General features: G+C 36.2%; 5 protein-coding genes across 7 annotated transcripts; 2 read left to right on the forward strand and 3 right to left on the reverse strand.

Annotated features, from left to right (window-relative positions):
* The first annotated feature begins 2,676 nt into the window (after nt 1–2,676).
* LOC120778172 (pyridoxal phosphate phosphatase PHOSPHO2-like) lies at nt 2,677–3,855 on the forward strand. Its single transcript, XM_040109908.1, has one exon. The coding sequence runs from the start codon at nt 2,796–2,798 to the stop codon at nt 3,573–3,575; it is 780 nt and encodes a 259-aa protein (XP_039965842.1). The 5' UTR covers nt 2,677–2,795; the 3' UTR covers nt 3,576–3,855.
* A 6,270-nt stretch (nt 3,856–10,125) lies between these two features.
* Nucleotides 10,126–33,051, reverse strand: LOC120776623 (mRNA decapping complex subunit 2). The gene is made up of 5 exons (XM_040107420.1): nt 32,059–33,051; nt 31,321–31,955; nt 31,049–31,267; nt 30,047–30,967; nt 10,126–14,057 (listed from the first exon to the last, which is right to left on the reverse strand). Exons 1-5 carry the CDS (start codon nt 32,249–32,251, stop codon nt 13,326–13,328), a joined length of 2,700 nt encoding a protein of 899 aa, XP_039963354.1. The 5' UTR covers nt 32,252–33,051; the 3' UTR covers nt 10,126–13,325.
* Nucleotides 33,052–38,266: 5,215 nt separating this feature from the next.
* Nucleotides 38,267–39,480, reverse strand: LOC120777383. Its single transcript, XM_040108674.1, has one exon. The coding sequence runs from the start codon at nt 39,004–39,006 to the stop codon at nt 38,311–38,313; it is 696 nt and encodes a 231-aa protein (XP_039964608.1). The 5' UTR covers nt 39,007–39,480; the 3' UTR covers nt 38,267–38,310.
* Nucleotides 39,481–41,445: 1,965 nt separating this feature from the next.
* Nucleotides 41,446–46,872, forward strand: LOC120776872 (alpha-1,3-mannosyl-glycoprotein 4-beta-N-acetylglucosaminyltransferase A). 3 transcript variants are annotated; one of them, XM_040107929.1, is made up of 4 exons: nt 41,446–41,534; nt 41,708–41,900; nt 42,767–44,155; nt 44,573–46,872. In XM_040107929.1, the coding sequence occupies exons 3-4, from the start codon at nt 43,222–43,224 to the stop codon at nt 45,484–45,486; spliced, it is 1,848 nt and encodes a 615-aa protein (XP_039963863.1). In that variant the 5' UTR covers nt 41,446–41,534; nt 41,708–41,900; nt 42,767–43,221; the 3' UTR covers nt 45,487–46,872. The 3 variants fall into 3 exon arrangements, with proteins under 3 accessions (XP_039963863.1, XP_039963865.1, XP_039963864.1); XM_040107931.1 differs by lacking the exon at nt 41,446–41,534 and adding an exon at nt 41,572–41,587; XM_040107930.1 differs by lacking the exon at nt 41,446–41,534 and adding an exon at nt 41,596–41,620.
* A 2,529-nt stretch (nt 46,873–49,401) lies between these two features.
* LOC120776603 (tyrosine-protein phosphatase non-receptor type 23) lies at nt 49,402–56,648 on the reverse strand. Its single transcript, XM_040107389.1, has 12 exons — nt 56,459–56,648; nt 55,179–55,928; nt 53,898–55,119; nt 52,843–53,804; nt 52,130–52,780; nt 51,464–52,072; nt 50,818–51,411; nt 50,626–50,754; nt 50,381–50,562; nt 50,116–50,303; nt 49,919–50,038; nt 49,402–49,854 (listed from the first exon to the last, which is right to left on the reverse strand). The coding sequence occupies exons 1-12, from the start codon at nt 56,540–56,542 to the stop codon at nt 49,742–49,744; spliced, it is 5,604 nt and encodes a 1,867-aa protein (XP_039963323.1). The 5' UTR covers nt 56,543–56,648; the 3' UTR covers nt 49,402–49,741.
* Between the last annotated feature and the right edge of the window lie 15,441 nt (nt 56,649–72,089).

Below are 72,089 nucleotides of genomic sequence, written 5' to 3' on the forward strand. Positions count from 1 at the left end.
CGAAAATAGGTTAATTGTTGGGTTATTATATTTTTGCACAAAAACGGCGTTCATCAAATTTAAAACCTTTTGAACGACCATAGATACCGTAGTTTGCGCCAACGCAAAGTTAAAATTATTTAAAATATATTCTTGATAACTATCTACAGCAAGGAAACGTAGACTCCGTGGTAATGTTCCTTCATATAATTAAAAAAAATACTTTCCTTTTTTAAACGAAAATATCTTATGAATTTGCTACAAACTATTTAAAAGCCATTTAATTATCAGTAAAACTTTGGCAATGAATTCGACTGACTTATTCGCAGCACATTAGTTTTGGTGCCAAAATATTCGTCATCGAAATCAAAACTAATGTTAATTGAAACCAGTAATGAGGGTTTAACACATACCCTTTTAAAAAGTTATACATTTTGTTGTTAAGGAAAAATAGGCTGAGAAATATCCAATAATGTACGAATCCCGCTACAAAAATAAGACGAAACTGAAACCAAAATTCGCTCTGAATTCCATCTCAGCCGGGCTCATAACAAGTGTATGGAAAATATTTTGAATGCGATAATAAAGATCGGTATTAAATACCTGAAACCGTCGTTTTCTTTTTTAATTTGCCATTCAGAAAGAATCGAAAAGCATCTATGGAGATGCTCGCATGAAGTGCAATCAACGACACCAAAACAATGTTTTGTGCACATGCCAAAGTGTAGAAGCTCGATACTGAGCTCAAGGCCTGCTATGCTAACTAAAACCAAAGTGTGTGTTATAAAATTTTCTGAAAATATTGTGTTGCATACTTTAGATTAATGTCTAAAGTAACTGAAATCCGTCAAGACCTTTCCCTGTCCCTAATATATGTAGGTATATATTTCGACTTACCTGTTGACTTTATACGGCTTATGTTGCTCAACGTGTGATATATTTTCACGAAATTACGTAGACATAATCGTACCATCTTGATCAGAAAGTGGTTTCTTATCAAAAATTAAACCAATCCTCCGTATTTGAACCTGTTTTTAAGATTTTCGGGTCTTATTTCTATTTAATGGTGAATATTTCGGTTACTTAATGCATTGTGTGAATGTGAATGTTATCATAGAACAATACTGTTCAGTGCTAAAAATTATTTAAATCAGTCCAAATGTTCCCCTAATCTCCAAACCAAATACCAATTATATTGATAATATTTCTGTAATGTCTATGGAAAAAACAAATTACAGTAAGACCTCGCTTTGTATAGTAGATATGTTCTAAAATATGGCGACTCAAATTGAAACACAATAAAGTTAATAGCTATTTTCAATGGGAATCATTGTATATGTAAACATCAAAGATAGGTTTCTTCGAACAGCTCTTCAAATTATGATTTTCAAACAAGAATGATAGAATACAAGATTCAACACTAGTTTACAGTTAGTTTTTTTCGGTTTAGCTCTTGACAATTCTTACAAAAACAAATACATTGTTCAACAATTTCGTGACGTAACAGTTTTGCGTTGAGAAGAACAAGCATAGAAATGCATACAAATTGTAAACAGAAAAGTAAACACTTTTTGAAATTCCCAAAATAATATTAATTCAGTCGTCTTTGCAGGAAAAATTTCAGTGGAATGTTTAGAATATTGTTGCGAGAAAATATGTATATAATTAGTTTTAGGCACATCCACAATAAATAGAGTAGCATGTGTGGAAATTGTTCAAATGAAGAAAACCAGTGTAAGTGTACTGTTGTATTTATTTAAATTTCTAAGCATAAATATATTAATTTTTTAAAATGAAATGTGCAGTGGCTTGTTGTAAGAATTATTAGGCAATTAAAGGATCGAAAACGATTTTTTTCAGTTTTCCGGCCGATTTAAAAGTTGCCAAAAAATGGGTGTTATTTTGCAAAAGAAATGATATATTCAATACTAAATTAATAATTTCACAATTCTTTTATCATAATTTCATATATCTGATACATCTGAACTTATAATATATGTATATATTTATATACAACACAAGAAACGTCTTCTCCATTTGAATCACAACTTAATAGACAATTTTATTATTAATAGGCCCATATATTTCTTTAGAAATGATTCAAATCTTTTCACTCAACAATATTCAATCGCTTCACTAAAACTTTTCATTAAAATCGAAAGAATTAATAATATTTTGCGAATTTACAAAAGTGTTTACTTTTCTGTTTACAATTTGCAAGGCATTTGACAGTTTTTCACTCTTGTTCTTCTCAACACGGAACTATGACGTTTCGTAATGGCGGTCGTCGTAATCTTGTATTCTATCATTCTTGATTTTCAAAGGTTTCTGATTCTAACATCGCAATTCGTAATACCCATTTAAAGAAATAACGACTCACAGCGAAAATAAGTCTTAGTTCAGTAACGACGCAACTTCGAAAAAACGCAGAGAAAAACTTCCGAAAAACGATCCGAGGATTGACTATTGCGTGTACAAATATTTCATTCAAAAATGTTTACTAAAAACTGTCTAAGATATTATTAAAAACTTAAAACATTATATTTTGATCAACACTGTTTGCTAAACCCAAAATTTAATTGAAATTGTATACTCCTTATGATGCTCAGAACATGTTCATGTACACATGATTTAATCATACCCAAACGTCAAAGCATATCACAATTAAAAAAATATAAACAATTGGAATTTCATAAATATTCAAACAATCAAAATCATCATCAATTCAAAATTTACGTAGAATTTTCTTTATCTTTCTGCAGTGTCCATAGTCTTCTATTTTAATCAATAATATATGTATACGAAAGTCACGAAAAATGCCTTCACGCCAGTTAATTATTTTCGACTTCGACGAGACCATCATTAGCGTCAACTCCATGCGTCAACTTTTCCAATTCATACCGAATTATCGACGCCCTCAAAAGTACGACTCGCAGAAAAAGGGTTGGATAGATTATACCAATAAAGCATTTAAGGAACTCCATTCAATGGGCTACCCGGCGAATACAATGTGCAAATTTATACGCGCCGTGCCGCCCGTGCCCGGAATGGTTAAGCTGATACACTATCTGTGGAATTCAACTGAGCCGACTTATGACTTGATCTTGATCAGTGACGGCTATCGCATTTTAATCGCCGATTGGCTGGAACAACATGGGATTTTCCACTGTTTCACTGGTATTTATTGCAATCCCTCAAAGATCAATGATTGCGGAGAGGTTACTGTGAGCGGTTATCACTGTGCAGAATGTCCGTATAGCCCACAGAACTTGTGCAAGCGGCGTGTGATGGAAGAATTCATTTCAATGCAGAAAGCTCTGAATATAAAGTACGATCGTGTGGCGTACATCGGAAATGGTAGCGGGGATTTCTGCCCTGCATTGGGTTTGGGATCCTGTGATCTTGTGTGCGCACGCAAATACGATACTCTGGCTGAGAAAATTCAACAAAATCGCAAAAAACTAAAAATAAAACCGGAAATTTACTTGTGGGTTAGTGGGTATGAATTAATTGCTAAATTGGCTCAAAATAAAGACACAGACAATCTTAAAAAATTACCTAAACTAACTTGTTACGGCGTAGTAAACTCATCTTAAGAAAAAATTTTAGTGTAATTTATATTTCTTTGCAGCTAATTAAGTCCTAATAAAAATTAATAACTCTTACGATTGGAGAAGTGCTCCATGATTCATATTATTTGGGTGTCTGAGTATATCAGGTAGAGAATGTTATAGTTTTCTGATCTCATAAGTGCATTTTGTAGATGGCCAAATGGATCAAACAGCTACATAAATTTTAACACAGTCGTATTTACAACTGGAACTATTTTGCTAAGTTTTTCCCGTTATTTTACTCAACGCGAAATCTCAACTGCCAACGAAAAAGTATTACATTCCATTTTAGAATTTTTACCTCAATATTAACTTGAAAGTAGCTCGTGACACTCCAAAGACAAGCCCATCAAAAATATTTATGCATCTAGCTTATGTGTCAAAGATAAGTTCGGGTCTTTATATATTTTTGAAGTTTGTAAAAGTTAAGAGCAATACCATATACAAGTATACATACTTGTATATATGTATGTACATTACGAGTCTATATTGGTTACCTACCAAAGTCAACTGAGTCGGGAGTTGCGATTTTGTGTTATGATCGAGTACTACATTTTTTTGACAAAATCAGAAAACACAACCTTCAGCAAATGGTTTTACGGCAATCAGTGGGATTCTCCCATCAATGTACCGCACTATTCCGTAGTATTTAGTTTGCAATTTGTTCAATAATTTTATTGATCGACGTAGTTTAAAAAGCTTTTACCCCCATTCTAGAACTATTATATAAACCACAGTGTAAGGTAATTATATTGTAGTTGCCAGTATACTAGGGCTAGAAACTATGGCAATATTTTTTTTTTGCGGATGGCTACTGAAATTAATATATTTTTAAACGCATTTAACAACCCTTAGCTTTCTTTTTTGGGGATAACTGTTCAAATTATTAGGCAGCATTACTCAAATTTTGTCTAAAATCGAAAAGTTAACATGATGAAATGAAATTACTAAATTTCTGTGTTGATATTGATATTGAATATTAAAGTATTTTAAAATTTATTATATTACAGTTTTTTTGTTATATTCAGTTTTATTTATAATCTGTTTTGTTATTAAAACGACAATGACTAAATTTACTAGCAAAAAACAATAATGTCGATCTATAGTACAATGAAAAATATTTTACTACAATGAAGGTGAGTCTAATGGAGGGAATATCTTTAGTCTTCTACATTGTTGTCTATGATCCAGCGGTTGGATCGCAAGTACATACGTTAGGCTGGTTCTCCAATCCAGAGGGGTGACGACTACTATTCAGTTTTGAGCATTTTTAAGTTTTGCTGGAAAACGTCAGTTCTAAGATAAAAAGGTGCACACACCATAGTGCGAAAAGCTAGAATAACTTTACTATTTGTATCAGCCGAGCTCCCTAAGATTTGAAATTCATACGATCAAATCGATCTGAGTATTGTCTTATATACCATATACATATATGGAAAGGATAGTTTATTTTTAGACAAAGACGGGACCTTGATCATAGGAGCTAGTGCAGCTGCGCAAACCTTAACCTTTAATTGTATGTTTTAGAGAGGGGGAAATACTTTCAAGTGTTGCCAAAACTTTATAACAAAAAATATTATTTTACAATTAAATTTATTATTAATAGTTTATATACATATATTATAGGCCGTAGACATCATTACCACATTTTAGTTCGTGCCCGAAATATTGACGTTAAAATCGACCTAATGACGACAAAAAAAGCCTAACTTATTATATTAGATATATGAAGAAAACAGAAATAGTCGGTTCCTATATTAGGGTGAGATATATGAGTTTTAGAACTAAATCACATTATGGCTTTACTTAATTTGATTAAAATATCGTATATTTGACAAACATAAACGGTTAAAGTTGTCTATTATCGCGAGAACATGTTTCTAAGCAATTTTATGAAGATAACTCACAAACTGTCCGACATACAGGTATAAGAATGTTGAAGAAACAATACAGTTACACACCAAATTTGGTTGATATTGGATTACATCTAAAGACGGTCAAAACCACGATCATTGTCCAGTTTTGATACCGGCTCCTATAAAGCGATTCCGTACCATCTTATCTAAATGTAAAATTTAGTAGTTTTCATCAGAACCGTTATATGGGGAGTGGATTTGGTTATAATTCGAGTCCAACCTTTCACAGTATGTAAAGTAGTGCTACAAAGCCTTGTACTTAAGAAGTTTGGTTTATGTAACTTTAGTGGAATGTGAGATATGCACACGCATTTCGGTCTCCTCTTTTTTGTCTGCAAATGCGTCTCGCTTCCCTCTTGAGCTCTCGGTATCTATCTCATCACGCACGTGTTGTGGTCGATCGTAGGCAGTCTGTTTCTCTCCGCTGCGACACGGCACTCCTCATCGCACCAGCTGTTCTTTTGCATTTTCCGAAAACCAATGGTTTCGTTTGCAGCTGTACGTAAGGAGTTTGAAATGCTGTCCAACAATTCCTTTATACCGAGTTCCTGATGAGTGCTCTCAGAGAGCAGGAGTGCAAGCCGAGTAGAAAATCGTTCGGTTGTCTGTTGTAATTGCAGCTTCTCGACGGCGATCCTTTCTTATGTTTGTTGACGAGCGTTTTTTACTCCATAGATAGTGGTCCAAGTCGATGTTAGGACCTCGGAGCGTACGCACGTTTAAAACACTGGAGACATCCTAAACAAACAAGCATCAAAACAACCTTATGTTTCAGTAAACAAAACAACATTAAAGACAATTCATCAAAACAACCTTATCTTGGAACACTAGAAGTGCACTATCTGTACAACAAACAATAACAGCCCAAATAGTTATTTAATGGTAAACAACCAGCATCTCAATCGTATAAGTAGCACTAAGATTTATTTAAACAAACCTATACAAATAATATATTTTATCCAAACAAATTAACAACTAGTAATAAGTCAACATACTAGTTAGTACGTACATATATGTATATAAATAGAAGTACGAACCATGTAATAAGTCATTCTTAAGAGTATTAATAAAAGTACACATTTCGGTGCAGCTCTAAAATATATTATTTTACTTCATGTAAAAATTAAGTCGCTCATAGAAGGCAACTTTGGTCATATCGTACTTCATGTAAAAATTAACTCGCTCATAGAAGGCATCTTTGGTCATATCGTCCTTTTCTTCTTTGGGGGCGTGGGTGCAAATCAGCGATATGTTGAAGAACTTCGCTTTGATGCCGATTCTGGCTAAACGTTTATCCACCGGAGTGAATGACAGCACCCGGCGAAGGAGTCTCTCTCCCACTACGAATTCCGCACCGAATTTGCGCTCCTTTATATATCCACTGTAGTAAATGCCACAAGGGCCTACTCGTCTCAGTCCATGTCCCATTCATCGCATTTTGTTGTTGTTGTTGCTCTAACGGTTATCAATCCCCGTTAGGATGGTAAGGGTTATCCATGTTGTCGTCGACGTCATCTAACGGGAGGCCCAGGAAACGTGCTGTTTCGACGGGGTCGGACCAAAGAGAAAGGGGTGTTAGATGAGCAGGGTTGGCAGAGCATGGAAAGAGGTGGCCGGTGTAATGTGGAGACTCATTGCATGCAGAACATATGTATATCGGATATGTCGGGGTCTATTCTGAATAAGTAGGAGTTTAACCTGCTACAATATCCAGAACGAAACTGCGCTAGGGTCACTCGCGTTTCTCGAGGCAACTCGAGCTCTTCGTCTGCGATGTGTGGTGATTTGACTCCAAGAACGCCTTTCACGGGAAGGGAGTCGGTGAAGGTGTTAATTTCTCCACTGTGAATGGCGGTCAGTACCTGTCGGAAGTCAGTTGCGTACGAAGACCGGTCGGTGTACGATGTCTACGACGTAGTTAAGGAAGGACCTCTTGATGCTCCTAGTAGGCAAGGGTGATTTCTACGAAAACATCCTAGCAGGAACTGCTTGGAGAGGAGTGCATTATGTTCCTTAACTTGGTAAGATAGCTTACTCCCGTCGAACCTAGATGCTTTAGCATAAGCAAATTGATTCCATCAGGGCCAATGGATCTAGATGACTTCGATTTGTTGATGGCATTCTGAACCTCCTCATCGGTGAAAGTAGTGGCGCGCAGTCGTTTGGCATTTTGCGCAGCCGTCGGTTAACACATCGCTTGGTTTGTCTACCGAAGGGAGCAGTGTAAATTGCCGGCTAAAGTAGCTAGCGCACTTCTTCGGGTCCGAAGAGGCATGACCATTGAATTGAACTTCAACTCGATCGTCATGTCTCTCCGGGTTTGGCAAAGCTTTGACTGCTTCGGCTGGGAAATTCCAGCCGGGATGAAGCCAGCGGTAGCTGCTGCGATCATCTTGCGGAATTGACGTTCGCCAACGCATACGTCCCTAGGAATGGGTAGAGCGTTGGGGACTTCGTCATTCATTGTGCAGAATGTCGAATCGTCAATCTGTTCCACCAGCTCCATCCTTCTACGGTCATTTGGCAGGTAGGAATGCCAAAGATCGTGTTGCGCGTTAAAGTCGCCTAGTACCAAACGGTTTTCACCACGAAGTAGCGCGCCTATATTCGGGTGATATCCTGTAAGGCAACATGTAACTGGGGGGATGTATATATTAAATATTTCGAGCTCGACATCGCCTGACCAGATAGCTATACCCTAACATTCTAGGGTAGTATCCCTGCAGTCGATGTCTTCATCGATTAGACGATACTGCACGGTGTTGTGCAATATGAAGGCTAGGCCACCACCATTATCTCGCTCGCGATCCTTACGTATAACGTTGAAACCTGCACAACTCAGAAGATCTGAGCGGCTGTTTAACTTGGTTTCTTGGACCGCAGCTATCGATACGCGTTCCCTATTCATAAGTGCAAATATCTCCTCGAAGTGAATGGCCACTTGCGTAAACTTCTACACATAATGAAAGAATAAAAGTTTTTGATGACCCTTGCAAAATAACTAAAGCTACACGAGCATTAAAAAGTATCACGATTTTATAAGGCAATCACAAGGAGTAAAGTCAGCCGGATGTTCGAAAATCCTAATATTAGTTATATAGGGGCTAGATCAAATTTTCTCTCAACTTTATTCATTTTAGGCAGAAAGATGCACTGTTACGAGTAAACCATACTCTCTCGTTTTTCTTGAGATAACTCACATATTAGTCGATATATGCGGTACAAAGTTACCCAGAAGTTCGAAAAGGTTTAATATTATGTATATGGGGACTAAGGGAAGTATTGGCCCTGAATTTCAATTATATATCTCACACATTGACCAATATTTTCAATCAAAATTCAACTATAGGTACAGGGGTCTAAATTTTCGGTACCTAATGGCTTGAACAGTTTTTATTAGATTTGATATTTGGTCATAAGGTGGCACACGCTGAGGGCATTATTCATGCAAAGTTTTGTGACGTAATATTAATTGCTTTTTGGTTTGTGTACTGGAAAGAGAAATGGTAAGGTTGAATTTAAAATTGTGATATATGGGAAGTAGGAGTGGTTCTTGTCCGATTTCCTCCATTTTCGTACGGTGCCATAGGAATATGAGAAGAATGCTACATACTAAATGCTATACCGAAATCGGTCGGACGGGTCCCGAGAAATGGGATTTCACAAAAATGTGGTCGGTTCCACGCCCATCGCCAAATTTTTATACTGGCTTTGTACTAAGGAACCCGCACACCAAGTTTCATCAAGATATCTCACCTTTTACTCAAGTTACAGCTTGCACGGACGGACGAACGAACAGACAGACAGATTTATGCTTTTCTCGTCATCCTGATCATATGTACATATATATGTATATAACCATATATCTATCCCGGTTATAGGTGATACGTACAACCGTTAGGTGAACAAAACTATTATACTCTGTAGCAACAGGTTGCAAGAGTATAAAAAGGTATCATAGTTTACGAAATATGAATTTGTATACTTTTTCATTTCGCAAACAATTCTTTGACAAACTTTATATGTATTTCTTTTAACCGCAAATGAATTAGGTTGAATCTCATTATATTTAAAACAAGAAATTTGGTTAATCCATGAATGATATAGATTAGGGCATTCTCGTCACAAATTTGGCCTTGAGAACATTAATATCGGGATTTAATACAATCTGATGTATTAAGGACTTCCTATCATAAGTTTAGTCTTGCAAATATTATTAGCGGGTAAAACATTGTCCTACCACAATCATGGTAATCGCTTGAAAGTGTTTAAGCTTGTTAGTTTTCCATTGAGAAATATATAGCATGATGCATCACAGTACAATATGTTTCATCAAATACATTTAAGTTTCACATTTTCCCTTAATTTTCATTGTTTTGCATTTTTTATTAGTGGTGGAGCGAAACAACCACTGAAAAACAGACAAAAAATTAAATAAATAATAAAGCTAACTATTTTTTAACAGCTTTGGTTCAAAAACGTGTTTTATTTCGAACAAATACAGACATGATAAGTATTGAATGTGTAGCATCAATATGGATAACGATCCAAATATCATAATAAATATTGAACGTGTGACTGGCCCCCACACCCGCGCCCATAACCATTGAAACAATTTGTTTAGGTGGTTGGTTGGTGTTGGTTATCGAAAGTACAAAATAAAAAAAGACTTTTATTAACACAGATGATTTAGAATATTTAACAATATTTAGTGTCACATAATAATACAATATTTTCGAAACAGTTTATATATACAAAATTTTTCTCACATAAACGTAGTTTGTGTACGTTAAATATATTCAGCTAATTGCATGAAGCAGGAGAGGAACAAAGTCTAAATACTTTTGGAAAGTAATTATGCATGGCGTTAGGTCGTTGTTAACTTAATATTTCAGTTGCTGATCGCTAATAGCTTATTATTACATAAATAAATACATTATAGGATAAATAAATGAAGTTGATTCATAGGAAGGTCATATTTTTCAACAAATATTTTATAAAGTAGTATTAATTAGAACATATTTTTGTAATTGTGACTGGTAATTTTGAATTGTTGCAATTTATGAGTTGCGTCGTTAACGTTAAAATTTAAATACATATGTCTCATTTGAGTTTTATAATCTCTAAATTTAGTAATAGTAAGTATTAGCTCTTTGGGCTTATCACATCATTGCATGTAATTACGCTCAATAACAACAATTCACTATTAAATAAACATACTTAAAGCAATATTTAGCATACACTTAAGCTGGTAGATGTTATATAATGTGATTATAGGTAACAAGGTGATGGTGTTACAGAAATATTTCAATGTTGCACATAACCACGTGTATTTTTTATAAAAAAAATATTAAAGCATTTACTCCTTCTGCTCACTTAGGTGACAACTAAACTTCCACTATTGCAAATTGAAAAGGCAAAGGGTTGCTAACAGTATTAAGAGCTTTGAATCTAAGTAAGTATAATTGTACAAGATATTATTGAAGTTGCTTTAAAAAATATTTTTTAAGTTATAAAAATGGTAGTTCATTTTTTCCTGCAAACTAATTAGAAATTTTATTGATAAAGTATATGTCAGGCAATTATTAAAGTTTAACAAATTCGTCTTTTATTTTGTACTTTGTCAAATTTTTGGTTTATTGTTTTAAGGGTCGTTTTGCGTTTCGGATTTGCTCACTATTAAGCTATTGCAATGTGTTGGATTTAAAGTTTTTAGGTTGGTCAATAGACAATGAATGGACTGGTTTATTTTGCGTTATACTATTTGAAATGTGTGAAGTGAGCATTTTTTTTTGGTTTTTTTAATTTTTTAAGTGCCAAATCACCGTATGCCGGTTGAAGAAACCACTCTCACATTCTATATATTATTTGTAATTAAAATTCTTTATAAAACTAAATCTTAAAATGTAGTCTTATAACTCAGGTGTTATTGCATAGCATTAACAAACGATATGTTGCTTAAATGTATTGAATGATTTCTAAAACCGACACTTGTTATTTGGCTTATTTGGTATTAAATGTGCTTGCACTTTTTACTTTTTAGAACTATCATTAAAATATACACAAATTAAAATATAGTTATTGCATTTTCATATAAAAGATAGAAGTAGAATTCATTTATATAAAGATTTTTTAAAGAAAATTTTCATATAAAATTGACGAGTAAAGGAATTATTATTTTAACCAGTCTATATACTTAAAAACTTAGTATTTAATTATAGCACATGCGCTTATTTTACGCATGCGTGTCAAAAAAAATTAAAATTTTAACCATAAAAAATAAACGTAGTGTAAATAATAAGTGCAAACACAATTAATACCGACTCCCGACATCTTATTCTTCTTCTTCATCTTTTTGCGAACGAATTATACAACAAAAAATATTCGCACTTCTTTTACTTAAAAGTGAATAAAAAAATTAAATTAAAATTTATCAATTGTGAAAATGCTTTCATTCATCTTAAAGACAATTCAAGTTACATGTAAAGGTGACTTCAAATTATAATTAAATTTCGTGCTAAAGGGCGCAGCAGTATGTGCCTCTTGTTCGATTTCAGTTATATTTATGTATTCTAAGTAATTTTGCACTTTAAACTCATGTCGAAAGTTAAACAACTAGAAAGGAACTCAACGGGAAAAGTTTAATTATTACAAATCACAAACAAAAATATGTTACGGTAAATAAATTTCTTGTCCAAGGAAATTTGAACATAATTATGAGTAATAGTAAAAAATGCAATAAACTCGAGGTACATTTGTACAATTATTATTTTGCGCTCAAATGCCACATGAAAACAGTAAGAAAATTTGTACTGAAATTAATCTTCAATATTGGTAATGGAAGAGCTTAATAGAGCATTTTTTATATAGAGCGACAAAAATAGGCATTTCATTTCTGCATACGACAAGTTACTTTGCACTTTTTTTACATTTCAGTACATACATGAGTTATCATTAAAACTAAAAGTAAAATTTATTGTACTATCACAAGGCGTTGGTAGAGCGCGATGATGGAATGAAATGATGGTTAAGTTGGTTCTTACATATATACCATCAATTTATGGCTACATATACGCTTTGGCCTACCTATGAGTCGTCTAGCGGTTTCTCACTATTTGTAGGTGGCATTTTCATCAACTGATTTATAATTATCCTAATATTTGTTCATTGGGATAACCTAAATTTCACAATGATCTACATGTTAAGGTTTCATAAATGTATTGGAAAATCGTTGTTTTCCAATAAAAGAAAATGTTTTTTGTATTTATAAACTAAAATTAGAAGTCAAGCTTAGATTTCGTCTGTACGCTTCAGTTTCACAAAAATTAAGAAAAAAAATATCAAATTAGAAAAAAAAATCAATAGAAATACAGTAGTAGATTTTCTAGTAGGTACACTTAGAAAAAAAAAAAACAGCTACATCCACGAAGTGTTGGCGCGGTAAAACATAAAAAGCTAAAATTCCCTGTAGCATATACAAATAAATGATTATTCAATGTTAGTAATGTCTGTTTAATTTTTGGAACTTTATATACATATTGTTGTTTTCAAATATCTCAGATATCACCAAGCATCGCATAGACTCGCTTATCAATAACATGCACTTCGATATTTTGAAAATGTTCACATATTCGTTGTAAAACCGTTAAAATTTTAATACCAAATACAAGAATTTTAACTTCTTATGTTCCCCCCACCAATAGATACCCCCTTCGCACACTTAACCTAAAAATCACGCATACAATTCCGCTTTCACCTCACTCTTCTTCAATCAATCTGCAATTCTACTAAACATACTAGTAGATCGACTTGTGTACTTCTAACAAAATATGTTTGCAATAAAATTTTTTGTAAATGAGAAATTTGTCCACGAATTGAAACTTGGTGTGAATTTCAACTGTGCTTGCTGCTGGCGTGGCACTTCATTGTTTTCAACTTCTGCCTGCTTTGTTTTTGTCTGCAGTTCTTGCTGTTCCGTCAGTGGCTGATAAGATGTACTGCGATTTAGTATGCGCAAATTCGTGCCCGAAGCCACCGAATTAGGGGATGTTACGAAATGTGAAGATACTGATGCCGGACGGGGTTTCTGGGCCGAATTCGTCGTTGCAGACATACTAGGAGCCGCTGATGATTTTGCAGCAAATGCCAGTAGCTCTGCACCAGAGCTGGAAGCCGATGATGTAGGGCTTGTTGCAACTCTGGTGTTATGGGTGGCAGTGTTGTGGGTGACATTATTGTTACGATTGCTTTTGTTATTATCATTATTGGCTGTTGCATTTGAGTTGACAATACTCATTGAGATTTGTTTTTGTACACGATGTTTGTTGTTGCCACCATTGTTGTTGGTGTTAGTTTTATTAGTATTTTGCACGCACATTTTATCTCCCTGCGATTTAGCGCGCACCCGTCCGCTGTTATTACAACTGGCATTGCTTTGTTGTTGTTGCTGTTGCTGCTGCTGCTTTTGTGCTTTTGCCGCCTTTTCAGCTTGAGCTGCTGCCTTCAATTGCTGTTGTCTCTCTTTGCGTATCAAATCGAAGGAGCTGACAATCTGCAAGGATATTGTAAGGAAATCGTTAGCAATCTTATAGTGGAAAGTATCAGATAAAGGAAGATAGTTGGGCTTTGAAGTCACTTATCTCCTAAACTATTAAAACTTTTGAGTTTTGAATCCAAAACTGAGAAAAAGACTGTTTTATTAGTTTTCAATATGTAATTGAAATTTGTTTTTAAAAAACAAGTTTTCTCCAAAAATTTCTCATAAAATGACATTGTTAATACCCAAAACATTTTCTTTAATAGCTGAGAATATATTCATTCTAATTTTTATACTCTTACAACAGGTTGCTACAGAGTTTAATAGTTTTATTCACCTAATAGTTGTTCCTATGACCTAGAACTAATCGAGATGGATGTTAGGGGTTATAGTACATATAAATGATCAGAATGAAGAGTCAATTTGAAATCCAGGTGCCGAGAAATCAATAACTACATATATGCGAGACATGGTTTTAATGGAGAAGCTGTTAAAATTGGACAGTGATACACAAAAATATTTTAACATACCCATGCTATGGTGTGAAAATGGACAACCTTAAATTCCATCTAATTTTTTACTTTTCCAGTAAGCAAATAAAGCACTAATCAATATTGGGCAGTCGAGTCTTTTCGTATATTGTCAACAGTTGTCGTGTCAGTCGTATATCTCCAGTGCTACCAATCACATTGTATCATACCATATAATGTTGGAAACTAAATTCGGGGAAGTTGAAAAAAAAAGTTAGAGCTGTTCAAAAATGAGTGAACATCATTAAGGAATTCGCTATATTTTGAAATTTTTGTATACAAAAGGGAAGAATGCCACGCAAGCCATCAATGAAATTTGTGAAGTTTACATAGACGATGCTGTATCAGTTCGTGTAGCACAACAATGGTTCGCTCGCGGAATGTACAGTGGTCCACAAAAAAATAGGAGTGACCGCATGTGAAAAACGAATTGTTAAATATATATTTTTTTTCAAAATTTTTGCACAATGTAATTTGCTAAAGATCTATTAATATTTCCAGATTTCACCTACCTAGTACGGGATCGTTCTATAATTTTAATATAGTATAATGGTTCTAAAGTTTCACAGAATATTAAAATAATTAATATTTCGTTGAATAACCTCAATAACCTCCGAGGCATGGAGCCTATGAGATCGTTTTATTGGTACTCTTTTCCAAACCTCTTTCACTACTTGCCATAAATCTCTCGAATTGATTGGTTTCTCTTCAGCTACTTTCTTCTTGATATCTGTCCACAGGTTTTCCATGTGGTTGAGGTCAGGAGACTGAGCAGGTCACCACATAACCTCAACTCCGTTGGCCCTAAGCCATTTTTTTGCGCACTTTTTGGTATGTTTAGGGTCATTATCCCGTTGATATACCCATATATCAATGGCATATTCCATGAGGCATGTGTTAACATTACCTCATATAATATTTTGACATATGCGCTTTGGTTCATGATGCCTTCAATTAAGTGAATTGGACCAATACCACAATGTGTAAGACTACCGCGTACCATGATTTGGCATCGTTATGTATAACGGTTTTTGTGGTGAACCGGGGATTATATTCTGAGTTAGGGGGACGTCGACAAAGTTCCTAGAGCCTGTACTACCAAATAACTTAACTTTGGAGTCGTCTGACCACAATATGATTCGCCATTCAGACGCGGGTCAGGAGCCATGCTCTTTTCCAAATTGTATGTGGGCTTCCTTGTGCTTCTTTTTTAATGGGGGTCCTTCTCGTGGACTTCTGGCAAATAATTTGTTTTGCTCCAAATGCCTACGAACAGTTTCAGTATTAACTGAGAAATTTAGTTCGTCATGGATGCTCCTGGCTGAAGCAAAAGGATTAATTTTGCAGTAGCGAACTATATTGCGATCGTCTGCAGTGGATGTTTTGCGCTTTTGTCTACATGTTTCATTTTTCTTTCTAAAATTTAAGGCATTTGCTATCATTTGAGGAGATCATTTTACGATTTCTTGGATCTCTTCATAAGTTTTTCCTAGTTTTCTCAACTTTTTTATTGTTTTCCGCTTTACCTCTGTACAATGACTTCCTCTACCACTGGAGAAAAACCCAATGATTAAATAAAATAATAACTAATTGAAATTGCTGCTAGATTATGGAACTATACTTACATTTATAATTTTGTGAATATTTTTTCTATTAAGGACTATTTAGAAAACGAAATATCGAACACTCCTATTATTTTGTGGATAGCAATAACAAGTGTCTCCGAGAACTAGCAAAGCAGAAGTTGATTAGCAATCATCACAATAAAAATTTGTTTTGTATTTTAAAGCTAATATCCAGTTATGTGTACCGTTATTGTTTCGCGCCATTTACATGTGATTTAAAAAAGTTATGCAGCCAAACACATTTTTCATATTGGCACCCCTATTATTTTGTAGACAACTGTATGTATGTAGCGGAAAAATGGCAAAAAGTGGTCGACCAAAATGGTACATATTTGTTTATTTATTTATTGGTATAAGTATAATAAAAAAGTTGAAGTTTGATTAGAAATACAAAAAGATTTTTTCAACTACCCAATATATGGCGACAAAAATTTGCACGAATATTACCTTTAAGCTATGGCATTTGTCTAAACATTGCCAAAATCGAGCCATAACTATTCAATCCCCCAGATACCGGAGTTTAGGGCTGACTTTCTACTAAAAATATCAGTCAATGTGTGAGGTATGTTTATGAAATTAAGAGTGAATCTTTTGCTGATAATAATATGTCTGTATATCAAAAATGGGATGAATAGGGTCAATATTTCCCTTAGTGTCCATATACCTAATAGAAAGATATTTTCTAACATTCGGCTGACTTTATATCCCAAATCGTATAATGGTAGGCTGATGTGGTTATCATGCTTACTTTTTGTTGTTACTCCTTTTAATCGCAATGTAACGAAATTTTTGGGCAAAGGACATTTGGTTATTTGTACAAAAATTCATTATTAAATGACAGTCGTGAAAAATATACATTATTTTAACTGTAGCTGTTAAATAAAATAAAAATGTTTAAAATTTGAAAGATGAGAATGATTTTTGATCTGCACAATGAAGACATAAATCCAACTCAGATTTCTTAAATTATGATTCAATGTTATTAAATGATCTAATTTTCCAAAGAAAAAAATCCGTAAAGCTCCTGCACCTAAAATAACGGAACATGCTGATAGAGCCATCATGAGAAAAGGCAAGGCTAATCCTTTTAAATCTTCCCAAGAGATTATGGCTGAAATAAATGAGGAAGAATTTGGATTTAGCGTAATTTGTAACTTGTACGAAGGCGCCTAAATGATGCTCAGTTAAACATTTAGAAAACGACGTCAAATTTTAGAAAGGTTCCTTAGAGCGATTAAACTAGGGTGAATCGTATTGGAACCGATGGGAAACCATTTGTATATCGCCCCAGGGTCAGGCATATAACTCTAGATGCAGTAAAAAACCGTTAAGCTCGACGGTGTTACCGTGAAGATCTGGAGAGCGTTAGACCATTGGTGAGGCTAAATAGGAAGGAACCATTCTTTCTGCGATTACGAGCGTTTTCGGTAATACAAAAAGGGTAATATGCGTAATGCAAACTGTTCGAAAAAGCAAACCTGGCGTCTTTACAAAAAATCTAAAGTTCGAAAAGCATCACTGTCGTTGCTTATAGTCAAAATCGCGAAAAACTTGCAACATTTAAAAGGTAGTTGCACAAATATTTATACCAAAGCAACTGTGCTAGCTAAAATGGCATTGTAAATTATTGATGTTAAATATAAATGTAATATAATGGTTTGTTATATTTTGTTATATTTGTGACTTGTTTTTTAATTTTATAAGATCTGTTTGATTATAAAGCTATTCGCTATGATTAACTTTTTTTTACACTATTCATACTCTTTTTGTAGCTTTCTAATTGAAATTGATAATTTTTCTATCTAACTCGTCAATTAGCGAATTAAAAAGAAATATGATATGAAAGATTACATAATGTTCAAGTTCCAATAAGATAAAGAACCGCTCGAGGTAATGAAAATGTTGCTGCCATTCACACCATGCCGGATTTTGAGAAAGCATCCGTATAAAATTGTTCTCACTCAAGAACTGAAGCCATTGGACCATTGGACCACCGTAAACGTCATGAATTTGCCGATTTTGCCTTGGAACCACTTAAAAACGATAACGATTTTTTTAAGAAAATCATCTTCTCCGATCTCCTCTTTTATTATGGATGGAAGATTTGTAATACGAATTTTTGCAATTTTTGCTAATTTTTTACTCAAGTTACGTTTCGCCATCCTTATGATTTATATGTATGTATATATGTATATAATCCTATATCTCTATTAGGTGATACGTACAACCGTTAGGTGAACAACACTGTTAGACCCTGTATCTACATGTAGCAAGAGTATAAAAATGTTGCGAAAAAAATTAAATCATAATGAAAGTTATAGACTCACTTAGTTCTATAACAATATTTTTCTTCCCGTCTTCGAAAGTAATATTGAAATTTTAAAATTAGATACACTTGTGCTCACACAAATACATAAAGGTTGAATTTTTTTCACTTTAAATTTATTGTATTCATACTTTTTTAAAGCTGAATTTAATATAAAAATAAATAAAAAAAACTCCTTTTTTCGTCATTGGCGAGTATTTTTCATGCTATTGGGTTTTTTATTACCCTTCCCCCAGAAAATGTTAAATATTCCGTCACTTTCGCTTTTTTTCACTTTTGTACTTTTGGTACGAAGTTCATATTTTTTCCTATCCTTTAGAAAACTTCCGAAAGCAAATTTAAATTAGTAAAGACAACACATTTTCTATATATATTTTTCTTACGTAGGTCGTTTTAACTTTTGTTTCACTGGCTAACTGGTCGAAACCAACTTGCGAAACAGTTTTAATTTTTCATCAATTATATTACGTCTTTCTCTGAGTATGTTCTAATATATATGTATGTATGTATCTATATTGAGTTTATGTGAAAAATGTCAAGCTGAAGATCGGAATTCATTATATTAGGGATACGAGGGTATGGTGCTCAGCTATGTAAGACTAAGCTCATAAGACTAATCGAGGACAATAAAAAGAAAGAAGTCCTAATAGAATGTGATGCAATACAAACACCAGAGGTGAGTCACTCTTACAATATATTTTATATAGAATTTTAAATATATGCAACAAGGGCGATAGACCGACTTTTATTTTCCCAAGCTCTGATAGGTTTCCGGGTTGGGAAGACACAGACAGTCTCGTTGGGGATAACTGGAGGGTGTCCGATGAGCCTTCCATGTCGGAATAGGTAGAATAGCTAAAAAATGCTTTGAAAAAGGAGGCAATAAGAGTATCAGTAATCCTCAAATACTCGATACAGAAGTAGAGAAGTTAGAAAAAATCTTAACAACAACATTCATTAAATCCACTCCGCTAACAGTTCTGAAAAAGAGAAAATCACCTCCTTGGTAGAACAGTGACCTTAAGTATTTGAGATCAAAACTAAGGAATGCTTTCAATGAGAAATTCAGATCCAAAATCTAGCAACCATACAAAGATATCATGAAAAGATACAATAAAGCAGTCAGGAAATCTAAAACTGACTTATGGCGATCTTTCTGCACATCGATAGAAAGTTGCAGAGAATCCGAAAGGTTGAGTAAAATGCTATCCAAAGACCACACCAATACTGCTTGGACTTCCTCTGCGGAAGAATCTCTGGAGATACTTATTAAAACGCATTTTCCTGGGAGTCAGCAAACGCCTATAACGGTGGATCTACCAGAACAACTGTCAAACGCAGTTGACTACTTAGGCCTGACAGTAGTAGACAAAGGAAAATCAAATACGCCATAAATAGTTTCTCACCATTTAAAGCGGCAGCTGGAAGAACCTGGTTCTAAGGCTCAAAAATATATACAAAGCAAGCATTCAACTGTCTTACATCTAGATCCCAAGAAGTTTGAAAAGAATTAAAGTGGTGTTCTTCCAAAACCAGGCAGAAGAACACACGAAAATGCCAAGGATTTAGACCTATAAGCCTCACAACCTTTATGCTGAAGGTACTGGAAAGGCTAATGGACTTATGTATATATAAAACAACCATGGCGGATAAGTTATCGACGCCCTCAATGGTGGCATAGATGACACTGTGTACAGATGGATACTATCGATGCTTGAGAATAGGAAGATTATAGCTTCAAACGGCGCTGCAACACAAACAAGTTATGTGAGTAGAGGGACGCCTCAAGGGGGGGTCCTCTCTCCGCTTCTATGGGTTGTAGCGCTGAACAAAATACTCCTTCAACTAAACGGAGGAGGAGTGAAAGCAGTAGCGTACGCAGACGATATAGTGTTGTTGGTATCAGGCATGTTTCCTTCAACAGTTAGCGAGATTATGGAAAGAGCACTTCGAAGGTTAAACCTATGGGCTAAAAACAATGGACTAGGAGTTAACCCGAACAAAACAGAACTGATGCTATTCACAAGTAGAACCAAGATACCTCAGTTTCAACTTCCGGTACTAAACGGTACAACACTCACTCTATCCCCCACAGCTAAATACTTGGGGTGGAGATTGACACCAAACTGTCCTGGAAAATAAATATAGAAAAACGAATAAACAAGGCATACATGGCCTACTATACTTGTAAGAGAATTGTCAACAAGAATTGGGGCCTCAAACCAAGTATAATCATGTGGATGTATACGGCTGTCATAAGACCTATACTTACATATCGTCACCTGAAATGCAAAATAACGTAACAACATTTTCGGAAATTTACAGTGGCATGAATGAGACACGAAATAAAATGGAACACGAGTGAAAAAAAAATTTAATATTGGTTAAAATTGGTTCATATCTGATCGCAGAACCTGAAAATGTTGGACATATGTACATAATATTATGTACGTAATTTGAAGTAGTGAATCGTAATCAATAAGACACTCAATTTCGAATTTTTTGATGATACGTTATTTTGCATTTCAGGTGACGATATGGAGCTCTGGTATGGTGGCCAGCGCTAAACAAACAATACAAAAAAAATTAAATGGTATACAAAGAGCAGCATGTGCGGGTGTTACTGGTGCAATCAGGTCATGTCCGACTGATGCGCTCAATGTTATCCTGCATCAACTACCAATGGACATTTTTATTCACAAAACAGCAGCTATTGCGGCGATAAGAATAAAAGGATTGGGAGGTTGGATCAGCAAAACTATGGACCTAGTGTAATCCTAAACAAGCTCACCATTAATAAATCTGACTACATTCTCCCAAAGCTGGATTTCAATAGACACTTCCAGGTGAGGATACCATCTAGACGAGAATGGAGAAGAGGTTCAATAGGAGAGGAGGATACCATCTCAGTCTATACCAACGGGTCCAAAATGGACTACGGAGTAGGCACGGGTGTATTCTCCGCTGATCTAGGCTTATCTCTCTCTATATGTCTACCGAACACGGCTTGCATCTTCCAAGTAGAAGTACTAGGCATAGAAAAAGCCTGCGCAGTTCTATTAGAAAACCACGGGAATATAAATAAAGCAACTATATTTACGGATAAATATATTTACGACAAATTCCAGCGTAGTTAACAACTGCAAGAGAGCACTAAGCTCATAAAAGACAAGCTCCAACTAAACTTGATCTGGGTTCCCGGCCACAGGAACATTTTCGGTAACGAAAAAGCAGACGAGTTGGCAAAGGCAGGAGCTTTCCTCAACGAATCCGAGGCGGAGCTAATACCAAGCCCGCTAGGATCGATCAAAAGAGAGATCAATAGACAATTTCAACAAATTGCAAACAACAGGTGGAAAAACATTACAAAATGCGTCATAACTAAACAATTATGGCCAACATATGACAGGAAAAGAACCAAAGACTTACTAAATAGGTCAAGAAAAAGTATTTACAGAGTAACAGCTACCACAACAGGGCACTGGCCATTTGGGGAAGACGCATCCAAAATTGGTATGCCCTACAACAAAATCTGCAGAGGCTGCGAAATAGTAGGGAGAAATAATTTTCCACTTTCTCTGTGAATGCCCAGCCCTATCACGGATCCGACATAGAACACTTGAAATCCATCAAGCACCAAACCTTGAATGGATGTCTACAAAAAGCATATCGGACATTAGTAGTTTCATCGAAACCACAAAATGGTTTGAAATAGAAGGTGAAACATGATAGCAAATATAAAAAGGTCTACGACTAGTGCAACAAAATGGCAGAGCCAGTGCTAAAACATGTTTTGTATTACACCCTTCATTACAACAGTGCAGATTAATTTTTGGTCAGAAATAGCGCAAATATGACATTTTGGTTTTCTTTTGGGATGGTTCACTTTCTATCTCTGATGGAGATTCTGTCCGTTAGTATTTTGTATGCTCTCCTCCAGCTTTCGCTTTCAGAACAGCCGTAATCTTTTCGAGCATGTATGCAATAAATTTCCGACAATAATCAATTTTTATGTATTCCATGCTTCATTTATGGATAATTTGGAGCGGAATCGCCTCCTAGGAACATCAAGAGGTCTTTCCTCGACCACGTCGACGACATCGAAAAGTCGTCTCCCGCTAGATGACGTTCATCCTAACGGGGCTGATAACCGTTAGAACAACAACAACATACAACTAAAATAAGATATTTATTTATTTATACAACGCTTACATAATAATTAATTATTATATAAACTAAAGCAGACGCAGCGCTAGCAGCAGAGGCTTTCGGCTGGCTGGTTGGGTCAGATACGACGGAGTAGGTCAGTGTCCTTTAGAAATTTGCAATTTTTGCTAATATTTTCTTGTGTGGCGTCCATTAACAATAGGAGAGGGTCCTTGTTGTCGAAATGATGAAGTCTTTGAGAAGCAAGTTCTGGGCAGGATACCAGTAGGTGTTGCACGCTGACTGTTGCTTGACAGAAGGGGCAGGTGTTGGATCTAATGCCCTGTAATAAGTACGCGTTGGTAATTATAGTGTGCCCAATTCGGAGACGTGTGTAGGGGGTGTTGTGTATACAGGTTTTGTTCGGTTGGGGTTAATGTCCGAATAATGGTGATTATAAACCGCCCATTCACGTAATAACTTTGTTTGCCTCTGACTATGAATTAGTCGGTATATGTCGCTAGGTAGGATGACTTCGGATGTGATTGTTGGTGTGATGGAAATATCTTTGGCGATGGTATCTGCAAGTGTGTTGCCCTTTATGCCGGAGTGTCCAGGTATCCAAATGATTTTGATCTTGCGCGGAAGGGAAATAAGTGTGTTTTTTATATTTTTGATGATTTTGCCTGATTTGTTGTGGTTTTGTATAGCTTGGAAACATGACATACTATCGGTGCATATTATTTGTTTACCCTTGTTTTTGGCAGAGTATTGAACAGCGTGGAATATAGCGGTTGCTTCGGCGGTGAAAATAGAGCAGAATGAAAGGAGGCCGTACGCGACAACTTCTTGATTTTCCTTTACCACAGCATAGGAGGTGTGTGAGGCCTTCGATCCATCCGTGAAAATCAATTGCCAGCCGTTGGATTTATAATGTGCGATTGTTTCGGAAAACTTGGCTTTATAAACGGTGTTTGGTGTGCTATCTTTCCGCAAGGAGGCTAGGTCATTAATGAAGGATGTTTTGCTGCCCGCCCAGGGGGGGGTGATGAGTGTACCGCGGAATGTGCTGCTTAATCGGCAGTTCAACCTGATTCGCGAATAAGGAGCAGGTGTGTATTGAAGAGGGTTGTTTAGGAGTGGATACCCGTGAAGCGGCAGATTGGAAGTCTTTGTAGATAAGAGGATTGGGGCTTAGAGTGGGCTTTGAATAGAGCCTGAATATTTTGTCTTCCATGTTGTCGTGAAGAGCCGGCAAACCCGATTCGACCAGAATATTTTTTATGGGTGACGTTGGAAATGCGCGTATGGATCTTCGCACTGCGGCGTGGTAGGGAGCAGCGATCATCTTTAAGTTTTGTTTAGCGTGTAATCCATAGATTTCTATGCCGTAGTTGATGGTTGATAAGATGAGGGCGTTTGTCCCGTTAATCAACAGAGCCGAATTAATTAGCGAGCGTTTGCTTGATAAGTACTTAATAATGTTTAACTTTACATAGAGTCTATCCTTAACGTATTTACAGTGCCGTTTATGTTCCACTGTAATAATGGTAACATTTGTTATATAATATGTGTGTTTGTATATGAATTAAAGGGTTAGTATAGGGATATTTATATTTATGACTTATCTCTGTTGGTTGACTTGTGTGACGGTAATGTTGTTTTATATGTATTTGGTGTTATGAGGACGTTAAGATCGGGGAATTTTGCGTGTAATTGGCTGAAAAGTGACATCTCGGTATCACTGATAATTGGGCTGTGGTATGTAGGGGTGGGTGGGCTGGAATATTTTTCTGCATTTCTACTTGTAGTCGCTATTTCTGGTGTACTGACGTTAATTGCTGTTTGTTGTCTTACTGGGGATGTTGTCATGCTGTTTTTCTGCTGAGGTTTAGATATGGTTGAAGTTGTTTGTGTGATTGATTTAGTATGACATGTTTTCTTGGATGCTTCTTCTACATGAGGTTTGTTGGCTGGAGTTGTTTGCAAGTCGTGTGCTGTGTTTACAGTTGTTGGTTCGGTCATTATACTGCTGGTGTTTTTTACAATTTGTGCGAAGGACGACGCCCTTGTTTTTTTTTGAGGGAGTTGCATTTGATGTGTTTTGGGGTCGCTGTTGAAGATTTTCCATGCATCTCTAATTGTGCATCGGCGCTCTATTTTTATTTTATTTACTGACTTGTGTTTAAGGAAAGTGGGACAGCTAGGGTCGTTGGATGGATGGGTTTCAATTTGGCAGTTTATGCAGAATGTTCTTGGGCATGGATTATGTGGCGGAGAGGTTGCACACTGGCTGCATAGCTCAATATTTCGACATCTATTTTTGGTATGACTGAGTCTTTGACAGGTTTTGCACCGCATCGGATTTGGGATAAATTCTTGCGCACGAACCCTTTCCCATCCTAATTTAAGGATTTCTGGTCTACGGATTAGGTCGAATGTCACAATTTCAGCACCGGTAGAGATTAGTGCGTCACCATCTTTACGCATGATTTTTTTGACTTCGATCACTTTTTGGTTTCCTAGCTCTTCTACTAATTCTTCTTCGGAGAGATTGATTAGGTTTCTGGAAAATATTCTGCCTTGCGTGGTGTTAAGACCTTTGTGAGAGGTAATTTTGACAGGTATAATGCCTATGTGATTTGCTTTAATATACTTTTCGGCCGATTTCGCATTTTCGACTTTTAGGAGGAGGTCACCGGATCTTAATTCCGTTACAACGGTGTTATCGCCGCAAATGTGTTTTAAACCCCTTTCGATTTGAAAGAATTATATGATGATAATGGACGGATTTTGTCATCTGCAATTGGACCGAGGGATATGGTCGTCATTTTGTTTTGGCGCAGGAAGTGGTACAAAGTCACTGAATTTTGGTCGTTTGTTCGGACGTTGCAAATTGGGATCGAGTAACCGAAACCTATTGCTTTCGGGGGGTCAGCCCCGTTCATGGTGTCGAATGATAACTACGGCACTGAGTTTTTTTTTTATGTTAACACTAATAAACTAACAACTACAACTTTAAGGAGTTGCGGTAACTGAATCAGCTAGACTATCGTAGTCGATCGCAAAGAGGAAGAGAACGCGTGAAAAGGCCACGGGACGTGTTTATACGGTGGTTGCCCACTTTGAACTGAAATAAGATATTATTAAATAGGATTATAAGTGGTAGAATCAACAATTGATTTAATCAACCTTTGTTATACATATACGCAATTCGATTTCCGGAAAGAAGGCATTGATCGAGCCATTATAAAAGTCCACATAGTTGTGTAGAAAGTTTACGGGCTTAGCGATGCGTTGTAAGGGCCGTTGAATACATAGTTCTTGGTAAAACTATCAACTAGTAATAAGTAAACATACTAGTTAGTATAAATAGAAGTAGAAACATGTAATAAGTTAGTCTTAAGAGTTTTAATAAAAGTACACATTTCGGTGCAGCTCAAAATATATTCTTTTGACTCATTTTTACTTTATGTAAAAATTAACTCGCGCGTCGAAGGATTTGGGGAATTTTTTTTTTTAGGTTGGTTGTACTGTCAGTCACATTTATGTCAAATTTCATTTCATTCGTGTCGTTTTGTGAGCTGCTAAAAGTGAGTTTTTCGTTGTTTGCGTTATCGAAATTTGTTGAGCAACGAATTTGCATTAAATTTTGTTTACGGAATCAATTTTCTGCTGCGGATACGTTGAGGATGGTGCAGAAAGCCTTTGGTGATGAGGCTATGTCTAAAAAAAATGTTTACAAGGGGTATAGTGAGTTCCAAGCCGGCCGTGAACTTGTCGAAGACGAAGAGCGTCCAGGGCGACCATCAACCTCAACCGACGAAGCTCACGTTCAACAAATCGAAGATTTGGTGTTGAAAACCCGTCGATTAACAATTAGAGACCTTGCTGATGAAGTTGGCATATCGAAAAGCTCAGCCAATACCATTTTGAAGGATGTTTTGGGCCTCAAGCGCGCCAAATCTCGACTGGTACCGAAAACATTGAATTTTTTGGAAAAAAGGCGTCGCGTTGAAGTGTGTGAAACGGTGCTTTCCGACTACCAGGGTGTCATGAAACGCATTATAACTGGCGATGAGACTTGGATCTATGCTTACGACCCCGAAACAACCGATCAATCGAGCGAATATCGTGCCAAAAGAGAGCTGAGAAAGTCGCTCAAAAATCAAGGTCATGTTGACTGTTTTCTTCAATTATCGTGGTGTTGTGCATTATAAGTTCCTTCCAACCGGTCAAACAGTCAACAAGGAATATTATTTGAACGTTATGCGTCGTTTGCGTAAAGCTATCCGCCTAAAAAGGCTGGAATTGTGGAAAGACAATTCTTGGTTTTTACACCACGATAATGCACCATCCCATACTGCCCTCGTAATTCGTGATCATTTCGCCAAAAACTCAACCCATATCGTTCCGTAACCACCGTATTCACCTGATCTGGAGCCGTGCGACTTCTGGCTGTTCACCAAGCTCCGGGGACACCGTTTTTATACGATACAGGAGATTCAAGCCGCAGCGAAGACGGAACTGAAGGTCATCCCGGAAAGTGACTACAACCAGTGTTTCGAAGATTGGAAAATCCGTTGGCATAGGTGCATTGCATCGGGAGGGTATTACTTTGAAGGGGATGAAATTGATTTGGAAGAATAAATAAAGAATTTTCAAAATAAATACAATGTCACCTTATTTTTTGGGCACAGTATATGATGGTTTTCTTTTTTTTTTGTACAATTATTATTTTTTTTTAATTGATCCCAATAAGTTTTATATGAAAATTTGATTTTTTTGGCAGGATTTTTTTTGGCATGAGTAATTTGCTGCCCCAGTTAACCGTGCAAAAAGGAGATCAAGTGTATATGCTGTGGCCGAGGCCAAATTGGGAAAAATTGGTGGAAAATTTTCGACTTTTCTCTTCCATCTCACTTTGATACATTATTTGTTAGTTTTTATACTCTCGCAACAAAGTTGCTAAGGAGAGTATTATAGTTTTGTTCACATAACGGTTGTTTGTAAGTCCTAAAACTAAAAGAGTCAGATATAGGGTTATATATACCAAAGTGATCAGGGTGACGAGTAGAGTTGAAATCCGGATGTCTGTCTGTCCGTCCGTCCGTCCGTCCGTCAGTCCGTCGGTCCGTGCAAGCTGTAACTTGAGTAAAAATTGAGATATCATGGCACGTATTTCTTGGCTCCATAAGAAGGTTAAGTTGGAAGATGGGCAAAATCGGCCCACTGCCACACCCACAAAATGGCGAAAACCGAAAACCTATAAAGTGTCATTACTAAGCCATAAATAAAGATATTAAAGTGAAATTTGGCATAAAGGATCGCATTAGGGAGGGGCATATTTGGACATATTTTTTTTGGAAAAGTGGGCGTGGCCCCATCCCCTACTAAGTTTTTTGTACATATCTCGGAAACTACTATAGCTATGTCAACCAAACTCTATAGAGTCGTTTCTTTCAGGCATTTCCATATACAGTTCAAAAATGGAAGAAATCGGATAATAGCCACGCCCACCTCCCATACAAAGGTTATGTTGAAAATCACTAAAAGTGCGTTAACCGACTAACAAAAAATGTCAGAAACACTAAATTTTACGGAAGAAATGGCAGAAGGAAGCTGCAACCAGGCTTGTGGTGCCCACTTATGGACCAAAACCATATCTCAGAAACTACTCTACCGATTTCAATGAAATTCGGTAGGTATATAATATTTTCTTAACACCCTGATGACATGTACGAAATATGGGTGAAATCGGTTTACAACCACGCTTTCTTCCAATATAATGCTATTTTGAATTCCATCTGATGCCTTTTCTGTATAATACTCGTATATATGTACATTAGAAACCAATGATGATAGCGGAATAAAACTTTAACACAAATACGGTATTTGAAAAAATGTAAATGACGGATAATGAAATCTCGATTACCACTTTATCATGCGAGGGTATAAAATGTTCGGTGACACACGAACTTAGCCCTTCCTTACTTGTTATATATATTTTTTAAGCCGTTGTTAGTAAGATTCCATAAATTATTATAAAAAAAAAATAATTTACAATTGATATTGCTTAGAAATGTATGCGGTTCAAGAAAAATCGCACATGCATTCGCGGTGAATTCCAATAACAAAACTTTAATACTAGTTACACTCTCCAAATATTTTCCCTCATCGGTTAAAAATATCAGCGAAAACCATGGTATTCCTCAGCATAAAAAGTACATCTCTGCGAATTTGTGTGATAGCGGGATCTTTTAACAACACTTACCGATCCAAACGGGGTTAGTTAGATCGCCGAACCTGCGTAGAACCGGCTGTCGTGGGAATTGTAATTGCTGGATCTTTTATTTGAAGGCGGTAATACATGCAGATTCTGGAAAGTTTCATGCACCCCCAACTACATATATGAGAGCCTACAACCTTTTAACATTCCGAAGGAGTTAAGTTTGAACTGTGGTTTTTTGAAGAGCATACATATTGCTTTTCTGAAACCAAACTTCAGAAACTATCTTCTCAGAAACTTACTTCTAACACTCACAGAAGTAATTAATGGTTTCCACATCTGTCTACCTTCAACGGCCCATTCATCGTTTGAGGATTGACGAGATTTGCCTCAGATTTTTTGAAACCCATTTAAACGTCTGGGCTGTGCTTGTGGTAGAACTTCGGGTATGACAGATTCCTTTTCTTCTAAATTTTCTGTCGCTTTGACCGGATAAAAATGATAACTGAGTCCGCTCCAGTTACTTGGACCAGATAGTCGTGGGAACGAAAGGCGCTATCATATTATTCTTATGTGTCCTCTTCATCATCGGACATAATCTCAATCTCGCTATTCACGAACAGATTTTAAATCTGCTGCTCTGAAAATTTACTTGCCATTGTACTAATACATTACAAATGTGCAGCAGTCGAGACGTTTAAAAAAATTTCAGGATAAAATGTATTCAAATAAGCTTATTGGTAAAATGTATACACCAATTTGTTAATCACTTTACAAAACCGCTTTTGGCCTCAACTAACCACACTTATTTTGCTTTAATGTATATTGTCCAAATTTAAGTCAGAATAGAGAGAAAAACAGCTTGATTTTTAGTACAAATAATATATACCACTGGCTGGATGGTCGTTTATAGAAAACATACTTTAAAATATGTACAGTAGGCTGGTCATAAGCTCCGAGAAGGTGTTTACACAAATAAAAAAAAAAGCGCAACAAATTTCAAAATACATAAAATTACCACCAGTGATTATAAACTTGTATATACATAGATTATTCACACCGTATTTTAAAGTGTTTGCATTTTTTCAATAAGACGAAAATTCCTATTATTTCTTGTTATGAATGTGGAAAAGAAAACATATTCTTACCTTTTCTCCACTTTGGTTGCAGCCATTTTGACTTTGACTGTGAGACAATTGGCGTTTTGATGGAGTGCAGCCTACACCGTTGTTGTGGGTGTTATTATTGTTGCTGCCGGCAGCAAGATGTTTTGCTGAGCTGCCATTGCGTTTATGGTTGGAGGCTGTTCTGCAGTTGCCCGAGTCTCCCACTTTTAATGTTGGTTCGGTTGGCGATTCAACACCATCAGAAACAGCCGTTACGTGAACTGAATTTTTAAAATTGTTATTTGAATTACAATCCAAATCCCCCATAGATTTATGGCGTTGTCTTTTTGAACGATTACTATTGTTTTTATTGGTACTTGTTTGTATGGCAAGTATTCCATTATTATTGCCATTATTACAAGTAGTTCCTGCATTAATATTTGAAGCTTTAGGCTTATCATCGATGTTAATTGTATGTTGTTTATTTTTCTTACTACTATTATTCACATTTGTTTGCTTTTGGTTTATATTATTTTGATTGCTTCCACCTAGAGTAGTTGGGGTGGCTACCGTTACTGTTGTCCACAGTGATGTTGGTGAATTCATTGTTTCGGGCGAGATACTTCTGCCACCACCGGAAAATTTACGTCTAGTCTCTATTCCCGAGCGCTTATCATGTACCCACTTTTTAAGCCGTTTAACAAATGGCATTATCATAAAAAATGAATTGGCGTTTATACCCAATTTGGCTTTTGATATGGCATCATTTTTATTGACCGGTAGCGAGTCGATCGGAAACCAATCACAGCATTTTATCTCATTGCGAGTTCGCGGTGAGAATTGTGTATCAAGTGATACGTTGCGCACTATATACAAGCGTGTATATTGATAATTGAAAACAGCCTCAATGTAGTCATTTGGTACTATTAATTTCGTTATATCGTAGCCAGTCTCTTCATATACCTAAATTTAAGAAAAATTAAAGTAGGTTTAACATCATAATATCTAGTTTTATTGTTTATATTCTAAAGATATCAAACTTACTTCTCTTGTGGCACAATGCACCGGATCTTCGTTCTCGTTGACTTTACCTTTCGGAAAGCCCCATGAACTTTTTGCAAAATATGATTGCACTAACAGGCAATAGTTGAGATCCTCAGATATTAAGATAGCCCCATATGTGGGAACTGCGAGTTTATAATTTTTCCAATCATCTAATATTTTATCGATCGACGGTAAATGTTCACGTAGAAATGGAATATGCTATTAAGAAAACAATTTAGCCAATAATATACATAAATTTTTCAAATAAATACCTTGAATATCTGTATTGCGAACTGCTTCATACCACATGTTGGTAATTTTCTTTTTCTCAATTCTTCGCTGTGTGGGTTATCTCCAGATGCAGCGCAAAAGAAATCCAAGTAAAACCAATGCGCTAACTCAATTTGAAAGCAAATGCGAATAAGATTGCTCAATTCCATATCAGGAACATTAATAATAAAACGACTTGCCAAATCATCAAGTATGTCGGACGGAATTTGTAAACCATTCTTGGTGACTATACTAACCACAGAGTTGTTGCTTCTTCCTGGAGTTCCAGTTGAGACTGCCTTCAATATTGAGCTATGGGAATTCGTTGTTGTTTTTTCTACAATTAAAGATGTTGGTAGCGGCGTTGATGGTGGTGATTTCGTAAGGTTCGATGCATTTGAACTGTTCTGTCGATTTTCATTAATTTTGGTATTTGTATTTGTTATTTTTAAAGCAGCCAGTAAGTCAGTCGTAGTTGTTAAGGGAATTGTAGCCTGCTGACTTTCCAAAGGCAGATTACTGTTATTGCACTGGAGTAATTGAAGTTGACTTTCTTGATTTGCAATTAAATGCCGAACATCAATTTCCTTGTCATTGTTGGTATTCATATTCAGTGCGTTTTTAAGCGTTATCGCCTCTAATGTATGTCGATCGGAGATGTTAAATTGGCAAGGAAAAAATATGTAAATTTATGATTTAGGACTGACCCCTTGGAAATATATTAGCTATAAAATAATTACCTCTGTCATTACTGAATTTCTTAGGTGCTTCAAAAAAATTTAAAATGCTTTGACTAACGCCAATGACGCCGTTATTTGCTGTATTAATGTTGTTTTTGTTCTTATTACTTTCCAACAATGTCGCATATCGTCCATCTAACAATTGAAAAGAATGCGTCGAGGACGCCACGACCGTGTTAAAAGCTACTTCCATCACTTGTCCAATATTCTTTATGTTTCTCTTTCTGCTTTAGAGCTTAAGTCCTTACAGACGTTTTATAAATGCTTGTTGAATTCGCGTAAATTGTTGCTAAAAAACTTTTGAGGCAACAAAACAAAAACCGTAATTTTCCGATTAGCTTCTCGTCAAAATATCAGCGAGTTCTATTTGTCCCGACGAATACAATTTTGGTAAGAAACGAGTTGAAATGTAACTACGTTTTTCTTTTGAAGTTCAAGAATTGAACAATATTATTTAAACTCCTTAAACACAACTTCTTTTCAATTTATTATATACACTTAGAACGATGTAGCCCAAAAATTATCAAACTTAAACATCCACAACCGAACCACTAGACTGCTTCTTTTGATGGGATATTTCACTAATTTAAATTTGTTTTTATTTTCTTTCAGGGCCACTTTTGTGGAGAGCTATCCATAACACAGGGTTGATACGAGTCTTCAAAATGTTTCTTCTCTCCGAGTACGGCAACTCCTTGACACCCTCACATTCCACACTCTCCACAATGCACAATGTACGCACTCTGTCTTAGTGTTGGTATATTTATACACTTTCTAAATGGCGATTTAGGGAACAATGTTTCTTCTTCGTACCCTTACAAGCTTATTATTACTATTATTTTATTTTAGCACAGTTTTATGTATGTACAATTAAGCTTATTAATATTTTTATTTCCTACTCAATTATCAAACTTTTCCGTTGCAGTAAATTCACTTTTTCAATTGCAGTAAATTCACTTCCCCGTTGTTTTATGTTCTCTGGTTTAACTGCGTGTCGTAGACTGAAAAAAATAAGCTTCCCAAACTATGATGCCGTTGTAACTGAATTTTTTAACAACGACCAACGTTGCCATCTAAAATACCTACATTGCATTTATTAAGATTTTATTTGAATTAAATGTAAGAATTTACCATGATTAAATATTTATTCAATTAAAGTAGAAATAGTTAGAAAATATTTACTTATCTAGATTTATCTTCATAACTTCAATCATTTTTTACTTCAAAAGTTATGTCAGCATAAATCCAAAAAAATATTAATATTCGGATAAAGATTCAATACCACTATTTATTACGACCAATTTTACAGCAATTCCCACGACAGCCGGTTCTACGTACCGGAATTGACACGGACTTTATCCGACCCCGTTTGGATCGGTGAGTGTTAATTTGTGTTTGTCATCATTGGAGCAATGCCTTGCAGCAGGGTTGCTCCGTATCCTCCTGACTCGTGCTGGCATTGAGTCCAAATTTTAATGCTGCGTATGCGCAAAAAGGCTCCATCCAAACTCCACCTCGGTCAGGTGTAATATATGCAATGGATGGCGCCATCTTAAGACCTGTTCAGGCTCACAGGGAGTGGACCACGAGTTACGTGGCCCCATGTTGCCTACGCAATACTGCGACACCAGCCTCTAGGGCTGTGCAATCTGCACATTGTTCGCGCGCTGCGCCGCCGCTCACACCGAGTGGCCAACAGAGAACCTTCACGGTCCCCAGGAGCTCAAACAGGCAACATAGCCCCACTCTGTCTTACGCAAACCGAATGAATGATGAAGCCCCCACCAGAGTTATGGGCACCTGTAATAGCTCGCCCGATATTACCATTGCTAGTGGTGGTCTGATAAATACCATAACCTGGCGACCTATGCTAACTCTCGCATCAGAACATCTGCCCATAATTATCTCGATCGAGAAACCTCCCGACTTCGTTTCTGTGGACAACGAAGCTAACTGGGTCGGCTTCATAGAATTTACTGAGAGCACCTTTAACGCTCTACCCATTCCTACGGACGTATGCGTTGGCGAACGTCGATTCCGCAAGGTGACCGCAGCAGCTACCGCTCGCTTCATCCCGGCTGGAACAATAGCGGAAATCCACCCGAATTTCCCAGCCAAAGCAGCCATTTTAGCTAATGAGCGCGACACCTTACGCCATGCCGATCGCGGGGATCCCGCGATAAGCGGACGAAATGGATAGAGCACCTGAAGTCCTGCAACCTCTCCACCGGTGTGAGTAAGCTTTGGGCTACTGTCAAGGCTTTGTCTAATCCGAAGAGACACGACGACCGAGTTGAGGTTCAATTCAATGGTCATGCCTCTTCGGACCCGAAGAAGTGCGCGAGCTACTTTAGCCGGCAGTTTACACTGCACCCTTCGGTAGACAAAGCCAAGAGATGTGTTAACCATTGGCCCTGATGGAATTAACATGCTAATGCTAAAGCATCTAGGCTCAACGGGAGTAGGCTATCTCACCAAGGTCCTCAATCTGTCGCTGACCACTCTTCAAATACCCGATGTGTGGAAAGTCGGAAGAGTGGTCCCACTACTGAAACCTGGGAAACACGCCAACAAAGGGGAAACTTATCGTCCGATAACTCTCCTCTCCCCAGTAGTGAAAACATTTGAGGCCTTGCTACTCCCGACCTTCACTCACCACTTGAGCCTAGCTAGCCATAGCATGGATTCCGAAAAGTGCACAGCATCACCACAGCACTTATCGTCATAAACCCTCAGATAGTTCGTGGCCTCAGCCAGAAACCACCCTGCGAGAGAACGATCCTCCTGGCGGTGGACTTGTCAAAAGCTTTTGACACAGTCAACCACACAACGCTATTGCAGGACATTGAGAAAACCACGTTTCCTCCAGGGTTAAAGAGGTGGACCATGAACTACCTGAACGGTCGTCAATCATCCCTACTATTTCGAGGAGAAACATCCAAACTGAGAAGAATTAAACAGGGGGTTCTGCAGGATGGTGTCCTCTCCCCGCTACTGCTTAATTTTTACATCTCGAAACTCCCGCAGCCACCAGAGGGGGTTTCCATAACCTCGTACGCAGATGTTTGTACGATATTGACGTCGGGCAATGGAATCGATGGCATGTGTTCGAAGGTAAACAGCTACCTCTCCGACCTTTCTCGTTTCCACATTGCACGGAACCTCGCACTTTCCCCCACCAAATCCACAGCGACCATTTTTACGAACGGGACGAAGGAGTATAGACTTGAGCTTAATATTGAAGTCGATGGCGTGAAAATTCCGACTGTAAATAACCATAAAATTTTAGGTGTAACTTTCGATAGTCTATACTCCTTCACTCCTCATACGACCGCGATTATTTCCAAGGTACAGAGCCGCAATAAAATCCTCAAGTCGCTAGCCGGCAGCACATGGGGAAAAGACAAAGAAACGTTATTGGCAACATACAAGGCAATCGGCCGACCGGTCCTTAACTACGCAACACCTATATGGTCGCCTGGATGCAGTGGTACGCAGAAGAGGAAACTCCAGACCTGCTAGAATACGGCCTTTTGATGTCTCTTATCGAACACCTACACAGTAAGACGCTTATGCTCCCGGTTAAGGAGCATAATGAACTCCTCTCCAAGCAGAAAATTTACCGTGCGAATCTGTACTGTGATACAGTCTCAAGTCTCTAAATTTGAGATTTTAATAGCGGGATTCTGTAACCAGTCTCTAGTCGCTATTTGAGGCATTTTGAGGTAAAGTCTTAATTTGTGACTAGTTTTTCTTCTTCTTCTTAATTGGCGTAGTCACCGCTTAAGCGATTATAGCCGAGTTAACAACAGCGCGCCAGTCGTTTCTTCTTTTCGCTACGTGGCGCCAATTGGAGATTCCAAGCGAAGCCAGGTCGCTTCCACTTGGTCTTTCCAATGGAGTGGAGGTCTTCCTCTTCCTCTGCTTCCCCCGGCGGGTACTGCGTCGAATACTTTCAAAGCTGGAGTGTTTTCGTCCATTCGGACAACATGACGCTGTCTTTTAATTCGCTGAACTATGTCGATGTCGTCGTATATCTCGTACAGCTCATCGTTCCATCGAATGCGATATTCGCCGTGGCCAATGCCCAAAGGACCATAAATCTTCGCAGAATTTTTCTCTCGAAAACTCGTAACGTCGACTCATCGGTTGCTGTCATCGCCCAAGCCTCTGCACCATATAGCAGGACGGGAATTATGAGCGACTTATAGAGTTTAGCTTTTGTTCGTCGAGAGGGGACTTTACTTTTCAATTGCCTACTCAGTCCGAAGTAGCACCTGTTGGCAAAAGCAATCCTGCGTTGGATTTCCAGGCTGACATTATTGGTGGTGTTAATGCTGGTTCCTAAATAGTCGAAATTATCTACAACTTCAAAGTTGCAAGTGCGACGACTGTTTGTTTGATGACAGGAGATATTTCGTTTTGCCCTCGTTCACTACCAGACCCATTTGTTTTTCTTCCTTGTCCAGCCTGGAGAAAGCAGAACTAACGGCGCGGGTGTTGAGGCCGATGATATCAATATCGTCGGACGCCAGCAGCTGTACACTCTTATAGAAGATGGTACCTTCTCTGTTCAGTTCTGCAGCTCGAACTATTTTCTCCAGAAGCAGGTTGAAGAAGTCGCACGATAGGGAGTCGCCTTGTCTGAAACCTCGTTTGGTATCGAACGGCTCGGAGAGGTCCTTCCCGATCCTGACGGAGCTTTTCGTGTTGCTCAACGTCAGTTTACACAGCCGTATTAGTTTTGCGGGGATACCAAATTCAGACATCGCGGCATAAAGGCAGCTCCTTTTCGTGCTGTCGAAAGCAGCTTTGAAATCGACGAAGAGGTGGTGTGTGTCGATTCTCCTTTCACGGGTCTTTTCCAAGATTTGGCGCATGGTGAATATCTGGTCGGTTGTTGATTTTCCAGGTCTGAAGCCACACTGACAAGGTCCAATCAGTTTGTTGACGGTGGGCTTTAATCTTTCACACAATACGCTCGATAGAACCTTATATGCGATGTTGAGGAGGCGAATCCCACGGTAGTTGGCGCGAATTGTGGGGTCTCCTTTTTTATGGATTGGGCATAGCACACTTAAATTCCAATCGTTGGGCATGCTTTCGTCCGACCATATTTTACAAAGAAGCTGATGCATGCTCCCTATTAGTTCTTCTAACTTAAAATCTCAAATTGAGAGACTTGAGACTGTATCACAGTACAGAATTGCACGGTAAGTTAGAGACAATTTTTGAAACTTGAGACGATTTTGCTATTCTGTTATCTATTACATTTCAATATTCAGACATGATTTTAACCTTGAATAAAAATAAATATGTCGATAACAAATATTGAATTTTCTATAACATAGTCAAAAACATTATTATCAATAAAAAGTATATGTTGGCTTTGTTTCATAATATTTAAGAAATTTATGTAAAATTCATTTATTTTTAACCTTTTCGTTTTTGTGTTGCTTACAAAATATAAAAAACGACAATCGATTAATATTTATGATGATCTCTATTCAGTATATTCAAAATGGCAGACAAGAGTTCTTTTTGGTTTTGTTACCTGCTAACTACCAGGTCTCAAATTTGAGGCAATATTTTGAGACTAACGCTAGAGACTGTTTAGTGAAAAGTAACTAGTCACAAATTGAGAATTTACCTCAAAATGTCTCAAATAGAGACTTGTTACAGAATCCCGCTAATAAAATCTCAAATTTAGAGACTGTATCACAGTACAGAATCGCACGGTAACTTTCAACTTTTTACTTCTATCTCAATAGCACTCTAACTAGAACTGCGTCTTTTGAACAATCCGGCAGCCTTTATGTAGTAGATGGTTAAACAAACATCGCCACTTGGACATTCTGGCAACTACGAATTTTCCTGTCTAGTTAGTTCTGGCAATTTATCGCCGATTCGGTTTTGTTTTTACATTCATGTTCGTTTAATAACTTGCTCAAAGTGTGCAATTTCTATGTCCATGACTGTAATGAACAATGAGTTCCCGCATGGCTCTTACAACATCTTTGCATGCTCAGCCAGAGAACTTAAAACATAGAGAAGGTGCAAATTTAATGTTTTTACATTCTCTGCCTTGGTAATTGTTGGCGAATCGAAGACAGCTGAAATATGAATAACTTACAATGGTTCCGCCCGCACTATGTGCTCCCCTACATACTTTTAGTATGAAATACGAAATACTATCAGCTGTGATACATCAAATCAATTTTTATTTCTGCTGTATACTATTATTTTAAATATTCATAATCTTGTTGCAAATGTTTTAAGGAATTGGTGAGGAGGCGGAGGTTTGAAAATAGGTTTGCCTTCTTTATCCAGATAATCTTCATATTTTATAACATTCACAAGATCCATGTGTAGACGCTCGCAGAGTTTTGCTGAATAATAACTGGTGCAGTCCAAAGTCAACAGTGGATAAAGCAATTGGCGACCAAGCTTTTTTATCTCTTCTATCAGACTTGCGCCGATCGCACGTCCGCGTAGTTTTGCGTCTACAGCTAATATATGAATATGCAATGCTTTCAAAACGTTGTATCGTACATAGACATTGGAGTCTCTTTCAGCGCATGCTAAGATTTTTAAAGCAGTACCCCATTTAGTGGGTCCGAATCGTTCGGCATCTTCGAATAAATGATCGGCTTCGTTACTACTCTTTGGCCCGGAAATTAAAACTCCAACAATCCGTTCCTCATTCAATGCCATTAAACTAGTCCCGTGAGATATCTGTGACATGTTAAATTTTTCATCCTCCGGATCTTGTTCTTTTGGATCACTTCCGATTGTCAAAGGCTCTTCCAGATAGTAATGTGATCGTAGGAATTCTAGTACTTTGTCACGATGACATACTTGTATTGCACGAATTTCAATACCATCCCGAATTGATAATGAAATTTTGTGTATCGCTGGTGCTTTCTCTTGTGTTTTATCCCCTGCCATGTCTCAGTTGTCTTTTGTCTCTAAATGCAATAGTGAGAAAACGTGACGATATGAAAACATACCCACCGTACTATTTGTTCACTATCAAATCGCGCCAATGATAACAAATACAACTATTTTAAGGGTATTCACGATATAAGAATATTAAGAAAAACACACAAAACTGATTATTTTGGCGTTGAATGAATATAAAAAACCAATAAAGCCTTTATGTCTATATGCAAAAGCAAAGTTTTTTTTCAAAGTTATGTATTTGATCTTAATACAAACATAGCACCTTCATAAAATTCTTATAAACATCTAATTGTATTTTTCTTTTATAAATAGGATGAAGTATAACGCGTTAATGTTAAGAGCGCAATCAGCGAATTCCGCAAAACCGCAGCCCGAATCAGCTGATACGACCTATCTTATGAGAGCGCAATGTAAATGATCAGCCAACACCGCTTCTACCGCCCGCTTTTCCGTAGGATATCGTAGATTTCTACGGTATTTGGATTTTGCACGTAGAAACATGTCAGCTTGATTGCTCTCTCACAACGCAGAGTTGCCAGTCTCGATATACTGTAGTAATTAAATAATTGTCATCAATATGTTTGAAATTTTCTTAAACTAACTCAAAATCAGAGTCGAATGCTATTATTTATAAATATATAAACTATTTTTAATAGTTTGTTTTCAGTTTTGATATTTTATATTATGAAAAAATGTAATTGAAAACTTAGATATGTACAAAACTATATATGTATGCGTATTGAGCAATGGCAACATTGTTCAAATGAAAACAAACAAAGATGGCTGATTTCTACGGGCTCAACTTTTGACACATTTTGTATTCTACGGACGGCAACTGAGAAAGGGAGGGGCGTTTCTCGCTGTTCCTGCTATAATGTCGTGGAGATCTACGGCATCCTACGGTAATGCGGAAGGCAGAAGCGGTGTTGGCTGATCATTTACATTGCACTCCCATAAGATAGGTCGTATCAGGGGACTCGGGCCACGATTTTGCGGAAGTCGATGTTTGCGCTCTGTGCTTTTCAAATGTTTTTGCTGCCATTTTACAGAAACAACTTGCAGAGTGTTGCCACACCATTAATTTTTTGTTTAGTTTATTATACCCTGAACAGGGTATATTAACCGTGCGATTCTGTAACTTGAGACAGTCTCAAGTCTCTAAATTTGAGATTTTAAGTTAGAGACAATTTTTGAGACTTGAGATGATATTGCTATTCTGTAAGTGACAGTCACAAAATCTATTACATTTCATTATTCAGAGATGTTTTTACACTTGAATGAAAATAAATATGTCGATAACAAATAATTAATTTTCTATAACATAGTCAAAAAACATAATTATCAATGAAAATAAAAATATATGTTCACTTTGTTTCATAATATTTACGAAATTTATGTAAAATTGATTTATTTTTAACCTTTTCGTGTTTGAGTTGCTTACAAAATATAAAGAAACGACAATCGATTAATATCTATGATGATCTCTATTCAGTATATTCAAAATGGCAGACAAGAGTTCTTTTTAGTTTTGTGACCTGCTAACTACCAGGTCTCAATATTTTGAGACTAACGCTAGAGACTGTTTAGTGAATAGTAACTAGTCTCAAATTGAGACTTTGCGTCAAAATCTCTCAAATAGAGACTAGAGACTGGTTACAGAATCCCGCTATAAGTTTGTCACGAAGTTTGTAACACCCAGAAGGAAGAGTCGGAGACCCTATAAAGTGTATACATATATAAATGATCAGTATGTTGAGCTGAGTCGTTTTAGCCATGTCCGTCTGTCTGTCTGTATATATACGAACTAGTCCATCAGTTTTTAAGATATCGTTTTGAAATTCTGCAAACGTCCTTTTCTCTTCAAGAATCTGCTCATTTGTCGGAATTGCCGATATCGGACCACTATAACATATAGCTGGCATACAAACTGAATGATCGGAATCAAATGCTTGCTTGGGAAACTTCCTCATTTAATTATATATCTTCACGAAATTTGGTATGAGTTATTGTTTATAGAAATAATGTAATATCGGAAGAAATTGTTCAGATCGGCCCACTATAGCATATAGCTGCCATACAAACCGAAAGATCGGAATCAAAGGCTTGTATGGAAAACTTTCGCATTTGACGTGGTATCTTCACGAAATTTGACATGGATTACTGCTTAAGGCAATAACATAATCTCCGAAAAAATTGTTCAGATAGGATTACTATAGCATATAGCTTCCATACAAACTAGACATATAGTTACTAAAAGAAATGCACCTGTGAAGGGTATATTAGCTTCGGTGCAGCCGAAGTTAACGTTTTTTCTTATATATAGATAGTTAAATTTTAATTTTTATACAAATTTATTATTAAATTAGATAAGTTCTATCAATATTAAATGATATTTCTCTAATGCTTTTTTTTCATCTTCACATATTTTTTTTTAATTTAGTGGATTCCTGAAACTTCGATACGAGAACATTGGCAATGTTTTTACTGCAACTTGCAATTTGCAATAGTATACGGTTGGTTTTAATCATTCGGGCGAAATTTTAATTTTAACTTTTTATATATTATGGTATAAATTAATCTCTCCATCGTTAATTATAAAGTATAAAAATGTGAAAATATGAAAATATTTTATAATTAATTATAAAGTTCTATGGAATGATAATGCATTAAAAGTTAATACCAACAGGTCTATTTGTTGTGAATGAAGGATATTAAATCCAACTGATGACCATTAAACCAACAAGAAGTTCCTATTTAACTTGTCGCGTTTAATAAAATTTTCTGGAACAATTGGGCTGAAAATGTATTGACACGACGAACATATGGTACATTTATTTTTCCGTCATACATATACAATGTTTGGACTGCGCAAATAAAAGGTACTCAAATATACATAACTACGTGTCTATATTAATTTTATGGAAAACCCAAAGGTGGTTTTAAGAAAAAAGTGCTTTATTTACTTTGTATTATGTTGATTGTGTGGCGGACCATATACTAATATTAAAAATTGACTTGACAGTACTTATCTTGACTGCCCTGAAAAAGGCCTTGAACATTAAACTTGAAACAATATTATTTTGGGTGGGCAAAATTACAGGATAAAGACCATGGCGAGTTCATATTATGCTGCATTTATATTTTTTCAAAGCTTTGTTTTTGTAAGAAGTATTTTAGAATTTAGTCATCACACATAAACGCCAAGCTGGGAGTATGTAACCTGAGGAGATTTATACAATTTCAACCTCACCTCACCACAGATAAATTAAGACCACTTGCGCAAAATGATTGTGATGGTTCTATTGCACAGCATTCGCGAGAAGGAAGACGATGTCGTCGTAATGGTCGTCATGGGCCGGTTATAAATCTCGGCTCGTTAGTTTACGTTGCGTACTCCACAGAGTATTTTAAAAATATCACATTGAAATAGCATAATTGAAGCAATTACCTAACAAACAAAATATCTTGTCACTTTAAAGAAAATTATTCTTTGAATGAAATTCCACACAGCACTGGTCGTTGATTAGTACAGGAGTGGCTCAAGGCTTTCGTGATCTGGATACTCTGAAAACATATAGAAATTCTAAATCAATCAAATTATGTACCATAATTTCATGATATATAATATTTTACTATCAATATAAAAAATAGATAAATATATTTATATAACTACCAAAATAAATTATGATACAAAATATTGAGTGATTTTATGTAAATACTGCTAATTTCTTGTGCCTCATTACAGAAGTCCAAATGAAGTATACCCATAAATACATCTATACATCTGCGATCGATTGGATGCGCAAAGCAAGGTGGCTTATGAGAACAACAACAGCTGTATCTAACGTTAACTAAAGTGAGGCAAAAAACGACTAGCATAAAACAATTTTACTTAAAATACATTTAGTAATGCTAGCAACGAATTCTGATTAAAAATAAGGAAAGGCGGAAAGGATGCAACAGCGGATAGTAGATGTCATGAGAGTTTTTGTACTCAGCAAATTGCAAATTAAACTATTTTGTATTTGTATATATTAAAATATAAGTTAGCGCTATGCACTATTGAATGGACTATATACATATACAATAAACGCACTATACGAATTGATTTAACTCTTCAACCATACACTAACAAAGTCAACGGCAGTGAAGAAAGTCTGTGAATTGCATGTCAAAACGAATAAAACTTTTTATTGTGTAATGATTAACGGTGACAAACACACAGATCTTGTTCCACTAGTCCTACCAACGCGCAGCCGTAGAATCACAACGAAAATGTTCAAATTGCGTGAACGAAACTGTATACTAGCGGTTGCCGTGCTGGTGCTAACTCCCTGTCTTATCATCTTATTTATCATGGGTCCAGAACTATCCACCGAGCAGTCATTGTCACAACAATTGGCCGAATGTCGTTTCCGTCTACAGTACCTAGAATCGATGTATCGATCGCGGCAGGAAGATGTGGCTATACTTTCACAGTATTTACATCTTAGTAATGCTACAAAAATGACTTTGGCGTCTGTAGCGCCATTTCCGCCAGTAAATGATATGAACACGAGCACATCGGCAATGCCTGCATCGGGTTTGCCAACTCTACTGAAATCGTTAAGCCCGGAAGCGAGGCAATTAATTAAAAACGCAACACACTCACACACAACGCAGCGCTTCAGTTCATCTGCTGTAATACGACTGCCGACGTCCTACAACTTTCTTCCACATTTACTCGATGATGCGGCATCACTGCGTCCGGCTTATATACGTTCGAAGGGTCGAACAGATGTTAGCATTGTGTTAGGCATACCGACGGTAAGACGTGAAAAGCAGTCATATTTGGTGAGCACATTGCAGAACCTCATTGAAAACATGAATGAAGAGGAGCAAAATGAGACGTTGATTATTGTGTTCATTGGCGAATCAGAGGAGGAAACTGTACATGCAATCGCCAAACAAGTCGAGTTGAACTTCGAGGCGTATGTTGATTGTGGCCTCATTGATATTATAGCACCATCGCCGTCGTATTATCCTAATTTCGACACGTTGCGTATAACACTGCAGGACTCTTTGGAGCGTGTGAAATGGCGTAGTAAGCAAAATTTGGACTTTGCGTATTTGATGTCTTATGCACAATCCAAAGGTAAGTCGTTCAAAAAGTTTTTTTTTTTTTTATTTATGGCAACTGTTAGTACGTGGAAAAGCAAAAAAAATGTGAACATTTAGTGTTGCTTGTGTTGTAGTAATGGCAGAAAATATTTCCAAATGATTCGAGGAATGCTGCTGACTTGAAAGTCCATTGTGGTGACGTAAACTCGACTGTCGTGGTAATTGAATTAAATCATAATGTTATGCGTTTATATGGTCTTACGGTCTCGTTTTCCAACCACAGAATAAAATGTTTTCAGATGTGTGTTTTGTTGCGACTTTTCTAAAACTTTTAATAAGATCCATTTTACTATTTCACTGTAAGAATTCGGCCTCCATATTTTAAGTTTCATTTGATCAAATTTAATATTTCCAGTATTGATAAGAATAAATAGAAATTTCATCCTTTTAGGCACATTTTATGTCCAATTGGAAGACGATATATTGGCCAAATCACATTTTATTACCGCTATGAAGAAGTTTGCTATAACCAAGAGTGCGCTAACAAAACCCGACCAGCCTTCGTGGTTTTTGCTCGACTTTTGTCAGTTGGGTTTCATTGGTAAAATGTTTAAATCGGCCGAATTGCCATATCTAATTACATATTTCCAAATGTTCTATAATGATAAACCAGTCGATTGGTTGCTACACTATTTTATCGAGTCGAAAGTATGTCGCTCTGACAAAGATCAAAAGCACTGCAATTCGGAACGAGCCAAATATTGGCTGCACTATCGACCATCGCTATTCCAACACATTGGTACTAGTTCCTCTCTCAAGGGCAAGGTACAAAAACTGAAGGATAAACAATTTGGTTCCAAAGTACCAGCATTCCATCCTCACATGCATAATCCACCAGCAAGAGTTCGATCGAATATTGTCGCCTACAAGAACTATTTGCTAAAGCGTGCATATCGCGGTGAAACATACTTTTGGGGCTTACTTCCTCAACCTGGTGATCTGGTGCGCTTCATATTTGAAAAGCCAACACTACTACGACGTTATCTCTTTCGTAGCGGTAATAGTGAACATCCATCGGATCGATTCTACAACACTACCATTGAAGTGTTACCTGCCAATACTTTAAGCGAAAATTCGTCCGTATGGAGTGCGTACAATTCTACAACGGATGAGTTTCTCATAGTGGGTGCATTCGATGCTTTCGGTGTCGCAGAGGGCGCAATCGATGTAAGAATTGGCGCCATCAAAGAGATACGTTTGCATGTACATGGTGACAGCGAGAATTGGGCACTTTTGAGTGAAATCGATTTGGAAACGAATAATGGTGCGCGCAGCGGGTCCGATAAATCTTCTACGAACAGCTGATTGTTACAATATCCGAGCTATACCATCGCGGGAAACATAAAAACGAATCCAAGCTAAAAGGCGACATTGGAACATACTTTTCATAGATAGGCTTACATCAACGAACTTCCACCAAGCGAAATGGTATGTAGAAGAACTGACTAACGAAATGAAATGAATTAAAAAATATATTGCTTGTTTCACTGATGGTGGACCCAAACTGAAATCAGAAGTAGTTTATGCAAAGCGACATGCATAAATGGGATAATGAAAATAAGGTTTTGACCAAATAAAATTGAACATAAAGTATGTGCATTAATTAAAGCGTAAAATTATAAAGCAACTATTGTAAAACACATAGTTTATATAACTATGATATCCTCTCTTTAATTGTGCGTAACGTGTGACCTTAATTTCACTGTTGTTTATAATTAATTTGATATTAGTTGATAAGCCGGAACGATTTCGTGATATTTATGAACCTTCTACAAATTAGTTTTTTAATATATTTTATCTCGAATATATATATTTTTTTTAAACTAACCAAAATGTATTTAAAAATTTCCGTTTTAAATTAACAACCCCTTAAAATCAATGGAGTAGTAATTTTTAATTAAATGGATATGTACAATTATCATTTTCATATACATATATTTGTACATATACATACATATGTATATATGGAAAGTTTTCAAAAAGATTACGTCTCTATATGCATGAGTGCATGCATTTTGCCGATTTTGTAATCTTAAAGCTTATAGCCATAAAATAAGGAAAATGTGGATCTGTGCCTATGGGGTAGTTCCAAAAATGCATCAGGATACGTTTATTTGTATTTATTTATTTGAAGGTATCCTGAATTTCCATTACATTGCATTTGCAGGAATCGAAATCTGTTCAAGACCTAAATTTCAATGTTAAGAAGCTTTTTGATTTCGAAAGTGATTGTTTCCATGCTAAAAGTTCTAAAATTTGTTTTTGTTTTGCTTTCAAACCGGAGTACAGAACAAGTCTGTAGTGGAAAGAAACTTATTTCTGTAGAATTATCGGAATTCCCTAAGTTTAATTTATAAACATACATAGGTACATATATGTACATACGAAAGATGCGAAAATATTTTAGACTCTTAAGATTTTCATTTGACGTTAAAAAAGATGAAATAACATATGTACATATGTAAGGCACTAATACACAATAAATAATATATTCGTATTGTAGAGTATCAAATACTTCAATTCATGACAGAATAAATATTAGATGGAATTAAAGCAAAGAATTAAAGCTTCGTGGAAATCATTATACATAAGGGGCCATATTTTGCAAGTCCGTGTTTAAATTCTACCATATCTAGCATGTAGTCTAAATAGCATTGCAAATGTTAATAAAACAATGGCGAATAAGTGTTATTACACAAGCTTTTCTTTTGCAAAATACTCGTAAATCAAATCTTTTTGTAGATAATATTCAGCTACTTATGTACAGCAAAATTTTTACCGTTCTGAATTAAATTCGTATAATTATTTGGTACAATTGAATTAAAAACATTAACATTTATTTGAACATACTCGTATACAAAAACATTTAATATAATTCAACTATTTCACTTTTACTCACAATTCTCAGCGATAAAGAATATATATGTAAATATAGAGTGGGAAGTTTCTAGCGTTGATTTTGTATTAATATGGTTTATGTATGTAGCTTCTGTTTTACTTGTTATTATCTTGAGTTTGGGAACGAATTTTTTTAATTAATAAATTATTTATTCGACATTTGAAACTCGCGCGAAAAAAACAGAATGTTAATTTTTGAAATTTTTATATAAATTGCGGCCTCGTCAGGAATGTACATATTAAATGAAAAATACAATTTTTGCTTAAATAAATAAACATCGCCTTTACTTTTTTAATTACTATTTTTAAGAATAAATCACCATTAATCAAATTAAATACAACTGTATGGATATTTAATCATATTTTGCGTCCCCTAAATTTCTAAGAATTTGTATATAACACTTTTTCACCCATTAAATACACAAACTAGCGGCGTATGCCTTGACAAGCGTTTTAAAACTTTAAACAAAAACTATATTATTATTTATATATATTTTCCATTCCATAATTTTTAAGCGGGCAAACTAGCACCGTAATTTTTAATTTTATTGCCACTATATTTAGTTAACTAATTTCTATTTCCAAAACATTTGATATAAAACCTATAATTCCTCTTAAAAGGTGCCTATATTCAAATCAAAGTTCAGAGCATAAATGTTGAAATATTTTTGAATTCTAAAACAATTTATTCATATAATATAATATTACCTTGAAGGTTTGAAGTTATGTTATGATACTTCTCGAAATAGAGAAACGATATAATTTGTTAAGAGTATATACGTATTTTTATAAGATTTTCATTGCTATAACGCTCTCGGAATAACCGACCTTCAAGTTACGTAAACTTCCATCACAAATTTTCTAACATTGATAAAACCACAGTACAGAAAGAGCTAGTTGTTGACTTTTTACAGAAAAATGGTATTCAGTGTATATTTCCATAGTATCAGGGGAAATTGCTTCTAGTATTAACTTCTTAGTGAATAAAAGTAAAGAGTTTGTTTCAACGGCTAATATATCGTAACACTTGCCGATCCAAACTTGGTTAAATCGCCGAAAAAATAGCCCTTGGTCGGATGAAATCCGAGTCAATTCCGGTGTTCCGGTGCTAATTATATATACATACATATATATAACATATTGTCTTGGGTTTCGCCTCCGTTTCGATTTCAAATTACATTTTTAGCATTTTTGAAAGCAAAATTCATTTAATATTTGCACTTTTCTCAACGTAAAAATTAATTACGAAAAAATAACACTCAAATTTACAATTGATAGCGAGATCCTTCACCCTAAAGCAGATCTCTATATTTGACTTGCACCAAAATAGACTACTCACTGCTACTACATTTCAGAGGTGGTAGTCAGCAATAGTAATAGTACTGTTAGTGTTTTTAACGCTAAACAGAAAACACGAGATTTGGCTGATATTATTTGAAATATAAAATGTTCTCGAATATTTAAAATAAGCGTAATCCTAAATATTATAAGAACCGCTTTTATGTAAAATTAATAATTCGTTATTTGCAAAAGCATTATTATTTTTTAAACGCTTACATTAAGTACGAAGTGAGGCTGGTAACACTATTGTAGTTTTACGGAAAAATTTGGCAACGAAAGTTTACATTATTTATATAATAACACAAAAGGAGTATATGCGTAAAGTAATATTTGAAATTATTGAAATGGGTTTGTATGTGGAAAAACACGTGTGCAGAGTTCAACTTCGGAATGGTCCACTAATACAAAAATAAGAACCAAAACAATTTAAAATGTATAGATATAGATATTTATTTTTTGAACATTTATTGTTATATAAACGAAAATAATTAAACCTTTTGTATGATAATTTATTTTCACTTGAAAGCTTTACAGCTTAAATTTAATTAAGAAATAATAATAAAAATCGGTGTAAATATATAAATTGTGTCATATGCTGTATTGTAAAATAACTCGAAACTTACTCTTAAATGCTATGAAAATATGTATGCATAATATTCTTTTTGATGTCTGCTTTTAGCAACTGTCTAATTAGCTGCTAATGTTGTCGAGTTTCGAGTTAGTGAAGAACTAAAATCACTTGAGTACAGTTTATATATGTGATTCAAACTTTTTACCAAAAAACCAAACAGCTTTCGATGTATAAAATATACGAGAAATATTCGACGCAGCTGCACATACAGCGGCAAAGAATGAAACAATAAATACAATAAGAATTGTTGGAAAACCCACAAAAATGAGTTTTATTCAAATTCAGAATAGATGTCAGCTGCCTATATTTATTGCAAAAATATCAAATTGAAAATACCACTTTCTAATTTGTCATTTTTAATCTTTAAATTTATTTTGCATTCGTCGAATATGTTTATAAATATGTATGTATAATAATAGTAAATAGTTTTGAAGTTTATGTATTTGAAGTGTAACATTTGATGTTTAATAACTTCGATTATAATTAGATAATTTGTTTTTGTCGTTTTAATAAAAATACTTGGTTTTTAACAATTATTTTCATGGTTTTTTACTTTGCGTTACAAATTGCATTTTTCTTTGTTCAGTTCTAATCGATTGAATCGCAAGGGCAAAACGTAAAGCCTAAAAGCTTGCCACGATCAGTCAAAGCGGCGTCTCGCATATGCAGCAAGTGTGCGCGCCCTTATATCTACTTCATTTTCCATAACGGATCAAGCTCGTTCAGTGGATCTTTAATTTCTTCCTTCTCCTTTGAAGCAATCTGGGGTGCAATCTTCATTTGATAAGAGGTCATGATGCCGCCTGGAATGATTAAAGAAAATTGAGTACAGGCGCGTATGCTAGTATGTACACATATTTTAATTACGTTTATTGAGTACATCATGCGCATGATTGAGAACAATTTGCATTGATTGCTCCAAAGTCTCCATGTCACGCAATGCATTCTGCCGTTGCATGCATATACGGTACCAAATATCAACGACATCTGCAAAATTAATTATAATAATAAATATTAAAATATTGGGAATACTAATGCAAAACAAACTATTTCTATAATCATACTTATGAGTACTGGTCGAGCCGTTTGTAAAGCTAAGATAGCGCAAATTGCTATGGCAATAAGTTCGGATCGTTCAGAACCAGTTAAGCAATTCATTATTAATGGTGAGGTTGGTGTGTTAAATTCCAGGCAGCGTTGTTGATGCGCCTGTAAAGCGTTACGTGCAATGCCTATAGTTTGCGAAGGTAAGCTACAGAAGAGATGATTTAGTTCAGATATCAGATAACATAACTTTACTGGATATGCGATTAAAGTTAGCTTATCTACCTTTTGGTCCAAGCTTTAATTTGCAGCACAGACAAACTGATTATCGCATCAGCCCCGTGCATCGACAATTTTAGGTTATATTCCACGCAATGCGACAAAGTAGTCACTTTAACACATTTCACAGTAAAATCATCGTAATGATTATCAACTTCACATTCCTGTGGCCAGTAAGGATCCAACATCTGATAATATTTGGCATAATTTCATTACATTTTGAAAAAAAAAAAAACTTTTCTACTACTTACCTCATTTGGCGTATGCAAACAACAGACTGTACGCGCTTTTTGTGACCAAATCATAGACCAAAAATCATTGATGGTGTTTTGTTGCGGTGTTTGTGCTATTATCAGGTTCGGGCAGCCAGTCCCAAGATTCTAAAAGGATTTACCGTTACATATCTAGACTTTGTTTGAACGAATTTCCAAGTAGAGTAATACCTTGATGTATGCGGCATTTATATAATCGTCCGTGTCTTTATCCAATTTTACGCGAGCATGATCGTATGGAATACAGTCTAGGGAGCGATTCTTTTCCGGAAATAATTTAGCAATGGTTGTTGTACGTTTATTGGTCTCTTTAGCAAGTAAATCGTGTAGCTCCTTCCATTTCGCTGACAATTGGGTGTTTCCGTTAAGCATTTTCACATTGATACTCTCGATTATCTTCTCGTAACGCTCAACCTCTTTGTGGAAGTATTTCAAAATTTTGTCATCGTTAAATGGATCAAAAGGTTTTAACTGGAAGGTTGTGGAATTTGTGGAAAAATTGGAATGTTTATCTGATGGCTGTTCGTTACGCACAGAAACCGAGTCCCAATCAAAATTCGTATCGAGCGAACTTAAGTCAGAGCAAATGGAAAGGTTGTCAAAACTGGGTTTTCGTGTAGCCGGCGAATTAATAGGCGAAGCTCCGGTTTTTGCACTTGCTGGCGGTGGTGAATGCGGAGCGGTTGGAATTGTTGACACCTCTGCCTGGTTGGTTGGAGTTATTGGCGCCGCTAATGTTGTTGCAGAGTGTTTCTGAGGGCCTACCTAAAAGTGCTTTATGTGAGAAAGACTACGTAAAAGGAAAATGTTTAGTTACCTCTTCTTTTGCCTTCACTTCAACGGCCACTTGGCTACTTGGCGGACTCGCTATTATTTCTGGCTTCAATACGGGCTGCGGCAATATGGGCGGTGGTACGGCTAGCCCAGCGCTAGAAAAATCTATATCAGTCAGCAAATCAATATTGATTGACTTTTTAACGGTTTTCGCCATGGGTTTTGTCTCAACGTTGGACTGTGCTGCAGCTGTTCCAGACTTTACATCTTTTGTAGGTGGGGCGGTCTCTATATTTGGCGTCACGGCCGCTTGTGTTGCACCGAAGGAGTACTCGGAGGCGCTTTTTGTTGTTTGTGTGGCTGCTATGGAAGCAGCACCGCTTTGAATATAAGTGGAATGTTGTTGTTGGTAATTGGTTTGTTGCGGCTTTTGCTGTTGCTGCTGTTGTTGTGCCGCAGCTAGTGACTGTTGTTGATGTTGTTGTTGTTGCTGTTGCAGTTGTAAGACGTAAGGCGAGGCAATGCCTTGGCTCTGATAACCATACGGGGCGGAGTAGTAACTTAAATTAGACGATTTATCTGTGTTCGGCGCCTCGGCCGTCGATGCAATAGCCGGTGCCACAGTTTGTTTAGTATGGGATATAACGGGTGACTGAAACATGTAATAGTTGTAATTTCAGGTCTCTTGTAATTGACTAATGTAACTCACATCAAAACCAGTTGCCACGTTTATCTTGGTCGCATTCTCTGAATCAGTCGTACCAACGGTAACTGATTGTGGTGTGCTTGATGATGTATATTTCCCATAGTACTTATTATTTGCCTGTTGATAACCACTGCCGTATTCATATTGTCCCGTCTGTGGATTGTAGCTATATCCAGGATGTTTAGTGGCCGTAGAATAAGGCTGCATGTTAGTTGCAGCGTTTTGTGTAGCAGAGGTGATCTGAACTCCCGGTTGAGCTGATGCAGGAATTGGAATACTTTCACTATTGGCAACATTAACTGTGTCATTAGCATGTGGATAAAAAGATTGCTGTTGCTGCGGAGGTTGCATTTGTTGTTGTGATTGACACTGTAATTGTTGTTGTAACTGAAGCTGCTGCTGTTGTGAAAACTGCTGGTGCTGCTGCTGGAAAGTATTGTTCGGCTGGCATTGAGATGCCGCCGCACTGCTGTCTGCTGCTCCCAAATAAGGTGATTGCTGCCAATTATTCACCACATACGGCGCTTGTAGCGACAGCAGTGCTTTGCTAGGGACCGCTTGGGCAGCATCCGATTGTGTAGTTGCTACATATAAGGGATGTGACGTGGGTATGCTTAAGTTTGCTCCTGCCACTTGGGAATACGGTTGCTGAACCTAAGAAAGCAAAAGAGTGAATTACAAATAACCTTTTAAATGTTTATGATTATTGCGAATACATTAGTCATTTGATTGGTGTAGTTATTTGCTTGCTGAGGTGCCGCTGCACTGGTTATAGTTTGCGAGGTGGCAAAAGTTCCGTTGGCCGAAGATTGTGCGGCAAAGGGTTTTGTGGCATCAGTGTTAGTATTATAAGAGTATGTGTTGCTGGTAGGCCCAAGAGCCGGTGGAATGTTTGAACCTGCCGCTAAAGTTTGCTGCGTTGGCATTAAAGTACTTGCATTTGCTCCATAAGCGCTCATAGGATTTAGAGATGACGGCTGCTGTCCATAAGTAGAAGGTCCACCGACAGCTTGCTGCATCATCTGATGTTGTTGTTGTTGGAGGTACAGAAGCTGTTGTTGCTGAGCTTGTCCTATTTCGGGGGTATTATTATAGCTACCAGTTAAATTTGGTACATTTGCATTTACGTTAGCAAATTGAGAGTTTGGAGATGCTTGCAATTTGTAAGCTGGCGGAGCAATATTTTGCTGTTGTTGCTGGTACATTGGATTTGTATAACCCGCTATGTTAGGATCATAATATTGTTGTTGTTGCAAACTATATGGGGGTGGCGGTTCGTTAGGTGCTACCGCAGGTACAGCTCCGGTAGGGTTTATTACATGCGCAGTGTACGGATTACCGGAGGAACAAACAGCTTGCGTAGGATTTTCTGAACCCAGAGGATTTGGGCGAACTGGCGGTATGTATTGAGAGTTTTGATGCGCTGTGTTACTTGATATACCATCGGACATGCCGGCTGCAGCTATGCTACTTGCTGTGGTGTTTTTAGATTTCAGATAATCACGCAATTTGGGTGTTATCGATGTTGTTGTAGCAGACGGAGTTATTGTTGTGACGGCCTTCCCAGTATTTGCGGGAGGATTGGTTGTTGTGTGCTGGTTTTTCAGTCGTTGCTGACGTTCCTCTGATTGCACATCACGTGCTGCTTTCAACCGGGTCAACAATTTCTGAACATTTCCTGTAAAGAAACCGAAATTATTAGCGCCATGGATTTATTAAAAACGAAATGTCTTAGGTCTCGAAAATGAATACACTTCAAATTACTGCTTACCTGATAACTTTTTATAAAATTCCAAACCCTTTGCAGATTTGGCTAACAAATCTTCGTATACATCGTATGAGGCTGCTAGAGATGAAAAGAATGCTTCACGTTTATGCTTAACATCAGTAAGAGTTTTCAGTATTGGCGCAGCTTTGGCATAGGCTTCTGTCAACGCTTGTAAAATATTCGCTTGGGCGAGCATGTTTTGATCCAAAAGCTGTGTTAGACGTTCATGTTTGGCTAATTCACGGTCAAAGAGTAGTTGGAGACCCTCATCGCTGCCATGTGCAATTACTTTAGCGGTGATATCATCCTCATTCACTGAGATACGTAAATCAGCATGAAATTGTGATCGTTGCGCCTTCATTTCATTTGTTTTGTTTAAAATTAATTTAACATCTTTGAAAAGCTCTGTTGTGTTAAGTTCCGCACTTAATTTCGGTACAGATTGCTGTATCTCGTTTAAAGGGCGCGATAGTATTTTTAAATTATTCACATGTAACTCCATTGCATTCCTTAGAGTGTCATTAGACTCACCGGCACGCGCATGCGCTTCGGTATATTTTTGAAATTCACGCGTCAGTTCGGTTATGTGTGGATTAGGTGTTCGTTGCACGCCAATAAGCTTTTGGAATTCATTTTCTTGATTCTCTTCTTCGGCGAGAATTGTGGAAATCTCTTTAAGATTTGATTCTACATCAGTACATATCTCAGCTAATTGGGACATGGCGGAAATTAGATCCGGTATTGCTGTTTTATTTGCATTTAACTCTGCACATCGATCAATAATTCCTTGTGGAATTTTGTTGGCCTTTTCCTCATTAATATTAAGATTATCCAAGTTCAGGGAACTCATGAAACTTGCCAGCTCCGCATCTTTCTCTTCAATGCTAGAACCAAATTTACGCAATAATTTTGCTTTTTCTTCACTATATAACGAACTAGCAACATGTGCTTTCATCGGTACGAGGCGTGCAAAGATATCTTCTCCAGCTACCTCTGGGTCGGTGACGCTGAAACTTGTACCGTTTACTAAATTTGCTCCTTGTATTGCGGTTATAGAAGACAATTCCGGAACAGCTTCGTGATAGATGAACTCATTTTCGTTTTTAGCGTTTTTTCGTTTTCCTTCCACAACATCTGCTGTGAATATAAGAGATTCGTTAATTTCCTTTTGATCTGGTAAACCTTTAGACTCTTTACGAGCTTCTTCTAACTTATCCGCAGCAGCCTATAGAAAAAATTATTAGTTATTTATGTTTATTGGTTATAGTATTATCTAAAAATTACATGATAAAGTGTTACTCTTTCACCCATTTTCTGTTGCTCTTCTGCATGTTGTCCTTGATACAAATATAATATGCAGTTAAGGTAGGATATTTTAAAGCGCACATATTTCTTCCAAAGTTTAAATACAGAGCTATCAACCACTTGTGCTACTGGTCCGTCATCACCACCTGTTAGTAGGGCGGCTAATGCAGCGCCATAGTAAACAACTATTTGTGCTGTAACCTTAGCCACAATATTGGGTTTTCGATTGTCTATCAAAGATTTTTCTAAAATACATTCCTGCGCTTGAGCAAATGAAACTTGTTGCATGAAAACCAGCAATTCATTTGCCATGAAATCACCACCGCCGTTTACATTGCTATAACGTTCACGTAACTCGCCAAAAGCCCAAGCCGCGCATTGAAAATGTGTACAAGCCAATTTCATCCCGTCCACGTCTCCGCGCGTCACTGATGCACCCATTTGTGTGTGAGAAGCTGCGATGTTGAAAAGAACAGCGGCCATCTCGTAGCGCAATTCTGTAAATTCGTTTACATTGCTTTGGTATAGATCTTTCCAAGTGAAGGTGAACATGCTACGCTCAGCCAATTGGGGGAATCGGTTTTGTAACGAATGTAGTTGACAATAGTACCGCTTTAGGATTGTACATTTATCTTTACCGGGATGTAAAGCTTGGTTTCGAAGGGTTTCTAAAGCGAAAACTTCTTTGGAGTACGCCTCAGGGTCTTCTTGGTAAAATTCTGCTATGTACTAAAATAAATTAAATAATTATATTATAACTTAATGTTTCACTTCGATTGAATAAGTTAAAAATGATTATACCAAGATTTCTTTCGAATATTTTGATATTTATATTTGTATTTATTATACATAGTGAAAATGAAAGGTAAAATAATTTTAGCATTGTCGGCGCAATAAATGCACAAAGGCCAGAAACGAAACTGTTTAGTAAACTTTGCGGTAATCACAATTATGACTAGATAATGTTTTGCTGAACAATAATAAAACGTATTTAACTTGTATGACTCAGTCCTTATACCTTCACGATTTTCAATTTTCATATGCACTACCCCACCACACGGTTTCATTGTTTCTCTTTGAAAGTTTTCAACTTTGGCAACAAATATCATTGCTTTGTAGAGTAAATGGAAATTCCTAACATTTGTTTGGCCTAATCAGTAACTTTATAATTATCATAACAATGCAATTTTCGGTTAATTTGTATAAAATTTTCAACAATAAATTTTTAAACACCCTAGTATCTACCTGTATTTTCTCACCTTTTTTAGATTGGCGAAGGAAGTGCCAGATGGGCTGGTTTTTAGAACAAACCATAACATATGAAGACGCGGCACAGCCTCCATTATTAAAAAAATATTGATTTCTACCGATTTAGCAATAATATGTGGAAATTTCTGTGCTAAAATCTATATTAACAATTTTTCGACAAACTGACAATTAGGAAATAATGACTGCAGTGAAAATGCAATTTTAACCGGGTTGATTTGTGGCCAACGCAAGGTTGCAATTGTTCAGTACTAATTTGTCAGAAATTTATTGGCTTATTCTACTAATAACACTAGTTTACAGTCATTTTGAAAATTGATGTGCTGTTTCTAGTTAATTTTAGATTGCTGGAACCTAAAATGATAGCAAAAATTTCCGTAGAATTTTTGTATTGAAGTCAAGGGGTGAATGGGTCAAAATACCAGAATTTACTAAAATTACATAAATAGCTGTACGTGAAGGAAAATTTTTTGACTTAAATTCATAATCAGACCACTTTAAGTGCCCCACAGACCTCGTAGCAGATCAACTGTTTGCAACATTGAAAAAGAAAACGGCATAGAAATCATTTTCTTTTACAAAAATAACATTCTAACGAATATGCAAAAATTTTATGAGACGTACGGTTCCTTACGATAAAATTTTCTTGCCACAGTTTTTCTGCAACACTGTGTTTTTTCATAATCCAATGACTGCACTGTCAAATAAATAATTGGCTAATATATTATAGCAATCTTCTTCTTCTTAATTGCGAAGCCAGGTCCTTCTCCACTTGGTCCTTCCAACGGAGTGGAGGTCTTCCTCTTCCTCTGCTTCCCCCGGCGGGTACTGCGTCGAATACTTTCAGAGCTGGAGGTGTTTTCGTCCATCCGGACAACATGACCTAGCCAGCGTAGCCGCTGTCTTTTAATTCGCTGAACTATGTCGATGTCGTCGTATATCTCGTACAGCTCATCGTTCCATCGAATTCGCAGAACTTTTCTCTCGAAAATGGTGTAGCAATCACCTTAATAATATATGGACTTCTGCTTACTCTTGTGGAACACTTTTAACAGAATTCGTTGAGAGAGCCTAAGCATCCGGAAAGTCGATTAGCTTTGACATTGCAGTAAGTTTGTTCATTCTAGTACATTTTCATTAAGTGTCTTATTCTTTTTCCTAATTTTGTATAAAACATTCGTCGTCCTCCATCTTTAAATTCAAAATGTTGTATCTTTTGAAAAAAAACGTAAACTGCTGATTCCGTACGGAAAATGCGAAACTGGTCGCATTTTCCTTAAGCAAATGTCGTTATAGTTGCAAATGTGTAAATGATCAGCCAACACTGCTTCTACCGCCCCCTTTACCGTACGAGACCGTAGAAACGAGTCAGCTGATTGCTCTCTCACAACGCAGGGTTGCCAGTATAGCTAGACTGTAGTAATTATAAAAATTTGTCTTCAATATGTTTGAAATTTTCTTAAATTAACTCAAAATCAGAGTTGAATGCTATTATTTATAAATATAAAAACAAGTTTTAATAGTTTTATTTCAGTTTTGATATTTTATATTATATAACGTTCTCTGGTGGATTTCTACATTATAGCCCTGACAGACGAGCAAAATTAATGCGCCTTAAGCAACGCTAATGCGCATTGCAATTTTATGGTGACAGACGGCAGACTTGTGCATTTAGACAGCTGATAGTGAAATTTGTTTATTTATTTAAAGAAAAAAAGTGAAATAAATATGAATAAGATAAATTATTAATAGAAATTTTGGTAATTTTGGTAATTTTGGAAAATCAATATAAATTTTACCAAAAAATTCGTTTATTATTAACTACGTTAAAAGATAATAGAGTGAAATTAAAAGCAATATCTGATTGTAATGCGGAAAAAGTGGGCGAAAAAGTCAAGACTAATGGAAAAACGGATAGCAAACTGTGCGTTGTTTATTTTCTGCCATCTAAATATATTAAAATTTGTTTTTGTTAATATAATTGCACATAATTTAATTAGCAATATAAAACTGCTTTCCTCTGAAGTGCTGAACACATAGAGCGCGACAGACTGCAAGCGACATCTGTCAAATATTAAAATACACACGTTCTTATGGACACAGTTATGTAGTTGTGCAGCTTCCTCAATAACTGTGTATTTTAATATTTGACAGATGTCGCTTGCAGTCTGTCGCGCTCTATGTGTTCAGCACTTGATGCTGCAAACGCAAAGGAGGCGGCAGACTTCAAGCGACATCTGTCAAAAAATAGCAAAAATCGGCCATTTTTGAGCAGTGTTGCCTACTCAAATTTGGAAATTCAGCTAAATGCACGAAATTCTTGTGCAAACTTGCATTAACATGGGTCAAATGCGCAAGTAAATGTAAATTAAGCCCGCTAAAGCATATTAGCGCTGTCGTCTGTCAGGGCTACAGGGGTAGGCTCACGCTCCGAACACAAAGAGAGCGACACGACATGGCAGCACAGGCAAACAGTGAACTGTAAATGACGTCGTGAATCCTTCTACATGAACATTTGTAAGAAGGCATAACAATGGCCGGCATATACACAAAACAACACAGTTGTCCATTTTGTATGTACACAACTAATACCTTTCACTTCAATGAAATTGTAATATTTTGTTCAAAGTGAAATTTTTAATGCAAAAAATAGGTAAATATTTTTGTTTTAAATTATTAATTGTTATTACAAATGATATAATAAAGCTATTTTATGCTTTTATTTGTAAAATAACGTCAGGTTTGCCATCACTCCTCTCTACTGTCAACTCTACTGTCGTTGGCAAATATAAAAATATTTTCAAGTTAGCGAGAGCGACAACTGACGGCCTGCAGTCGTGTAGGTGTCTAAATAACTGTGTCCATAAGATCGTGTGTATTTTAATATTTGACAGATGTTGCTTGAAGTCTGTCGCGGTCTATGTGTTCAGCACTTCAACTTTTGATAAATTTTGTTCGCTACGGGCGGCAACTAAAGAAGGGAGGAGCGGAATTCGCTGTTTCTGCTATAATTACAGTCATGGACAGAGAAATAGCACACTTCGAGGATGTAATAAAAAGACGTGTATTTTCGATATAAACAGAAATCCATTTTTATTTTTTCATTAGCATCACATAAAGCAAGAAATAAGTGAGTTATTTACAAACAATTAAAAAGTTTTATTCAATAGTTCTTTAAAAAAATAAAAGTTTCCCATTGCGTTCTTAGGTCTGGACAAAGAAATAGCACAGTAGGCCGGTTCTGCGGAAATTAAATAAATGTATTAGAAATCTAATAAATATTATAGCGTTTAAGCACTTACAACGTTACTATTTTGATGTGTGCCCACAATTTTTCAAAATTGATATGTCGTATCAGCTGATTCGGGCTGCGGGCTTACGTTGTTCGCTGTTTCTGCTATTAGATGTACGTTCTCTGGCTTCTATGTCTTTATTCATTCTCTGGTTTAGGTTACAGTCCATGCTTAATAACTTATAATGAAAATAGCACAGCCTGGCGACGAAATTGTATTGGTGTTAGAGGCCTTTTTTTAGCTATCAACCGATAGATGTACCAAAATTAAGTTTTCTTAATATGTTATGCGTGTATTAGAATGATTTTATGTTGCTTATTTGTAAGAAGTAAAGAAGGGCTAAATTCAGGTACAACCGAACATTTTATACTCTTGCAAGTTGCAAGAATCAATGCTAGGGAAATACTTTAAGGTATAAAACCAATCATATAAGAAAAGTCAGCTGTATGTTCGAAAATCCTGTATTAGTTATTATATGGTATAGGGGCTAGGTAAAGTTTTCGCTCAAATTTATCTATTTAAGGCTCAAAGGTACACTGTTATGAATAAAACACACTCTCTTATTTGCTCTGGGATAACTTACATATTGGCCGATACATATATGCGGTGCAAAGTCACCCAGAAGTTAAGCATATGGTATATATTTTAACAGAGAAGATTTGCAGAATACATAAACTTCAGATTGTGTTCTCTGTGGGCGGAAATAGTACCGTCGGTACGTTTAGTTGCCGCAAGGGATCTCGCCTCACGCGTTCGGCGACATCTCGATCGAAAGGGACTTCGTTCGAGAACGCTAAAATACCTTTGCCCCAAATATTTTATTTAATGTTTGCTACGCATCGCACTGGTCAAATGGAACATCAGGAGGCGACAGATAAAATTGGTGGCTTTGACAAAAAGGTACAAATCGAAGAAAGCAAATATGGAAAAAGAAAATTTAATAAAGGTAAAATTAAAAATTTACAATTTAGATAATTACTTATATGTTTTTCTCATTTCAGGCAGTAGGTGGAAGGTCACTGGTTGTTGGGGATGATTGAAGATGGCAATGACGACCTGCGGCTGGAAGCATGTACAGAAAATTTCAGGGCTGCGGACAATCCATTTGTGGCGGAAGATGGGACACATACGCAGCGAATATAATCCCAGTTTTGTTTCGCTTCTACTTTTATATTTGGCGAAGCAAATAAGCAAGTTTTTTGGTGCCGTCAGTGATTAATCAGTTTTTTATTTAAAATAATTCGTTTTTTTATTAAAAAAAATAAATAAATAAAATGAGTGCCAATCAATCAGGTATGTTATCAAATATTTTTAAATTTTTAAATTTTTAAAATTTTGATTAAGTATTCTCTGTAGATTTCGATGAACCTTCCACCAGCCGCAGTTTACGTAGAAGTACAACAAATGTTCTCACCGTGGGAGAAGAGGGCTTAATTTAAAGCAGAAAATTGTGCCGTACACATAAAACGCCCATGATACCAACTCTAATGGGGCATAATACGGTGGTTCCTTCAGATGCCTTAAAGGTAAATGCCATTCACTGGCTGCTATATCGAGGGCCATACCATTTGCCACAAATATTTTACCTTATTTTCGCCGTTGGTTAGCACTGGTGCCAAACGGAAGTGCGAAAAATAGTTTTATCGCCATTTTATCAACAGCTACCATTTGTGATTCGTAAAGTTATTGCCGGGAAGCCGTTCTCTTATTCCAAATAGAAATAAAAAATTGGCGGTCCCGGAAAAATTGTCCAAATAACCAAGAGTAAATTTGGAAAAAGAAAGTACATATAATAAATAAAATTTAATTTAATTTTTTTAAATTTTTTTTTTATTTTATTTATTTATTTTTTTATTTTTATATAAAATTTTACGTACTCACTTATTTTTTATATTTCATAGAGTTGAAGGTCACTGGGTACTGGGTATAGTAGGGGATGGGAGCAGTGCGCAGCTAGCTAGGGGCTAGGCGGGGGAGTGCCGCGGGACTCTCAAGCACAGGGGCCTTCGAATTCTTACTAGAAATCTCAATCAAACTGAACCTTTGGAAATTTCTCCCATTTTCAAAATAAGTATGACAGGTTGCAACCCCACTTTAATCATGACAACTCAGTTCAGAGAAATTCAAAAGTTATGCCTAGGAAACTCCCCTCAATTCTTTCTGTAGGTTGGCATAGTTGTCAATTTGACGGATAGTAATATGTGCGTTTTATTATTCGTCGATATGCGTTTTATTGTGAATTCGAGTTAAGATTTTTTCGAAAACGGTTACAAAAATAATGCTGTATCAGGAGTAAGTAAACTAATGTAATTAAACTTTTTTGTACTGATCAATATAGTGGTTAAATTTTATTTGCTTTTACCACTCATCAAGTCCGTTAAGTCAATAAATCGTGTCATTGTAGTACAACGCGAAATGTTGTGAAAAAATGCAGGTCTCCTGCAAAAGGTACATTAACTCAGGTCTGCCGTAAAACTTCGTTATTTTGAGAGTATTAAAAAAAATGAGAAATTTCGAGTTTGTGTTGTTTTGCGAATTCATGCACAGTGTATTAGCAACATTAATTATGCAGCCAAGACTTTACAAAAAATGCAACCTTCAATTTGGGCGAGACAAATAAAGTTTTAGCAGAGACCAACGCAAAGTTGCAAAATTATTGAAATTATTTCGAATTATTCAAGTGCAAAGCCCTGCAAGAAAATATGGTATTGATACCCAATTTTAAGAAAAAAGGCAAAGAAAAGTTAAAAAACACTTTGATGAAATAGCAGCTGATAACCGATTTCCAAATCGATAAAAAATATTTATGATTTTCTAATACCAACATTTTTGTTACAAGTAAAGCAACTTCATTACTCAGAAATTTTCAGATACAATAAGCCCTAGTTTTTCACTTCAATTTATTAATATTTACCACCCAGTTTTACCTCAACTAACTCAAGCATAGAGTGTTACCCAATTATGTAAGGTAATAATGAACAAAATATATAACGGAAGTTTTTACAGCAATGTTATTATTCTTTACCACCTACACCAAATATTAATTGAACCATAGCGATCGCGAAAATAACTTGTCATCCCAGACGTTACACATACCCAAAGGATTGAATCGCAGTGGCGTGTAATGAAAAGATTTTTAAAAGATAACTATAGCAATGAATATTTCGTTGCTATGATAATAGAATGTCTGTGTCGGAAAACTATCAAAAAAAAAATGAAGATCCGTTTATAAATAAAACTTGGTTCCAATAAAGCACACCTATAAACCATAAATTTGTTTTTGTTTTAAAATATTAAAAAATTAATATGCAGGAACATTATTGTGAAGTCATAACAAGTGAAAAGTGGAGAGGTCATTCAAAATGTAAAAATTAGTAAGTTAAAGGTAGTGAATTTTTTAACTTTAAATGCAAATATCTTAAAAAGTCAGCGGCAAATATATATATTTTTTCGTGATCGAGAGAACGTCCTCTTTCCACTGATATCAATTTTAGCCCCGAAATCGGGGGATGTTATTCTAAAATTTACCCAATAAAATTTGCACTTATCTGTTCACTAGGTTCAATATCCAAATTAAATGTTCCAGTGTTCCTGGTATGTCGCAAAACCAAACTATAAAGCTATCACTAATTAAGACTAAAAGTTTTCTCAAATATTGTGGGACTACAGAAAAGCACGTCACTTCACTCCGACTCTCACTGAGTATGTCAACTTTTTAGTTAGGCTTATGGAATTGGCACTGTGTTGATTTCACTTTCATTTTTCACTTGGTATTTGGAGGCATTTAAAGTAAAGTGGAGGTATTATAAGTCACTCATAATTCCCGTCCTGCTATATGGTGCAGAGGCTTGGACGATGTCAACAACGGATGAGTCGACGTAGCGAGTTTTCGAGAGAAAAGTTCTGCGAAAGATTTATGGTCCTTTGCGCGTTAGCCACGGCGAATACCGCATTCGATGGAACGATGAGCTGTACGAGATATTCGACGACATCGACATAGTTCAGCGAATTAAAAGACAGCGGCTACGCTGGCTAGGTCATGTTGTCCGAATGGACGAAAACACTCCAGCTCTGAAAGTATTCGACGCTGTACCCGCCGGGGGAAGCAGAGGAAGAGGAAGACCTCCACTCCGTTGGAAGGACCAGGTGGGTAATTACCTGGCTGCGTTTGGAATATCCAATTGGCGTCACGTATCGAAAAGAAGAAACGACTGGCGCGCTGTTGTTAACTCGGCTATAATCGCGTAAGCGGTGTCTGCGCCAATTAAGAAGAAGATTTGGAGGTATACTAACGTGCACTTTTAGTTAAGCTCTTAAAAAATCCAATATTAAAAAAAATTGCATAAACAATTTGAGCAATAATTTTATTTCGCAGGCAATAATTTAATTAAATATTTTTAATAAATTTTATTTCCAATTATTCGTTTATAAGTTCCGATAAAAACTACCACAAGAATTGACGATGAAAATATGTATGTACGCGCATACATGTATAAATCGTGTGAGCGTGCACCTCGGGACTGTTTGGGACGATGTTCTCTTCGGCGTTGGACCTGATTCCTGTGTTGTTTGTGCCGATGACTGGTGCGCGTTGTCGACGGATTGGCTCGGCGAGGGAATCGATAAAACAACATGTGAAGCTTGGTGCGGCGATAGGTGTAGCAGATTACGGACCTCACAGTTTAAGTTTTTGGTTTGCATGTATGGATTGTAGAACTGTTGTATTTCGAGTTAAAACGAGTTAATTTGTTGGTTGATTTTATTTACGCGCTTGATTTCGCATTGGTTTCTGTAACCTGTTCTTCGGTATTCGGAAGCAAACTCAATTGTTCTAGTGGTCGAGTTAGTATGCCAGTTTGAGTTCGTACATCTACTACTCTTATATGACCATCTCGTCTCCGAGGGACATTTTCAATACGTCCTACTTGCCATACGGTTGGGGGAAGGCATTCGTTCTGTATGATAACGTATTCTCCTGCACTGGGTTCCCTTTGGATCGTTTTCCAACGATGCCTCTTATAGATATCTTTGAGGTAATCGTGAGGTAGTGTGGTAAACTCCTGCTAATTGAATTTATGATTGCCTGCCGTTTTCTTTAAATGGGACTTAAAGCTATTTGCTGCTAATCCCCAGAGTCCGCCCATGTGAGGAGAACATGGAGGTATGAACTGCCAATCGATCCTTTGGGGGGCTTATTTTTTAATGTTCTTTGATGAAATTTATAAATTTTACAAATTTTTTTTTGTGGCTTGTCGTTCATTGTTTTTGATAGAAATCCTCGTCGTCCGACAAATCGTGAAAATGCTGCGAGAAAATCCGCAGTAGTCAGATCCGAACATAGCTCGAGGTGTATTGCCTTTGCCGTAAAACATGCAAAGACAGCCAAATACCCTTTTCTGAATGAGGAAGACCTTAACATAGAGGCCTTTATCTAATCAGGTCCAGAAAAATAAACCCCAGTAATAATAAAGGGAAGAGCAAAATTGCAGCGTACAGCTACGATAACCTCTGTGCACACTATATATTTCTACAAGGTTTATTAATTACACATAAAAATCGTCTTTTTGATTTGTGCCTTTAGTCGCGGTATATACAATTCTTTTCGGGCCATTTTTTGCATTCGCTGGTGAAGATATGTATATTAGAAATTAATGAATAAAGGCGGGGATGCCGTTTGCAATTGTACTGTTTCTTTTAAAACTAACTGCTGTTTCTTTTTTTGTTTCGCTTTTACTTTTAAATTCGGCGACGGAAATAAACAAGTTTTCAAATCCCATCAGTGATGAATTATATTTAAAATAATTCGTTTTTATTTATTAAAAAGAACAAAAAAAAACAAGTAAGAAAGCGCTAAGTTCGGGTGCAACCGAATATTTTATAATCTTGCAACTTGCAGGAATCAAAGCCAGGGAAATACCTCACGATGTAAAACGTCAACCGGAGGATCGTAATTTAAGCAATTTTATATATATTTATGTACATTAGAGTGATTCAAAAACAAAATTTTTTTTTTTTTGTTTCATACTTGGAAATATAGGTTCCTAGACACCTCTAACAAAGCCTCTCCAAACATGAGTTTTTAATTGTAACGGGAAGGTCCTCCTACATACAGTTTTCTATTTTTTCTTATTATCAGATAGATAAATTTATATCTCGCTTCCAACTACTTGAAAAAATATCTTGTCCATTTGGTTTTGTATGAAATTGAATGCTCTACAAAAAAGGTCTATCATGATTTTTTCGTAAACCCAAACGTTTAAAAGATATTAACAGTTAAAGTTTGATTATTTTTGGGAAAATTTTTTATTTCTTATGAATATTATAACTCAATAAAAAAAATTATTATGAATTCATTTCCGAGTACCAAACGAAAAAAAAAATTTTTTTGAATCACTCTAATATACATTCATAATTTTATATATACATATATAATTTTAAATATATGTACATATGTACATACTATGTACATATACATATATTCGGCATAAGATTTATTAGTAAAACCAAAATCATTATACATAGTCATTATACAAAAGCAGCCGGATGTTTGAAAATCCTGGTAATGGTTATATGGAGGCTAGGTCAAGTTTTCACCCAAGTGTATCCCCATGTACCCACAATAATAAAAGATAAAGTCACCAAGAAGTTCGAAAATTTTTATGTTACGTATATGGGGGTTCAAGAAAGTATATCGGGTCAATACTCAATACCCATTTTGGATGCACAGAATTACTACTGCAGAAAAAGGATTCTGTCTGAATTTCTGTTGCATATCGCACATATTGACCGATATTTTCGAATAAAAGTCAACAATAGGTACTGGGGTCCATATATTCGGTACCTAGGGCCATGAACAGTTTTGGTTGGATTTAAAGAATTTGTTGTCATAAGGTGGCATACACTGAAGGCATTATTCGTGCAAAGTTTAATCCTATTATATCAATTGCTTCTTGATTTGTGTTCTGGAAAGTTAAAGAATCAAGTGGAATTTAAAATTGTGCTATATGGGAAGTAGGCGTGGTTATTGTCCAATTTCGCTCATTTTCACAGTGTGATATAAGGATATGAAAGACATGCCACGTACAAATTTTGTCGAAATCGGTTGGTCGGGGCCCGAGATATAGGATTCCAATTTTTACATCGGCCCCTATAAAGCTTTGTCATACTATCCTGGCCCCGTATTTACATATGTAGTTATTGATTTATCGCACTTTTAGTAGTTTTGAACAATACCGTTATTTCATTCATTTTTGCACTATCGATAGTCCTGTAATATTCGCGCTGGGCGAATTTGGTTGTTGTAGCTTTAGTGGTTTAGGAGATATGCACATTAAGCATATTAGAGGGCGGGGCCACGCCCATATTATCAAAATTTCCCCTGTGCCAAATTACAATTTTATATCTTAGATTAGTGCTTAGTTATGTCACTTTATATGTTTTGTTAATGGCGATTTGTGGACGTGGCAGTAGTCCGACTACGAACTTGAATTTTGTTTTGTACTAAGGAATCTCTATACCAAGTTTCATCAAAATATCTCAATTTGTACTCAAGTTTACCGGATTTCAACTTTTGTCGTCATCCTGATCATTTATATATACAACCCTATCTCTATCTCGATTAGTTTAAGGTGATACGTACAACCATTAGGTGAACAAAACTATAATACTCTATAGCAACTGGTTGCATGAGTATAAAAAAGGAAATTAATGCATATCAATCCCGGTAAGTATTCTCTATAGAGTTGTGGAAAGGTTTAACACAAGGGAAGGGAAATCTTTAGAATACCGTCCCAGCATTTCGGGAATAAAATGGGTATGGTCGGATAGATGAGATTCTCCAGATCAAGAAAATATATATGAAACCCCAGGAAACTTATAGTTTTCGATATATTTGCGTTTAAAGTTGAAAATTATTTTGCACTTTTATATCTACTAACACATCACTAATTCGTTTGTACACATTTATTTTATATAATATAGTGCAAAAATTATTTTAATTCAAAATGTAACTTATTGTTCAATTCTGCTTATTTAAGAATAACGATTGAGTTAAAAACTGTCAAATAATCAGTGTTACCTTATCGACATATTTCGTAAATGAACTGAAAGAAATAAAGTAAACAGATTATACCCTAAATACGGGAATCAACGACCAATAAAAATAAAATATAAAGAAATTATTCCAGTTTAATAAAACAAACCTGTGTTATGGTTTGTATATAAACTTTATTGCCTCCAATAATTTTATGAATGGATCCTCATATTGGTTGGCCACATTTTTTCGACAAACGTATTCGAGAATCAAATTCGCGAAGTTTCCGGGATTATTGTATTATTCCTCGCAAAAAATCGTTTGATTACTTTTCACTGGAATTCTATGCGTTGCATATGCGTACCATCTTCCGCCACAAATGGATTGCCCGGATCACTGTGGTTTACTCGTCGGGTATGAGTACCTCCGAAGACCTGAAATTTTCTGGACATACCTCCAGCCCCAGGTCGTCGCTGCCATCTTCAACCATCCCCAACAACCAGTGACCTTCCACCTCCTGATGATAAGTAATTATCTAATATTGTAAATTTTTAATCTTACCTTTATTTAATTTTCTCTTCATAAATTTGCTTTCGTCTATTTTTATAGGGCCACCAATTTTACTTGCTGCCTCCTTATGTTCCACTTGGTATAATACTACCCCTTCGCGGCAGTAGTTGTACCATTTATTATTAATATTTTGGCAATATTCCACATGTCCTTAAGTTCCGACACGTTTAATTTATTTGTTCTACGATAATTGTAAAGAAATATTAAACAAATAATTTAAATATCAAATGCAAATTTAATTTAACATACTCGTACCTGATGAATAAGAACTCAAATTTAAGCACACTCTTGAATTTTATTTGCAAAATACGAAATAATTAACGAAGGGACAAAAAAAGCAACGGTACCTTGCTTCAAAAGTAGCGGTAGTAATATCCGTTAGAGAACATAGATCTTAGAGAAGATGTTATACTCTTTATGACATTGCTTCTTCTTCGCCTAATAAAACGCCATTACGATTCAATTCTTTGTGTGTGTGTCCCGTCTGGGGCGACAAAGGGAATTTCGGGATCGCTGTGATTTATCCTTCGGTGCTCATACCCAGGATCGGAAAGCCCAATTATATGTCGGTCAGTTCCGCCACGTGCTTCTTTATAATTGGTATGAGCACCTCAGCAGATCTGACGTTCTCGGAACATACTTCCAACTTTAAGTCCTCGCTCCCATCCTCTACCATACCCAGTACCCAGTGACCTTCAATTTTCCTGCCTGAAATATGAAAAAATAAGTGAGTACGTAAAATTTTATATATATAAGTGTTATTATCTTTGTTATACTTCCGTTTTCCAAATTTACTTTCGTCTATCTGGACAATTTTTTCGAGACCGCCAATTTTCCCGATAGTCTTCTAATGGTCTATTTGGAATAAAATAACGGCTTCCCGGCAATAACTATACCAATCACAAATGGTAGCTGTTGATAAAATGGATATAAAACTATTTTTCGCACTTCCGTTTGGCACCAGTGCGAGGCGTAGGCGAACATAAGGTAAAATATTTGTGGCTATGGTATTTTCACATTCTCAAAGCAGGTACCTTTGGCCTTCGATATAACAGCCAGCGAACGGCATTTACCTTTATGGCATCAACGAACCCACCGTATTATTCCCCACTAGTGTTGGGATCATGGGCGTTTTATGTGTACCGAACAATTTTCTGCTTAAAATTAAGCCCTCTTCTTCCGCAAATGTAATACACTTCTTCCTTGTGCTAAACATTTACACAACTCTAGTGATTTATATATTTGAACGGCTTTGGCGTGGTTTAGTTTTGGTTTCGAGTCGTTTTTTTCTCTATTCCGATGATTGTTTGCATGTTAAATTCATAAAACCATGTCTCATCGGTAGTTGTAATGCTCTCCATGAATGTGGATTGAATTCACACGATCAAGCATATTTGGACATGCTTCTGTTTATGGTACTCTTTTTGAAAAAAAATTCAGCTTTATAGAAATGAGTCGAGCAAGAACGTATTTCATACCCAAAATATACACTAAAATCATTTAAACAGACTCGCGAGAGATGTCGAGCTCTCTTGCCATCTCTCTAACAATTGCCTGATGATTTTCATCAGTTGAAGAGGTCGAAGTTCGAGGCACGTTTTCAACGATCTCTCGACCGTCTTTGCAGGACTTGTACCACTCGTAGGCTTGTGTTTTTGATAAAAGTGAATCACCGTAAGCCTATTCCAACATTCGCAACGATTCCGCACGCGAAATTTCGTTAGAAATACAAAATTTGATACAAATTCTTTGCTCGATATTTTTATCTATTTAATGATTTAAGAAGCTGCTGTAAACAAACTGGTTGACAGATCACGCTCATAATTGGCATAGTAATTAAGAACAGTCCCACCTATTTTTTTTCTTCTTCTTCTTAATTAGCGTAGACACCGCTTACGCGATTATAGCCGAGTTAACAACAGCGCGCCAGTCGTTTCTTTTTTTCGTATTATTAAGTATTTGAGTTAAGCTTATTTGACAATGAAATTATAAACACTTCTTGTAAAGAATATTTAGTTGAAAACTTTTTAACATAAACAAGCGCTTCATTTAATAATCTCTGGAACATATAAAGTAGTACAATTCATGCGAACAATATTTGAACTTAGAGGCAAGGTTACGATTGAAGTTCAATAGCTAATAACTTGAGGGGCCGCCTTTAGCTTTAATGACTCCTTTAATACGGTCAGGTATAGAGTTAATTAGATTATCTAAAATTTAAATTAAAGAGCTGTTCCAAACTCGTTCAACATGAGTCCAGAGTTCTCTGTTGTTTCTCTTTGAGCAATTAACAGTTTTTTAACAATCGCCCATAAATTTTCAATAAGATTTATATCGGATGACTGAGCTGGCCTCTTCATCACCCGAATTCCGTTATTTTCCAACTAAGAGTTTGTAATGCGGACGGTATGTTTAGGGTCGGGTTCACCGGGTTCACATCTAAAAATCTCGAAGCTAGGGATAAGAGAATCCTCTAAAATGCTAATATAATCCGTAGCTCTTATTATTCCGTTAAATCGACGCAGTTTTCCTACCTTTCCGCTACAGAAACAACTTCACCTCCGAATTTAAGTGTGCGCAGCATATTCCTATCCGTGGGACCGCATCGTTTGCCATACTATTTTCGATTTGTCAGACCGAATCTCACTTGTTCAGTTTTTGTGTTCTTTCGCAAATTTCATTATACCCTGTTTGTTTTTCGCTGACAAGTACGGTGTTTTAATCATTGATCTTGCATGCATATTGTAACTTTTCAGCGAATTTAGAATTTTATTGTTGCACACTCTAGTGCCTGAAGAACATTTTGTTAGCCTCCACTCCATTTTTAGCTGCCTCAGTCATGATAATACGCCGTACAACCCTTTCTGTTTCAGGAGTGAGCTGTTTAGGCATGCCTAGCTGTTTGGGTGGTTTATTAATATTGTAATTTTTTTTATTTTTGCTGATGACACCAGTTGAAATTTTATGTTTTTGTGCAGTCGCTCTAACTGAAAGCCCCTCTGAATGTCCGAACATACAGCTTTTCCCAAAAATAGGTTCAGTTTCTTATGCATGTCTGAAAATTGAGCAATTTTGATAAATGACCAATTTTTTGATCTTTAATTTTTATTACTCTGAAATTTTATATAAAACCAAAATCTGTTTCATTTCTTATTTGAAAGGTGGCAATAAAAGCTTTAATTTGATACCGGTTTGAAGTCAGTTTTAAGAGAGTTATGCTCATTTTTGTGGAGTGCTAGAATAGATGTAGAATAAAAAAAAAATTGAAGATACTATTTTATAACACAGGCATATTTTATTGCATTCTACAGAAAAATTACAAATTATCAGTCATTTACCAATAAGTTCATTGCTTCCTTTGATAATTTCAGGTGTTTCTTCTCTTTCAGTATTCTCCTACTTGTGATTGCGGGATCAGAATTGGCGAGCAGATAAAGTAATATGTCTTCACAATTGTCTTTTCTTGATGTTTTCCTCGCATGGTAAAGCCTTGTGTTTCTGAAGTCCTTGTTTCCGGCTTCCAATGCTTCTTCTGATAGTTGCCCAATGGGGACCAAAAATGAACGAATTATTTCAGCTCCATGAATAAGAACCTTGTGGACAGTTGGTGGCATATAATGGAACGAATATTTCTTTACATAGAGACCAGCAGTTTCTTTTCCGTACTTAGAGAACTTATCGCAGTCTATCTTATATCCAGAAGTCATAGCTTGAAGAATACTAGAAAAC

Source organism: Bactrocera tryoni, chromosome 5 (genome assembly GCF_016617805.1).
Source record: "Bactrocera tryoni isolate S06 chromosome 5, CSIRO_BtryS06_freeze2, whole genome shotgun sequence".
In the NCBI taxonomy this organism is placed as follows: Eukaryota; Metazoa; Arthropoda; class Insecta; order Diptera; family Tephritidae; genus Bactrocera; species Bactrocera tryoni.

What these genes read in the sequence shown, in the direction of transcription:
- LOC120778172 (XM_040109908.1), top strand. Translation starts at nt 2,796, where the DNA reads ATGCCTTCACGCCAGTTAATTATTTTCGACTTCGACGAGACCATCATT.
- LOC120776623 (XM_040107420.1), bottom strand. Translation starts at nt 32,251, where the DNA reads ATGGAAGTAGCTTTTAACACGGTCGTGGCGTCCTCGACGCATTCTTTT. An exon ending in GAAATTCAGTAATGACAGAG is followed by an intron (nt 31,956 to 32,058) that starts GTAATTATTTTA and finishes GACATACATTAG; the next exon opens with AGGCGATAACGCTTAAAAAC. An exon ending in GCAACCAAAGTGGAGAAAAG is followed by an intron (nt 14,058 to 30,046) that starts GTAAGAATATGT and finishes ATATCCTTGCAG; the next exon opens with ATTGTCAGCTCCTTCGATTT.
- LOC120777383 (XM_040108674.1), bottom strand. Translation starts at nt 39,006, where the DNA reads ATGGCAGGGGATAAAACACAAGAGAAAGCACCAGCGATACACAAAATT.
- LOC120776872 (XM_040107929.1), top strand. Translation starts at nt 43,222, where the DNA reads ATGATTAACGGTGACAAACACACAGATCTTGTTCCACTAGTCCTACCA. An exon ending in GTCTTATGCACAATCCAAAG is followed by an intron (nt 44,156 to 44,572) that starts GTAAGTCGTTCA and finishes TCATCCTTTTAG; the next exon opens with GCACATTTTATGTCCAATTG.
- LOC120776603 (XM_040107389.1), bottom strand. Translation starts at nt 56,542, where the DNA reads ATGGAGGCTGTGCCGCGTCTTCATATGTTATGGTTTGTTCTAAAAACC. An exon ending in ACACCAATCAAATGACTAAT is followed by an intron (nt 52,781 to 52,842) that starts GTATTCGCAATA and finishes TTGCTTTCTTAG; the next exon opens with GTTCAGCAACCGTATTCCCA. An exon ending in GGCTCGACCAGTACTCATAA is followed by an intron (nt 50,039 to 50,115) that starts GTATGATTATAG and finishes TTAATTTTGCAG; the next exon opens with ATGTCGTTGATATTTGGTAC.